At 37.6% G+C, this 72,089-nt stretch overlaps 4 protein-coding genes across 9 annotated transcripts in view; 3 read left to right on the top strand and 1 right to left on the bottom strand.

Moving 5' to 3' along the window:
• The first annotated feature begins 1,813 nt into the window (after positions 1-1,813).
• Positions 1,814-7,033, top strand: LOC121297819 (CCN family member 2-like). The gene is made up of 5 exons (XM_041224333.1): positions 1,814-2,042; positions 2,783-2,999; positions 3,462-3,710; positions 5,606-5,829; positions 6,552-7,033. The coding sequence occupies exons 1-5, from the start codon at positions 1,980-1,982 to the stop codon at positions 6,807-6,809; spliced, it is 1,011 nt and encodes a 336-aa protein (XP_041080267.1). The 5' UTR covers positions 1,814-1,979; the 3' UTR covers positions 6,810-7,033.
• Positions 7,034-16,298: 9,265 nt separating this feature from the next.
• Positions 16,299-34,665, top strand: ada (adenosine deaminase). Its single transcript, XM_041224623.1, has 12 exons — positions 16,299-16,428; positions 17,707-17,926; positions 21,816-21,877; positions 22,556-22,678; positions 26,783-26,926; positions 27,684-27,799; positions 28,347-28,471; positions 31,268-31,339; positions 32,250-32,351; positions 32,871-32,938; positions 33,195-33,324; positions 34,042-34,665. Exons 2-12 carry the CDS (start codon positions 17,876-17,878, stop codon positions 34,144-34,146), a joined length of 1,098 nt encoding a protein of 365 aa, XP_041080557.1. The 5' UTR covers positions 16,299-16,428; positions 17,707-17,875; the 3' UTR covers positions 34,147-34,665.
• Positions 34,666-37,092: 2,427 nt separating this feature from the next.
• Positions 37,093-64,870, bottom strand: pkig (protein kinase (cAMP-dependent, catalytic) inhibitor gamma). Of its 4 annotated transcripts, XM_041225652.1 has the most exons (4): positions 46,493-46,762; positions 44,463-44,510; positions 38,723-38,901; positions 37,093-38,094 (listed from the first exon to the last, which is right to left on the bottom strand). In XM_041225652.1, exons 3-4 carry the CDS (start codon positions 38,871-38,873, stop codon positions 38,009-38,011), a joined length of 237 nt encoding a protein of 78 aa, XP_041081586.1. In that variant the 5' UTR covers positions 38,874-38,901; positions 44,463-44,510; positions 46,493-46,762; the 3' UTR covers positions 37,093-38,008. The 4 variants fall into 4 exon arrangements, with proteins under 4 accessions (XP_041081586.1, XP_041081585.1, XP_041081583.1 ...); XM_041225651.1 differs by lacking the exon at positions 44,463-44,510; XM_041225649.1 differs by lacking the exons at positions 44,463-44,510; positions 46,493-46,762 and adding an exon at positions 40,967-41,050.
• Positions 64,871-66,805: 1,935 nt separating this feature from the next.
• The window catches only part of LOC121297890 (serine incorporator 1-like), a 15,941-nt gene continuing 10,657 nt past the window's right edge, over positions 66,806-72,089 (top strand). The window contains exon 1 of one of the 3 annotated variants that reach the window (XM_041224489.1): positions 66,806-67,036. In XM_041224489.1, the coding sequence (XP_041080423.1) occupies positions 66,977-67,036 (60 nt within the window). In that variant the 5' untranslated portion in view covers positions 66,806-66,976. The other 2 variants (XM_041224493.1, XM_041224492.1) reach the window with 2 other exon arrangements.

Below are 72,089 nucleotides of genomic sequence, written 5' to 3'. Positions count from 1 at the left end.
CTGCCAAGTTGTTTTTCTACCTCTGCCTGGTTGTTTTTCTGCCTCTGCCTGGTTGTTTTTCTACCTCTGCCTGGTTGTTTTTTGTTGGGTGAGTAGACCATGAATCAGATGGACATTTTACCTCACTCATTACGGAGTGTGTTTTCCATGTGTTTTGCTATTCATGTACGGTAAGTTGGAAAATGGTAAAAGACTGCTGTTTCAGGAAATAATAACAAGCTTCAAACCAGCCTGTAGCAACCGAGAACTTGCTAACTAGTTACAAATTGTATTTAGCTGTAAAACCACTGATATAACAGTTTCCCATTATATTTAAGACTTCCAGCACTAAGTAACTTTGCAACAAAACAACCCTACTGTAACAAATGAAATTTGGTTTGTTTGGGTTTATCATTGTTGCTAAAATGATTTGTCCAGCGACCCACACAGTAACATGCATACACTTGATTGGGTTCCACATCTCACACACATACCAGTTTAAATGGTATAATGTCAGTGGTGAACTAAAGTACATTCTGCCTCAGGGTAGAAATGCCATATCCATAGAAACTAACGTCAGCCTTCATCTTCCCTCTCCAGGCTCTGTTGGCTTGTTCCTCTCCGTTTCTATCCTTAATTAAGAGCTTTTGTGCCAACCTTCGTTCAGAAGTCCCGGTTACAGCATGTTGAGATTTGAGAAGGTATAAGAATAGGAGAGACGTCCAGTACAGTAGATATCCTGTTCTTCAGAGATACCTAGTACTAGACCTGTCTTCAATACACATTTAGCTAATATCTATACCACTGTAGATACTTATGCCAGTTTCAGCAGGAACCCAGCTAAATGAAAGAATGGGTTTGATTTCTCAAGGGGTTTTGCCAGCTGTTCTAAGTGTCGTGCTAATATGCTAACAGGTAATAATGTTTTATTTGAATTTTTATTAATAACAATGCAGCTACATTTCAACTGACACATTGTTTCACACTACCCTACTGAACTTGTATACATCATATCGATGAATACATTAAACACTTGTTTATATTGCATACGTGGTGGCAGTTCATGCTAATGCTAGATCAGTGGTTCAATATGAATGTGAAGTGTCTTGTTAAATAATGTTTACTTCATCCAAATCTAAATGTAACTACCAAGTACCGTGTAGTAACATTGTTATCAACGTGATTTCAAAATGTTACACAGTAGTATAAACTCACCACCCCAGCCCAATTGTTTGATGCAATTTGAACCCGTGCAGCTGCTGAGAGAGCTGCTTCAGTTTGAATTCTTCTCCACACACTGGAGGTGCATTCCAGGAGCCAAAATAGACAGTAAACTAGCAGCACAGTCTTCTTTCAAAGCCTCAGTGTTTACCGGAATTCCTCGTCCACAAGGCCAAGTCTATCTCATACGACCCTGTTCCAAGGGTCAACCACCAACAACATCCTTAATATCTTCTTTGTTAACCCTACAGAATAAACATATATAAAAGTATATTTTACAATACTGGGCAAAGCAATATATTGTGATCGATTTAATGTGACTGGTGTTATGTGTCAGTGAAAGACTGCAGCAAACTAATTTGAACCTATTCCCTCAGCCTCGCAGTTAAAAGAATTCGGTCTTGCACAATGAAATATGTTTAAACTTAGCACTGAATGATGTTTATTGATCTAGAATATAATTTCAACAGAACAGTCTCAGTACATGCAACCAGATAGCTTTACTGTGAATGTGCCATCGACTCCTCCCTCCATACAAAAGGATCGTTTCAGACAAAGTATTTCTCTCACCTGCAAGTCAGTAAAATTGGGCAGCTTGACTGAAATTAGAAGCATTTCTGACCCAAGTCCAATTCTACTCATGTTTGCTCGGCAGTCTGCCTCTGACATCAGGACTTGGACATATAAATATTAGAATTAACTCACACAGTTTGCAAACACCACTGCTTGGAGCAGACTGAGAAATTCATACCACACAGGCAGACAGCAAGTTCAACCAGATGAAGAGACAGCTTCAAAATACCATGCTTGCCTGGGCTCTTCTGCTTTGCATGGTAACAGAGGTAAATGGAGATGTGAACTCGCCACATTATAGTATATTACTGTGGAAAGATTGGTGTGTGTTACTGTAATATTAAACAATACAGAATATGCTTTTAGCATTAAAAAAAAGTTTGATTTAAATTAGATTTTTTTTTTATTTTCAAAAACTCATTTTTGATTTTTGTTTCCAAAAATTCTTTTTTGATTCTTTTTGTACTGTAAATGCATTTGTTTGGCATCCATTTGAGCTCATTTCATGTTTTGCTTCCCTGGCAAGTATTTGGAATGTAAAAAAAATAGACTTTGACACCAGTCATAAATATTGGATATGTGTGTAGAGATTGTTAGGTTATCAAATTAATTATTGAGAAGAACTACTGTATTACCCAACTATAGAATTGTAATGGTTGTCATACTATTATGATACCTAAACACTGAAGGAATTTTTACTACTGTGATACAATGATGGTTCAAGCCATTGTATCATTATAAAATTGGTACTTATTATACAGCCACTGGTAAGGCATGAGGACTTCACTCTGCTGTTAAATTCTAAACGTTATTAATGCCATTAAAGTCCCATTGCTACAGTATGTGTCAGTTTCATATAGAATAAATAACATCGACTGTGAAAGACTTCACAGGACAGGAGAGTGAATTCAGCACAAGGAGGAGCTGTTTTGTATGATTGCTGTTGTAATTCCCAGTTTCTTGTTAGCTTGTGCAGTGAGGAACCTGTCTTGCTCTGCTCGTCTCCCAGGTATGCTCTCAGCTGTGCCGGGGACCCTGCTATTGCCCTTGGACTCTACCCCGCTGCCCCCCTGGGTTGCCCTTGGTCATGGATGGATGCAAATGCTGCCAGATCTGTGCCCGGCAGCGAGGAGACTCCTGCAACGAGAGATACTTGTGTGATCAAAGGAAGGGGCTTCACTGCGACTACAGTGCCAGCTTCCCTGGGGCACCAGGAGTCTGTGTGTGTGAGTACCGCTCTGTATCCACGTGTGTGCCACAGTGCCAGATCCCAGGGGCACCAAGAGTCTGTGTGCGTGGGTACAGCTGTGTATCCACATGTGTGCTTTTGTTTTTTAGTAATTCCTTCCAAAGTTTGCAAGCTGTTTATAATGTCTTGTCTTTAAGCACTCCTACCTACCCTCTTTTACAATGTAAAAAGGCAGTGCTACACTAGATTTCATAAATAGTGAAGCTAGAAATTTCCTCCATGTGGGGAATCAGAAAACATTCCAGAACGATTTAAATGTATAAAGCCTCTTTCGTTTCTTTAGGTAGCTATTCTACTTCAGAATATCAAATCAGCTTTAAATATATAAACAGTCTAATCATTTCATACTATATTCCTTTACTACTTCTATCAATTCTGAACATGTCTTGCTCTGTACAAAGTGCATGGCGTTACAGAGGTATTTTCTCGGTCTCTACAGCACAAGAGGACTCGAACTGTGAGCTGAACGGGGTGCGCTACAAGGAGGGCCAGGTGTTCCAGCCCTCTTGTAAATTCCAGTGCCGCTGTTCGGACGGAGGGATCACCTGTGTGCCCCTGTGCAGCGAGGACGTTCGGCTGCCCACCCCCGACTGCCCAAACCCCCAGCGCAAGGTGCAGCCAGGGAAATGCTGCCAGGAGTGGATATGTGAAAAAATGGACAACAGCCTCTTTCAGGATGCCATGGCAGGTACTGCATTGTTAAAGTGTGGCACTGCATATGATTACCAGTGTGTATTGATTGGTTCATTGTGATATTATTGGAATGGCAAAATACTTGAAAACTAGGACACTGTGGTAAAATTCAACCTATGGCTCAGTCCTTTTGCCCCTTAGTACCAAACCACAGCACTGTATCTCTGTAGTGCCAGTTCTCATCGTGTATACTGTACAACACGGCTTAAACTTGCATAGCATTACGAAACCACTTACATTAACATCATCTACTTTTTAATTATTGTTAAGACACTTCTGCTGCAGTATTACCAATTTCACGGCAGAATCATTCCTCCCATCAAATCTATCGTTCTTCATTGTTGTTTCTGCTAAGATCATTGTGTACTCTGCTTACTTTTTTTGGTTCTGAAAATATTACCAGAAGCTGTATTTGTGAATTTTGTGTCTTCCACTTACTGACTCACAATTAGCACAGTCACATTACCACTGGAAGTAATTTCTCCAAAACTACTGGCCTACAGAAATTCAATTTGAAAGGAGTTTTCAGTTTCCTGTACACCTGTGGTTGAAAAGGACTGATAAACAATAATTTAAGCAGAAACAGCAATAGAAAACAAAACACATAATAGGATATTAGATATTGTGATTGTTCCTTTTATGACACCACTTATTTATACTAAAGGTCCTGGACTGATTTGCAAGCCAATAAAAGAGAATGTGTAATCAGTCTCAATATGAGGTTAGAAAAACAATAGAGCACCGTGACACAGCACTGGGGGGTTGAACAGATGTGAAGCTGTTGTAAACACAAGTTCAATGAACACTGATAGAACTCAAAGCACACGGCTTTAAAGATCAAAGCATTTAACAAAGCTGCTGAAGAATGCTAACGTTTGGGTTGCACTTTTCAAGAGAACCTCCTGTTGATTATGTACATTTGGAAAAGTCTTCAGGTGCATGGTAATACATTTTTGACTTGTAGGTCCCTTGACATTCATCAAACCTCTCATACAAAGCTAAACAGCTTGTTGTTCATGTGGAAGTTCTTATCTGTTTTAAATGTTTCAGTCACATGGTTTCCTGGGTTACAAAAATCGTTCGCACCAGCATATAGGGCCCATGGGAAACGGTTCAAACAATAACACTCATTTACTCATACAATATGTACACATGCACAAATGCTGCAATCAGCACTGGGACACAGAGGAAAAGCAAATGTTGTTTGAGGTATGTTTTTCCCCCACTTTGCATTCTGTTCTCTTTTTGTAGTTTTTGCTTGCCTTTCAAAACTTTGTACAGAGTGTGTGGGTTAATAAGGAGCTACAGTATTTTCCCTGTTGTAGAAGAAAGCAAGGTTTTTTTTTTGCTCCATGACATAGTCAATGCCAGCGGACCGTGTTGCTAGGGCATGACATCAACAGCTGACCGTTTTTTGCTTGTTTGGTTTATTTAATTGGGTACAGTATTTGCACTGACAAAGTCGAGGGCACATTTATTATCCAAACGGGAGAGAATACCATTTGCTTTTGTGTATGTGTGTGTGTGTGTGTGTGTGTGTGTGTGTGTGTGTGTGTGTGTGTGTGTGTATATGAAGTCATCTTTATAATGTGCTTAATTTAGCTAGCAGTAATGAGTATTTGTGCCTGGGAAACTTAATAATCAACCTTAGAATGGTACAGCATGCTGAGATTAATTAATTTTTAGTAAAATAACATACCTATATAAAGCTATAACAAGAGATGCGTCAAACATACATGGAGATAACAGTCCCCCTCTCAAGAATAACATTTCATGCACTGAGTTATTGCTTAACTATACTTTGAAACATATTGCCTGAGACAATCCACCCCATTAGAGTGAAGAACAGTTTTCTCAAGGCCTGAAACTTTTATTTGTTCTCTGTTTCAGCTTACAGGCCTGATGCAGCCAGTGGCGTGGATACCCAGAGCCAGGGTCTCTACCCTCCTTATAACTGCATAGAGCAGAGCAGTGAATGGAGCGCCTGCTCCAAGACCTGCGGGATGGGCGTGTCGACCCGGGTCTCCAACAAGAACCGGGCATGCCGGCTTGAGACACAGAGCCGTCTGTGTATCGTCAGACCCTGCCAGGACCTCTCCAGAAACACGCCAGCCGTAAGTGAGGTTGTCTGGGGCTTGCTAGGGTTGTGTGTGTGTGTGTGTGTGTTTTACTCACATACCTGGTGAGAGTACATTCCATGGGTATTGCAAAGTAAATCCTAAGAGATGAGGCTAGCCAGAAGGGAATTTAGAAAGATGCATAGATTACTTTAGATAGGTGTATTTTTATGGTATGTGCATGGATGTCTGTAAATAAACATGTTTTATTCTTATACTGTTCATTATGACGTAAAACTGTATAATAATAATTTGTATTTTTATAGGGGTCCATCATACCAGCTGCATTTTGGAATATTACCTTACCTGTGTAACATCCAATTGTGTGTGTTTGTATAATTCTCCATTGCTGCTTCTGCTTAGTTTATTATTTACCTGGCTTTCTAGCTAATGTCCTTTTTCAACTACGGGGTCGTCTTTTGAAACGCTTCTGAAAGCGGAACGATTAAAGTGAAGTGGTTTTAAAAATGACCACTAGGGGGGCGGGCGACTGCAGTGCCAACTCCCCCTGCAACTTGCGCGGCTGTTTATACTAAATGGGAAAGACACAATCCCAGTTATACAGAAGACTGGCATTGCTGCTAAACATCCCAGTGGTGATGTTTCAAATCACCTTACTGTACAAATACACATATTAGAAGTATTTTCAGACGCAGACCAATACATCACATAATAGGAATATGTAGATGCTATCCTTTTAGATTTTGCTTGTGTTTCAGGGAGCGAAGAGATGCGAACGCAGCCTGAGAGCAGCAAGACCAGTCAGGTTTGAGCACCAGGGATGCCTCAGTGCAAAGGCTTTTCAACCACAGTACTGTGGGACCTGCGCAGACTCGAGATGCTGCACTCCTTACCAGACCACAACCGGCACCGTGGAGTTCCAGTGTCCCCGCGGAAGGACCGTGCAGCACCTCATGATGTTCATCGACTCCTGCGTCTGTCACAATAACTGTCCGCAGGCTCACGCTACGGTTTAGAGCACAGCGCAGAGCATTGCAAACTGTGCAACGAAGACGATCTGTTTCTGAAAGGAACACTGAGCGAAACTGAACCAAGTGTTTATACACAGCTTCTAAAAAATGTATTACATGTAAATATATTGTATATATTTGTAAACAACATTATACTTTTTTTTATCTATAAAGGTTTGTTTTTATTTCAATAACAATTGCACTTGTTTGATATCTGATTTGTAAATAAAGACGAAGTAATTCTACAGATAACACTCTGTGTTTGTGTCTGAGTACAGTACAGTAATTCAGCCTTTTAGCTTATTATATATAGATGTAAGAGACTTATGGGCCGATGTAGTGTTATTTTGCTGTACCCTTTAAAACCTGGTACGCCGTTTACTGTAGTTACCCGGGCATGCACAAATGATTTTAGCTCAGTTAACAAGGACACGCCAAATGTACTCTTAATTAGAGCCTTGTATGGCTGGAGATTTCATTTTAAAAGGTGTCAATGTAACTTTTTAAATTATTATCATAAGAGATGTGTATTTTAAGTGCATAGACTTTAAAGACAAGGGGCTGGATTTTTGTTTGTTTGTTAACAAATTCGTTGAATACCCTACCATTGTTCCTGAATGTTGTACCCATCGCCCCTGCATGACTTTGATGGTATCAACAAAAGTTTCATTTTTTATTGTTTATTTATTTCACTTATTGTACAGAAAAATAACTGACCGTTGTTTAAACAAACAAAAAAACGTGAAAAAAAAACAAACACACAAAAAAGATTTGCCTCAAATATTACTTTTTTTTTTTTTTTTAATAATGTTAATTACTTTGCAGACTCCCTAAACCTATAGTCCTGCAAGCAGACATAGTTGCGTAATTCCCTGCAAAAGTATTCAGACCCCTGACCAATTCTCTCATATTACTGAATTAAAAATGGTACATGGACTTTGATTGGGCCACTGTAGGACATTCACCTTTTTGTTCTTGAGCCACTCCAATGTTGCTTTGGCCTTGTGCTTGGGATCATTGTCCTGGTGAAAGGTAAATTTCCTCCCAAGCTTCAATTTTTTAGCGGATTGAAGCAGATTCTCTTGGAGTATTTTCCTGTATTTTGCTCCATCCATTCTTCCTTCAATTGTAACAAGATGCCCAGTCCCTGCTGATGAGAAGCATCCCCACAGCATGATGCTGCCACCACCATATTTCACTGTAGGGATGGTGTGTCTTGAGGCATGGGCAGTGTTAGGTTTGCGCCACACATAGCGCTTTGAGTTTTGGCCAGAAAGGTCCATCTTGGTCTCATCTGACCACATAACCTTTTCCCACATCGCAGCTGGGTCGCTCTCATGCTTTCTGGCAAACTCCAGACATACTTTCAGAAGGTACTTTTTGAGTAACGGCTTCTTTCTTGCCACCCTCCCATGCAGGCCAGTGTTATGCAGAGCTCTTGATATGGTTGACTGGTGCACCATTACTCCACTCCAAGCCATTGAACTCTGTAGCTCCTTCAAAGTGATTGTTGGCCTCTCTGTGGCTTCTCTCACAAGTCTCCTTCTTGTTTGAGCGCTGAGTTTTGAGGGACGGCCTATTCTTTGCAGTGCCTGGGTGGTGTGATGCAGCTTCCATTTCCTGATTATTGATCCAACTGTGCTCACTGGGATATCCAAACACTTGATTATTATTTTGTACCCTTTCCCTAATCTATACATTTGTATTACTTTATCTCTAACTTCTGTAGAATGCTCTTTGGTCTTCATTTTCCTTCAGATTCACAGCCTTACCAATGATCCTTCAACAGTGGGATTTTTATCCAGAAAATGTGACAGCAACTTTAATGGTTCACAGGTGGAGGCCAATGGTAAGGTAATTGTGTCCTCGCTAGGACAATTTCTTTCATCGGTGCAAACTGGGAGCTTCCACAGCACAGGAGTTGAATACTTATGCAAGCAAGATATTTCAGTTTTTTTTTTTTTTTTTTTTTTTTTTTTTTTTTAATATATTTCCCAACATAAAACCAATGTCACCTTACAATAATTGATTCTGAGTTTCAGTGTTTAAAAATAAAATATCAAAACAGAACGACATTTCAATGTACCATTTGTAATTTGGTAATATGAGAGAATTGGTCAGGGGTCTGAATACTTTTGCAAGGCACTGTATATATATGTATATATATATATATATATATATATATATATATATATATATATATATATATATATATATGATATATTATATATATATATAATATATAGATATATATATATAGATATATGACATTCACATACATTGTAGTTTTGAAGTTCAGTACATTGTAGTTGTGCAAACTGCAGTATACTGTACTGCTGTATATTTTTTCTTTTTTGTTACGCATTTCATTGCTCAATATTGGCACTATACTCTTCAACAATTAAAATAATCAGCAACTGGTTGGTAGTGTCTTTGGCCTGTATGGTGTATATTATGAATGTGTGTAATGCAATATATTGTAGAGGTATTTTCTAGTGTTTTGGGATTTTGGACTGCAGTGAAGTTCAACTGCCTTTTCATAAAGTGAAGGATCCTGAAAACGTCAAGAAGGAGGGTAATTTGATTTAATGTCAAATTTCGATTACTTGCGTCAGTCAGGTTTATGATATAATCCCACTAGGGGAGTCATGAAATATGCCCGGTAGACTTCCCTGATGAAAAATGAATCAATTTATCACACTAAATGACACTTATACCATTTGTGCCAGGGTCAACTGTACATATTAACTTTGCTTCCATTTTCATGATAACATTCCTATATAGAGTTGTGACAGGGAGAGAAGGAATCTGAGCTGCAAATCTACCTCCTGACCAGGAAGGACTCAAAGTAAGGTTGGTGGTAGGCTTTCCTCCATCTCTGTTTATTTTGGGACTGTTAAACACCGTTTAAACCCCTGCTACCATTGTTGTTGGAGGGGTCTGTTTTGATAAATAACCACACCACTCACATTCTGACAAGAGTGAATGGATGTACTACAAACACTATTTTATCTACAAATTATCTAGCTATAGCCAACATAATATATCCAATGTTGAGCCCTTGGTATACCGTACACACAGGCAGCATGCATATACACCTCCTTTAATACAATTATTATATATTCTATCCATCTGTTTAAATGAAGGAACACAATCACATGTACACATTTGGAAATAATGTAGATTCCATAGGCTTAAATCTGCATATTTTTTAACGCAATGTTAAGATCTGTAGCAACTTATGAACACAACTAAAAGTTGTGAAATGTATATATTTAAAGCCATCATACATCAGTAGCCTATTCAATACTTTATTGCTTCACATTGTACTGTAGGCTATGCCGCTGTCAGTGTATATATTGAAAAAAAAAAAAAAAAAAAAAAAAAAAAAAACTGGTGCATGAACCGGCACATGCATTAAAAGACTTGAAATACAAATGTACCACTTTTTGACAGCGTACAATTTTTTGACTTTATATGGGTCACATTTTGGTACCTTCAGGCACGTAAACAGGAATTTCAACTTTGCATACAAAGTTGCTAAGATGTCCCCCCTCCACTCACACACACACACACACACACACACAAAGTAAAAGCTGTTTGCCTGTGATCTATACTCTATCAGCATATATGAAATACAGTAGAAACCATAAAAAATACAAGTACACTATCCTGTACACAACAATTACACAACTAGTTAGACTTACTTTATTGAAAACATCTAAGCAAAGTGTTTTACAAGTGTTAACATCATTGGTACATAAGTAATGATGTAATCCAACTATCACCACCTGGATCAAAATCCTTTAGCACTTGCTTCACATCAGCTGGAATATCTTCATACAAGTGCATAAGTGCCCTGCGATTCCTCAGCCAAGTCTTCAATCTTCGTAGTGCACTAAATTACCTTTCAGCCGTAGCAACGCTTCGAAGCATTGTGGCCAAAACACAAATAGATGTGTGGATATGAGTAGAAAGCGACTTTCAAACTACAGTGTTGAGAGAATGCTGTTCAGCTTGTTTTTCTCTGGGACAGCTATCCACTTTGCCTTCAATCTCAGCAGCTCTGCTTTAACATTTTCCAGGTTGGACTGGGTGGAGAAGCCAGTCTTGTATGCATCATACACATCCAGCACTAAGCTCTCAGTTTAAACACCATGCAATTTAGTTGGTATGAAGTTCTGAGCAAGCCAGTGTGGACAGCATTCAATGAGTTGCCCTGTCAGTTCTGAAATGACATGATCCAAGAAAGGAATAGTTATTTTTCTTGTAGTAATCTAGTGGATTTAAAGCACAAACATTGCTCCCATGGGTTTGTCTTCCACAAATCCATGGCATTAATTCTTTAATGAATGCACAATTTGCTAGACATTTCACCTCAACATAAGAGTTAAGGAAAAGTGGTGTTGGCATCCTGTCTCATGCTTTTTAGCACGTCAACCGTAACATTTGCCTAAATCAGGCTGATATCCTCGCTTTGTAGGAACACATGCAGGATTGACTGCTTCAAAGTAGGAAGTAGGCAATCTATCTTCCTGTACCGTCAGATCAAGAAACAGAAATGCATAAAATAATCAAATGTGTTACTTCAAATATAATATCACAGCTAACCTTAAAACCGTCGATGTAGTATTACACTATAGGCGTTAGAGTTTTGAGTGCTGAGTGCTGGCACGTAATGCAGATTCTATGCTTTCACTTATTTATTTATTTATTTATTTTGTCGCCCCATCTAAATTTGACTCCCAAGGCGGCTGTCTAATTTGCCTAGCCCATCCTCCTGGCCTGACACTTAAGCATGCATTTCCTTATCTGAGATACACCCAACTGTAATCACGATGTAGTAATACGGTAATTGCACAGTTGTGTTGTTACAATGAAAAATCATTAGAAAACGAACAACATTGTCAGTTGCTTGTGTCTTCACTTAAGTGCGTGTGTTCACAATTACTTAAACCCACACAAGAGGTCACAGTTGTATTACACTTTAGTTAGAAATATTAGAAATAACCTACTTTTCATATTAATTTACTCATTCTAATGTAAACAAATGTGTATTAAAAGATTATTTAAAAAAAAAAAAAGTGACTACATTATTCACAGCTCAGCACGGCACTGTAAACAAACGAACTACTGCCACCTATTGGCCTTATCTGACTTGTCCACTGAGCCATTAATCGTAAATTTCTCTTGAAAAACAGCTTGTGTACTTTTTTAAATACTGTGCTGTTCTATTATGCAGTGTAATTCTATACTGTAGTAGTATTCTTGTGTAGTAGTTACTAAAGTAGGTACTCCACTGAACCAATATTGCATTAGGTGGTACTTTTCTACATATGTACAGTACTGCAGTAGCAGGGTGATTCCCCAGTTAGTTTAACAGATGCTGTTCATTTTATGTTAGTGAATATATAGAACTGTGTTTATTTTTGGTCGATCAAGTCGGAAAAATCGTGTTTAAAGACACTTTTAATTACTGCACTTTATATCTTTATATACAGGTCACTATAGATTACAAACCATGTGTTAACATGTTAGCGAGCGACTTGACAACAGTAAATGAGAAAGTGCCCCATGAAAAAGTGTTCCCATATGCTTTAGTGATACACAGAAAGAAGCTGATTACTGAGGCAGTCGTAAAGAAAGAACAGTCTTAATTGTGTCTCTTACGCACACAATGATTAATCATTTTTTAGGACTCATTGTGACAAAGCCTTTTATCAACTGTGATTGAACTATCTTATATAACTCTTTGTTATGTATTACTGAATCTTATCATTGGAAGTCTTTGGAAACTTGCGTTTTCTTGGCAGCAAACACTACTGATTGCATTTTTAAACAGTGGCCATGGTACATACACTATGATGGTCACCTTGGTCAGTGATTGCTGCAATTAACACATGAGATTTGTTATTCAAAATTTGTTCAGAATTAGTTACATTTCTCGTCCTTTGAATTGTGAAATAGCCATTGGGTGTGTCCCAGCTACAACTGAACATCACGTTTGCTTGATGTCTCCAGTGTGCTTATCTTATCTACTGCATTGCTGCACTGTATATTTTCAGAACAGTGCAGAACCTAGACCATGACCCTGAATTAGCATTGATGGCTCTAGAAACTTATTAAACACAACAGTAAAGCATATACCTTTTTTTGATGGTTTTCAAGAATAAACAACATGTATTCGTAATAATAAATATCTTGAGGTATTTTTAAATTGATGAAATATGGTATTTATGATGAGCACACATACTGTTTCAAACTATTCAGAACAGCTTCTGCGCATCTGGACCATTATAAAACAATACATATTGTATCACTAACAGATACTTGCATGCATAGGTGCCAGAGATGGGTGGCCAACGGACCACTGCCCAGGCATATATATATACACACAATACCAGTCAAAAGTTTCAGTACACTTGCTGGAAACTAGTTTTTTTTTTTCATAATTGACAATGTTTTACCTTGTATATGTTTCTGTAACTAATTTAAAATGAAAACACATGTTACAATATACAAAACAAAACATAAGGAGTATCAAAGCAATAATCAAGAAAATTGAAAATTGTCTCTAAATCTTGGATTCCTCAAAATAGCCACCCTTTGCCTTAATAACAGCCTTACAAACACAAGGCATTCTGTTAAAAAGTTTCAGCAGAAAATCACCCGACATGTCTTCCCAGCTCTTCTGCAGCAATTTCCAGAGATGTAGGACACTTGTGGGTAGCTTTGCTTTGACTCTTCTGTCCAGTTCGTCCCATACAAGTTCTATGGGATTGAGGTCTGGAGACTGGGCAGGCCAGGTCATTAGATTGAGTTGCCCTTCACTTTCCTTCTTCGCCAGATAATTCTTGTACAACTTTGAGGCATGTTTCGAGTCATTATCTTACTGAAGAATGAAGAAAACTGTCCAACTAGCTGTAATCCTGGCATGCCTCTGAAGTATGCTATGATAGCCATGCTGGTTGAGCTTGCCATGGACTTGGTAAAGATCACCAACTCAGTCACCAGCAAAGCAACCCCAGACCATGACACTACCTCCTCCATGCTTGACAGTGGTAACCACACATGCAGAACTCATGCACTCACCCTCTCTGCGTCTTACAAATACTCGGCGGGTGGACCCAAATATTTCAAATTTTGACTCATCAGTCCATAAGACTGAATTCCACTCCTCAAAAGTCCAGTTTCTGTGTTTTTTGGCCCAGGCAAGTCTCTTCCTCTTATTCTGGACTCTTAACAATGGTTTCTTTGCAGCAATTCTTCCAGTTAGGCCAGCTTCACACAATCTCCTCTGAACAGTTGATGTTGAAACATCTGCACTTCTAGTAGCATTTAGCTGAGCTTGTATTTCAGGGGCAGTTAATCGCCGGTTTCGCAGACTTGTGACTCAAATTAACTTGTTCTCTGATTCTGAGGTCACCCTTGGCCTGCCTGACCTTGTTTGGTCCTCATGAGTGCCAGTTTCTTCAGATCATTTGATGGTCTTGACCACAGCAGTTACAGACACTTACAAAGTTCTTGCGATTTGGCTTAAAGATTGACCTTCATTTCTTAAAGTAATTACAGTCTTTTTTCTTTGCTTAACTGAGCGTATTTTGACATTTTCTGCACCCTGACCTTCAGGAATGACAAACTTGATAAGATAAGACAAATAAATGCACAAATTAAGACGACACCAGAACTGTGTTGATAGACAATACTGTTAAAGTTTCACTAGCTGTGCCGCCGGCATCTACAGAGGAACATTGAAGCTTTTAAGAAACCACACGGGAAATAATGAGCGCAAATAAACATTTGTTGTCGTTTCATGCCATTTGTGTCCGAAGCAGTAAATAACTGTAGAACTTTAAAAAATGAAAAACATAAAAAATAAAAATAACTAGCTCCATAGGCTATAAAGCTAAACCAAAAATACTTTACAATTTGTAGACAGCTGTTTAATATTTTTTATCAATGTAGATGCTGTACACGGTAATTTAGTTTTGTTTTTGTTTGTTTTACAAAACAAACACTGAATTCATTTTGAAGTAAATTAAACGATGTTTGTGGGATACCACTGACTACCCAACATTCAGATAACAATCTCATTATTGGTCGTAGTCATCGTAGTAGTGTAGTAGTATTGTTGTTGCAAACTGTAAATAATCAGCAGACTATAAATATATAACCTGCTTCAATATTTGACGTAGTTGTTAAGTTTAATTGATTTAACCATATAAATACTTCACTAACCCCCCACCCCAACCCCCACTTTGGCCCAACCACTTTTAGAAAGGTTCGGGCGACATTCATTTGAATAAGGGATCAAGAATACAAACAGTGTTCAGCCACTGAGGCAAGGCTAGTGCTTACACTGTAGTGTATCAGTTGTACTTAGAGAGAAAGCATGCTTTGAGAGCTCTCTGCAGGGCTCAGAGGGTTGTTTGACTGGTGTGTTTCACCAGGATGTGATGCCTGAAACAGACAATTATATCCCAGGTGATTCCAAGCATCAAGAGGAATGTAGATAACTGGTCTTTCATATACGGAGCTCTTTAGGCAGAATGCACTATGAAAACAATAGTAATTTAATACTAAAAGGAAATCTAAAACCAATGTAATTACAGGAATTATAATTAGAATGTAATTTATTTGATCTTATTAACACACAATTAATCTTGGGGTGGGGGTGTTGGGGTGGGGGTGGGGGTGGGGGCGGCGGGAATAATTTTTCTAAATAAGCAAAACATAGGCTAGCTAGCATACATCAAACACATCACATGGAAATGTACTACCACAGTACAGTGAAATACACCAAATAGTGTATACACACTATTTTAAAGCGTGGCTTTAATGTAGGTGTCAATTTATTATACATAGTTTGACATATTTGTGAGAGAAGTTACCTTGAGGCATTTTAAAAAGGATTATGTGTGGTAAATATGGTAATATGGCAAGTAATGCTCATATTCCCCATATTAGGAATTATCATTTTTATTTAGTCAATTCTCGATGCGATAATCAATTTCTTTTATGAACTGTTTCATATTGTCTTTTTAATCGTATTTATTTTAAGGGGTATTTAAAGATAACGTAGCTCCAAACTAACTACATTTGCTTATTAACCACCTGTTTCATTTATTCATTCATTCACTTATTATTATTATTATTATTATTATTATTATTATTATTATTTATTATTATTATTATTATTATTTTGTTATTATTTTATAAGTTGTGTTGCGGTACTTTTGCCGAGTTGACTGCAACAGATATATGCGCGCCTCCACCAGTGGGGGGCATGGCCCGTGCACTTTTCCGACAGGGAGGGGCGAGTATATAGTTTGGCCCCCTTTTGCTCTGAAAAAATAAATCTGACAATTTTTTTAATGTCCACAGTGTAGTGACGTGGCGCTGTTGTGTATTAACGGTTTTATGTTGTTTTTTTTTTTTTTTTTTTTTTTGGGGGGGGGGGGGGTTCTTAAACGGTGGTAATTGAAATGATAACTCACTTGCTATGTCTATAGGAATGGAAAACAGATGGGAATATAACAGTTCTTAGGTGGATGTGGCCAGGTTGAATCGGCAGTACAGATCTGCATGACAAAAAGTGGATACACACTAGAGTTTATTTAATCAGGTATTATTATTATTATTATTTATTTTTCTTTTTTCTGTATATCTTACAGTTCTGTAATTAAAATAATTGATATCATTTTGAGAAGAAAATACTGATCGATTCAGATTTAAACAGTGAGAAAAAGTAGCATAAGGGTTTGCATGTTATGATTGCATGTTTCATTGTTGTTAATGAAAGTGAAAGTAAAATACACGCGCACATTTTAGCATTAATTGGAAGACTCGGGAACAAGAATGCAGTATTTACTTGTGTGTTTTTCTCCTAACTGTTTTAGTGTTAGAAATATGACTCTTACAACACAAACTCTGAGTTCAAATATTTTAAGTGTGCAGTAAAAAGAAAGGCTTATTAAGTCAATCTGGCTGTTAATCGATTTTTTTTTTTAAGTCAGCACAAACGCCATTTTTAAGACACGTCGTTTGAGTAGGAATATACGTCAGTACATATATATATTCCTGCAGATATTATTACAGTTTAAATGAAGAGTTTTCCCAGTATGGACACTTTTAAATACAACTTCTTACAGATCCTGTCGTACTTGACCAGCTGCAGAACAGCAGTAGAAAACAACCACTGTTCTTGCTGAGTTCTTTCAAACCTTTGTCTGCTTGCTCAAACAGGTGGTTGAGAAAATGATGCCAGGGTTTAATTGTTTTATTTGGCAAAAAATGCATTTTTTTCTGTGAATTATCAACACGTTAATATATAATATTTTGTTTCACAGACGCCTACTTTGATAAGTGATAGTTAATGTTAATGTTTATGGCCATGTTACTACAGTGGGAGGATATGCAGATTTGTGATTTTTTTTTCCTGTATGTCAGGTGCTTTACATTGACCTCTTTATAGACTGTTGCTAGCAGTAAGAGTTGCCCATGTGTTTGCAACATACAAAATTAAGGGGTTTTATGCACAGATGTAGTGGTCCAACATTAGTCTAGTGCCCCCACAGCATTCTTGCTATGATGTAGTTGTGATAAAACAGTATTCTATTCAGATTAAGGCGCGATGACATCATGTATTAGCGAACGCCATTGTCAATTGTACAGTTTTTTTCAAGTATTAATAGTTTACAGTATGCTAAAAAAAATAAATAAATAAATAAAATTAAAAAAAAAAAAACTTGACATGTAGACGGGTATATGGCTTAAATGATTTAGATGTGCTCTTAATCAGCTTTTGTTTCCATCACCTCTCGTTGTTGCTAACTCGGCGAAATTACTCGTGGTAGCGTGTGTTACCGCTCATATTGTGTCTTGTGTCTTTCTGGTATTATAGTATTTTCAGTGGGAGGATCCAGGCGTGTCATTCTTGCAGTGCATAAGAGCAATGTTCGAACTGAGCTTAGTCTTGTACTAGGCACGGGCTGTGACAGGAAGAAGAAGAAACGTTTGTCCTGCAAACTGCGAAGTCAGCAAATTAAAGCGACACTTTCAGAGCATCCATTATGGCTAAGCAATGCTCCAACAAATGTCTACATGTGTTTGACAAGCCGAAGGTAAGAAACGTGTAAACAGAACAATAGCAAAACAAAGAATGTTGCTACTGCAAAGAATGAATGTGAAACTGCTGTGAATAATGTATTTGGTATAACAAAGAAAGTGTTGGATACCTTTGTTAGGTAAAGTTTGATATCCATAATAAATATGACCACCGCTGTAGCAAAATCATAAGCGTACTCTATTTTGAAACACCTTTAATTTACAACTGATTTCGTTTAATTGGGATAGCAATAAGAAAAAAAAAAGTTAGTCGTTTTATTTATTCGCTATTCAAATTAGAATGTCAGCAGTTATATGTATTATTGTTCAATTAAGCAGAGTCTGTTTTCATTTGGTTAATATTGCCTCAGGAACTACAATACCCTGTTTCTCAGGATAGGCCTATTCAAAATACGACTGTACAACTTAAAAACAAATTTAACACGAGTCATTTTTTTTTCATTTTAATTTTTTTATTGGAAAAAGGCAACTATAATTAGGCCGTTTACAACGGAATCAGATGTACATCTTTATACAGCTGTGCTCTGACACACTGCCCTGTTCACTCTACATAACCAATCTCGACAACAGTAGTCGAAACTGTTCTAATTAGTCCAGCTCAAAAAATCCGCACTGAAGTACCGTTTCATAGTGAGTGTACACACTGTTAGAATAGATATGTTGCAGCTCCTAGCAGCGCAATGAACAGTGGAGAACAATACGATGGTATCACCCCATGCACTGTATTTTATTTTACAATAATATGTTATGCTTTATATTAATAGAGGGGCATATTGCTAAAAAGAAAAAAAAAAATGTAGTAGTCGCAAATAGTTTTTTTGTTATTTTCTCCCCAATTTAGTAGTGATTTTAATTTAATTTAGTAATTTAGTGATTATTTTGTTTAGCTCAGCTGACCGCTACCAGACCTGCGCTGTCTCGGGAGGGGCGAAGACCAGCACAGGCTGTCCTCGAAGCCTGTGCTGTCAGCTGGCGCTTTTTTTACACACTGCAGACTCACCATTCAGCCACACAAACTTTCAAAACTGTTATTGTTGACACATCTGTTATATATGGTTTAATATTAATTTCTTCAAATATACTTTTAATATTGTAAACGTGTACACATTCGTCCATTTTTAAGAAGATTGAACAGACACGTTACATCTGTGGGGAGAAAACAAAATATGTACAGTCGTCATCCACAATTTCCTTGGCACTACACAGCAACCCCATACAGTAGGCTCATTTCAGCTCAAGTGCACCAGTGACTCATTTGAAAGATGCTTCAGAAAGATTTGTCTAAGTCATTCCTCAGTGGAAAACAGATCAAAAGGCATTTTCAGGCTCTTCCCCATCAGGCACAAAGGTTTGCTTTTCCATGAACTCAACTCCTGTCCGCACACTTTTTTCTCAATCTCAATTTCAGAACATCTATTAGGGCTAAAAAATGCACCAACAACAATCTACCTGTTTTGACATGTTCTGTAAAAATGACTTTGTGTATTTTCAACCACAAATTGAGGAAACACCTGAATTAGATCTACTTGTACTTGAATAACCCCCAATACTGTTTAGTGATGTTTACGTAGTTCCAAGTAAGAAACACGTTAAATATAGACCAGACAGAATATTAATAATTTATGTTCCCCGGCTCAAGTAACACCTGCGTGTTGTGAAATATAGTATGAGGCCATAAAATTTTCAAATTGTAGGTTTAGCAGTAGTCTATAGGCACATTGTCACTCTAAATGTGTGTGTACAAATAAATACACTAAAACAAGAGTTCAGCTGTCTTCTAAATGTACGTGCAAATTAAGTTTTCCGCAGAGAATTTACCTGCTTAACAAATATGTAAGAAGTGGAGGGTCACTGGGATGGTAAACTCATTTTGCTTTCTGTGTGCCAAACACAGATCTCTAGGGATTCATTGTTGTGTTGCAATGGAACACAGGATGAAACAAAATCAAATTCCATTAATAAAGCAGTATTTTGTGGATGATCCTTGTAGGTCTGACAGTAAATAATACTGAGTATTAAATTCACCGTCTGGAGTGCTAGCTTCAGAACATTCTGTACATTCTTGAGCACTCAGTCAAGTAAATGTTATCAGATGTTGTGAAATCGTTGAACATGTGGAAGCAGATAAAGATGGTTTGAGTTTTAAACAAGAGCAAAGTTTTCTCAAAACAATATCAGTATTATACAAGCACCAAGAAACAGATAATCTACATATAGGGGCAAGTACATTTTGTTTTATTACTTTCAGAATAAGGTCAAACATTTGCTTCAAAATGTAGATACTGTACTGTATGTCCAAGCAATTTCTTATGAGTGCCTTTCGCTTAGGTTATGATTAAATCACAAGCAGGAACAATTAAAATATTGTCTTAACTTACTGACCTTTCTGCCTTCACACAATGTTTGTTTTGAATAGGACCCTGCCATGTTACTGTGGATACAGCGTACCACAGACTTGGACAAAAAATACAAATTACAAGCACTTGTGATAAGTATGGTATAACACATGTTTTGATGAAATTTTCCCTGACATGCTCTTCAAATAAAGCTAAAGACTGTGCAGACATACTAGCTCATGTAATCCAGCAAGAATGCCATCAGGAATGTTGTGTCTCCCAGTGTATACCAGGTGAACCTGGTAAATTAGCCTAATACTAATTGGGAGAGACTTGAAGCTCCTTGTATTGTGATCAGTGAATGTTAGCCAATATAAAGTTTGGATGAACCCACATCATAAAAGGTCAATTACATACACACTTTAATTTTTTTTTATTTTTTAATAGAGTCAAGGACCTTGCAAAAAGTAATACCAAAGCACAAGTAGCACAGTCTTGTAACTACGACTCCTGACGATATTGTCAGTCTACCTTAAAGCCTAATGCTCTAGTTTCTGATAGGTTTGTTCTTGGTGTGAAACTTCTCAAAGCGTAGATTCAAGACAAACACGCCCTTCATAATTGCTGACTTTATGTTTTTGTTTCATGGAATTGAATACCCTCAGAATTAACTCTGTTCAAGTGAAAACATTCTCAGAAAACTCTCATGAGGATTATATTTTGGAGGGAGGCACCAACTGTTACCAAAATTGTGTGTTAACCCTCAATTTGCCCTAATAAAATGTTTTTATATATATATATAGAATATATACGATATATATATATATATACTATATATAATAATATATATCCGGTGCCACCGTGATGTAAGTACTTTTAAAGACAGAAATAGCATAATATTAATTAGAAATACATTAATTAAAGCAAATGAGCAAAAACATTAATGTTTGTTGAACAGATGTAAACGTGTGGTTGATATTAATGACATGAATTGAGTAGTTCCAAAAGAATAATTAAGATACACTTCTGATATGTTCCATCGTGTTAGCTGGTTTGTCAAAGTGCTTAATTATTAAGGCTACTTAGTGAATTGTTATTTTTAATTATAATTTTTTTAAATTATTTATTCATTTATTTTTACAGTGCTTAGTCTATTTAAGGTATTAAATGTAGTCCACTGGTCTCCACATTACAGGAGGCTGAATGCACTTGCAGTTCCACTCTGCAGACTTCTGTGTGACAGCAGTTAAAGACGGATCCAAAGTGGACCTAAAGAAAGGAATCAGTTTGAAAAGCGGTGTGGAAAATTGAAACCGCCATTGCTGTGTGTTTTTGAACTCCTGACTCTTATCTCTTGCTCTTTAACAAACAGACAGTTTTTTTTGTCAGCTAGGATCGAATCTTCAGTTTGGGGAGATACCTAGTTGTGAATGCCGTATTCATTCTCAATCAGAAAAGTATTTCGCATTAAATGTCTGATACGTATACAAAAACAGTTTAGCATGTTTATCGTAGGAGAATTAATTGTGTTCATTTCTTTTTCCTGTAGGTAGAACTGCACATACATCTCGATGGGGCTGTTAGACCAGAGACCATCATGCACTTTGCTAAGTAAGTTCATTCTAATGTGCTTTAGTATTGGGTGAAAATGGTAAAAAGTTCAAGTGTCTATTGCTGGATCTGTACATTTATTATATGTCAGAGGGGGTTCATAATTATGCACCCCACACCAACATACTGTAATAAACTGTTTTAACACTAGTATTGTAGGAAAGGTAACTCCACTCAGAACTACAGTCTGCTCTAGCAGTATATCAAATGTAACTTAATTCACATCTACAGACCACTCTGGTAGTATAGGAAAGAGAACTCCACTCTCAACACTGCAGAGTGCTCTAGTAGTATAGGAAAGAGAACTCCACTCTCAACACTGCAGAGCGCTCTAGTAGTATAGGAAAGAGAACTCCACTCTCAACACTGCAGAGCGCTCTAGCAGTATAGGAAAGAGAACTCCACTCTCAACACTGCAGAGCGCTCTAGCAGTATAGGAAAGAGAACTCCACTCTCAACACTGCAGAGCGCTCTAGCAGTATAGGAAAGAGAACTCCACTCTCAACACTGCAGAGTGCTCTAGTAGTATAGGAAATGGAACTCCACTCACAACAGTAGACTATGACTATTTTACAAATTTTAACAAAGTGACTCTGAAACTGGGTTCAGAGTGAGAGAATTTGGTACGGCTTATGCGATGTGCGAGTTGGAAGTGATTTGGGGACATTTTATTTGCAGGAAGCGAGAGATGAAGCTGCCAGTGGACATGGTGGAAGATCTGCTGCAGTTAGTCGTGTGTGAGAAGGCTGCCAGCCTGACAGAGTTCCTTGGCAAGTTTGCCCACTACATGCCTGTAATCGCGTGAGTGTGGGCTTTCCAGTAAAACAATGCTGTAACTACAGAGCATTACTGCTTTGTTTACGAAGACACTTGTAATATACCTCAGCACATTTTTTTCATAATGTTAAACGTGTTGAAATGCAATTATGTATAGTTAATTAATAATGACGCTTTTTACATTTTTATATTGGAAGTAGGGCAAAGTGCAATGTCAGTCATCTCATTTATCAAGATCTCAAAGTGCAAATGGAAAAAAAATTTGAAAGGGAAAAAAACAAAAACAAATGTAACTTCTTACTTGCTTTCTATAAGCATTTAACCTCTAGTACAGTACTGCACCAAAGTCATGTGATTGTTTCGGTTAATCTGAAAAATCTCAAACTTTGACAATTCATAAACAGCCGCAGTATTTATATTGAGGTTGACATTTAAATGTTGCTTTTTCTGCACAGCCGCCTTTAAATATTGTGATGTTCCCATGGGAAGTGAGTGGGAAGTGTTATTTTACTCAACAAAAAGGAGCCCAAACTACAGATTAGCATTTCAAATATAATGGACAGCATACGTGTGTGTGGATGGTGGCATGAAACTAGATTTTGTGGTTTGGTAAAAAAAAAAAAAAAAACACTTAGTCCAATTGTTCTTATTTTATTTTTTTTTAAGTAAATGCACAGTAACATTATTGAGCTTCTTTACTCATTAGAGATTTCATTCCAGTAAGCAGAAGTGACATGGCATTGGTTTGATGTTGTTTTTGAACAGCACATCAGCATCACAGTTAGCAGGTTCCCCAATATATTTGGGTGTAACAGTGAGAGACAAACCACAGACAAAGGCCCTAACACTAGCAGTTGTTTTGCAATAATGAACCATTATTTCCTTCCCTACATTGTGCTTTGTTACTGGTGGATCCAAGTACTGTATTTCTTTTACTCAATATTAATATCACTGGTGTTTTCCATTAGAGGCTGTCTAATGAGTACCTTATCAACGTCATTAGGTACCTTACAGAAGACAATAGCATCTATTAATCTCAGCAGTGGTGAATCTAAATACTGACACTGTTTAAATATACAGAATAAAAAGGAACAAATCTGGTATTAAAGTCAAAACAGCTGAGTTTCCATGCCACAGGGAAGTTTCCATGTTTGGTTATTAACACGTGAAGTGGTGAGGCGCACAAGTTTGGGGGAATGGCTTGAGAAGATGTGGTTTGTGGCCGAGAGCACACACGGAAACTCACTCCAGTGTTGTTCAATAGAACTAGTTTTAGTCCAAAATACAAACAACCATCCTTCCCCAGTGGGGTAAAGCTCAGCTTATTATTAAAATTGCAGTATCTGTAATGAACTTTTGGTCAATAAAAACAAATATTGTACTGACTGTACACTGACTTTCCCATATTTAAGTGAGACATACTGATGACAAGTAAAACTCACTAGTAACAAAAAGATAGATAAGATGTAAGCAGCCTTCAAAGGACAGAGCTTTAGAATGTTTGTGCTTACATTTAAACACAACATCGATGTATTTGCAGTGTGGTAGCACTTGCTATGGATTGCCCTTGTAGTCTTTTCAAACCCATTAAGACCCTGGAATGGGATACTAAATCAAAAGGGTCAAGAGACATCCATTAGACATAAAGAGAAATAAAGAGTTTTTTTGCAAAAAAACCAAAAGGCTTACAGTGGGTATATCCTACACAGGTGTTTCCTGAAATGTTATGTGTATATAAATGCACTTTTTAAACGTGTGTTTTATTTCCAGAATTAATACAAGGCGTGAGTACAGTGTGTATCATATAACCTGCCGCAGCTGAAACTTGGAGGCTGCAAGCAAACTGGGGTGTGCACAGAATACATTTTCATAAACAAGGAATAATATTCTAGAGCGGAATTTACCATATTGTAAAGTTGGCTTGACCTGGTGTAGTTTGAAATGGAGATGTATAAACATTTACGCAAACTTGTTCAAACATTTTTGCATAAAACTGAACAATTGCCTTGAACAGTACAGTCTCTGAAATTAAAACAAGTTAATTAACACAAGTGTAAGCCACACAGCTGCCAGTTCCATTAGTGAGAGGTTACTGGCTAGTCTTCGACTAATGTAATGTGCGTGCCATTAGTACAGACCACAATATGAAAGCATTCAACCTACTTCCTGCAAGGGTCAGCTGATATTCACAATATGTTTACACTGTAAAGCAATATAAGGTAGAGGCAAGGACTTTTTTGGAATATTACATTTCTGTTTGTTTTTATTTGACTAGTACATGTAGCGACCATTATTCTTCAGATGCAATCCTGGTATAGCATCAGATTGTATAACTCTCCAACACAATCCAGCTTTGGATCCTTGTGGTGTGGGATAGTTTGATTTAAAATCAGCCCTGGTGGTTTTACAAGACTAGTCAAAGAGAAAACAAAGTCTTTAAAATGAAAGGATTAACAGCAAAACAGTAATGGATCATGACATGTTTTCACATCGAACGGTGCTCTAAAAAGAAATGTGTTCGAGGATGACTTCCCAGTGCATAACGTGAAAGATGGGATCTGTCCAGAAAGAACTTTGAGATTGAAACCAATGACGGGGCAATCATTGAACTTCCTGGCAAGACGTTATCCATCTGTGAAGCAAGTCTGAAATTCCAACATGGTTGTGCTAACACTCAACCTATTTTCAATCTGCGGATGAAATCAATGGCACTTTAGCGTGACGTTAAATGGAATCACAAGGGGTAATGACCTCTAATGACCTGCAGTCACATTCTGCTGTTCTGAATTTTAAAGAAAAAACTGTCAGTATTCAACCATCTCCCACGTTGTACAGTTTGTGTTCTTAAAGGTTAAATTAAAGTAGAAGTAATAAGGTTACTGTAGCTGCCTAAAGCTAAGTCACATAGAAACGAGACAGGAAAACAACAAACTGCCAAGTGATAAAAGTTGCTGAGGCGGATATCTTTGTATTACAAATAAGAAAAAAGAAGAACTGCTACAAGCTTCACTGTACTGGACTCACTGAGCAAATGACAGCTGTTTGCAATCTGTTTGATCATGGATAATGCCTTTAATAAACTGAAATCTCTCACAGTCCAATTCCTAGAAGGCATGGACCTGTCTAAATAGGGGTTCTGATAAGCCTACAAGACAACAGAGTTTGGTTACAAGCAGTAGACACTCACATGAAGCAAACTCTCTGTGTTGAATATTGTGCTATTGCTTATCTGAACCTGTTTAGTCAGTTAGAAACAGCGATTTGTTTGGAATCCTGACTATTAAAAATGGCTTGCCTTTGTTTTATGTTTCTGATGCTTATATTTTATCCAAAAATAAATAACCCTTTAGGAAAAAGACAATAATAAATGTTTACTTTCTCAGTCTGCTTTTTTTGCATGTTGATGGCTTGTACTTGGAATGGAATCTTCTTGTGGACAATTTGTGATACATAATTATAAATCACAGGGAAGTACTTCCCAAAATTCCAGTGCATATTATCCTGCTGTACTTTTGTATTTATAAATAGTTTCACCACGACACAGCACCTGTAGGCTGACACACATTACTTAAGCACTGTGGCAGTTAATTCTGGACTAAACCATTTCATGACCTTCATGTGTGTGTATTGTATAAGAAACATCACTGTGCACAGTTTGAACAGTCCAGACTGCATCTGTTGACATATCTTATACAGTTAGAGACCCTCCACACAACGTATTAAGTGATAGCATAGATCATTTTCAGAATCAGATACACATAACGCATGCTGAAAACAGGAAGCTGATAGAAGGGGTAGACTTGTTGACAAAAACAGGTTTGCAAGTTTCTCTGCTGATGCGTGTGTTTTGTTCATTGATGCTGTCCAATTCAATAACATCTGCTTTATGTATGTGTATGTAAAACATGTTTTAGCATGTTTGTAATATGAATGGACTGTGCTCCACCTGGCTCTGTCATACTTTCTCTGTGATTAACCGTACAGACATCGTGCTCTTACAATGACATTCCACAGTGTGTAGGTTGTTTGTGTCCATCTATGCACTGCATACGTTTCCAGTTTTTGATACAGCTAAGTCCTAAATTCCATGCCATGTTCCAGTGAATGAAGTACTCTATTTTGTTGCAGGGGTGACAGAGAAGCTATAAAAAGAATAGCCTATGAACTTGTGGAAACAAAAGCCAAAGAAGGCGTGATATATGTTGAAGTTAGATACAGTCCCCACTTGCTAGCAAACTGCAACGTGGATCCTCTACCCTGGAACCAAAAAGAGTAAGTGAAGTGTACCATATGGAACTTGCCATTATCTAAACACAAGAAGCCCAGGTAGACAACGCTACAATAGCCAAGCTGCCTTCTATACAGTACATATTTATCTGCACCAATCTCAGTTGTTTACTGTATATTAGCATCCCTCATGAGACAATCACATATTCACATAATAAAATATTAAGTGCATTGCAAATGCAATAAGATCTATTTACTAGCCATGGAGAGTGACAGGGATGGGCAATATCACAATGTGTATGTGTTGTTCAATGTTGTATTTTTATTTTTATGCTCCTACAGGATAGGGGAAAAGATGCAAAATTGTAGTCTTCTATTTGCTTCTATTTATTTTTTAAAGAGAAATTTCCCACATTAAGGACACACACAGCTTGTGTGCTTTTGAGAACTTAATTAAAGATTTCATTAAATACTGTGGTAAACACCTTGAAAATATGCTCCATGGCTTAATTTGTGCATTTGGTGTCTGAACTTGCCTATCTTCTCTATGGTGAATACTTTTTCTTTGTGCAGTATTGCGAAATGGCCAACTGACGTTCTAACCGCCCTCTACATTGTAATCCACACAGAGACTGTATTAGGGACTTTACACTGATTGAAAAACAGCTCCAACAATCCTTTGACTCCTAAATCATTGTTCTGCTACAGTACTTCCTTAGCTAAGTATAAATAGCAAGTGTCAGGGTAGATTTGCTTCGTCTGGAAGATTGAATTTGTCAATGTGCTTTGTGTTTGTCCTCAGAGGTGACCTGACACCGGATGAGGTGGTTAATCTCGTTAATCAAGGGCTGCGGGAAGGAGAGCAGGCGTTCAACATCAAAGCCAGGTCCATTCTCTGCTGCATGCGTCACATGCCAAGTAATGTATTATCCACCTGTGTGCTGATCTGCAGATTGTGGGCGTGCACGCAAGTTTATTGTCGTAGGCTCCTGTTAATTACAGCATATCGACCGCTGGTCTAATAGTTTGTTGGAAATAGCCAAAGACAAAGGTGGTGCCATGTAACAGATTGATATCCATTGCCTGTATTGTGTAATACAAAAACTCTGCATTTTTCTTCTAAGATGTTGTGACGACATGCAGGTTCTTATAAAAACTATTTGTAGTGTGCAGTATACTTTATGAGGGGTGTTGCAGGATAATATGCAATTGTCTATTATGAAATGAAATTGAATCTACCAGAGTTTTCAAGATTTACAGTTCTGGGTACAATGTTGTTTCCCATTGAAGGGGTTGGGGGGTAGGGGTTAGCTAGTGATAATGTCAAACAACATGAAGGAAAAGTATTTTATCTGATCTTTTTAACAATGTGTTTTTAGGGAGACTTTTTGTCTTATTAAGTTTTTTATCTTGTTAACCATAATGTAACCTTAACCTCCACATTTCTTGTGAATGTCTTGCGCAGAGTGGTCACTGGAGGTGGTAGAACTGTGTAAGAAGTATCGCAATGAGGGAGTGGTGGCAATTGATCTCGCAGGTGACGAGTCTTTGAACTGCAAAGCCTTGCCAGGGCACAGGCAGGCATATGAGGTACAGTATGAGGCTGGTGATTCTAGCTGGGTCACTGCTGTCAATATTGCCCAGGCATAGCGAAACTCCTTGGGCAAAATCTAACAGTACCTTTCACTTTAACTTGGGACTTAGACCCAAAAGGGTGCTACAGTATGTGTCTTTTTGGTTTCCTGATGATAAAGACCTAGCTAAAGTCATATCTTAACCACAGTGACTATTAAGTAGATTTTAAATACATATTGAATACAGAAAGGTAAGAGTTAATGTATGCATTACCAAAGGAAGAAAAAGTGCTTACCGGGGAAAGAGAAAACAGTGGAACATACAGTACCTTGATTGTTTTACAATTTTGTTTTCATGCAGTATATTGTTTTTTGAAAGGCAGGTTTTCGTATTTGGCTCAGTGCTTGTTATTTAATCTAAGTAGACCAGTAAATAAGTTTGACTTGTCCTTTTTATTTAAGATTACATTTTTCAGTAACCATTGTTTTTGACACCTTAGATAAACATTTTCTGTTGCTATATAGACCGAATAAGACCTATTAAAGATTACAGTAAGCTAGTGTAAACTCAGTTTGACAGCTGGAGAATGGAAGGCACTGTAGAACACAGGAAGAATGGCAAGTAAATCAGTGAACGTGCTAAGATAGAACAGTCTTTGGATCCCTCTTCTTTAAAGTATCGTCATCATTCAGTAATCAAGTTTAGGCATGGATTGAGATAAAAGTAGGGTTGAGTGGTGTAGATATGCCCCCTTTCACTTCTCAGGAAGCAAATGAATACCGCTTCTAGAAGGACTTGCTTACAGACGTTAAGGGTTATAGCTCACGTTGAAGTGCTGCTATATCATTTAGCTTGAAGAGAATGACAAGCCCTAATGCATTTATGCTTTTCAGGACTCAGCAGCTTTTGCTGCTATTGACAGTGAATCCACCTGTAGACATTCCTGGGGTTACTGATTAGATATACCGGCAGGAATCATTCAGTGTGGGTGTGCTTTTACTGTTACACAATATCACACATTTTATTGGAGGCAATTACAGTACATGGCAGAAAAACAATGGACACAGTGAATGTTCCAAATTCTACAGCAATTATTAGGAGCCTAAATAATACCAGTTTAGCAACACTTGTCTCCTTAATAAATGAACAAAATTACTAATCCTGCTGACAAGATATGAGGCCAGAATTAAATCAAAGTTCATGGCAGCACCATCATTTTAATTTAATCCAGGACCATAATAACAGAACAGATTCATCACACTGTGCTGTTTATATTTCCCATCTTGCTTGGGCTAATCTGTCCATTAAGGACTAGATCGGCATTGATGACTTTTTATTGCATGATTTAACAGATTTTTTTGAGGAAATCAGTTAATTTCATCATTCAAATAAAATGTTCCTTATACAGCTGAACCCTTGTCTACAATTGCACTGTACTTCATGCAAAGCAGACTTTATTGACACTCCAGTTTGTTGACATTCCTGTGTGCATTGCTCAAAGTATGATTAGACTTGTTTTGCACACAGACTAAAGAAAAACAAAGTTCTTAACTTTCAACAATCAGTGTAGTGTTTTCTGTTTAGGTCTATGAATAGATGACTTCCAACCATGTGACTAGAGGGAAATTAAATTGTGAGAGTGTGCATTCAGAGGCTAATTGTGTTTGTGAACAATATTTCCTTATCAGAGCCACAGTCCACAGAAAGGGTGGACATCTGTGCTGACGTGGAATTCTTCATGAAACTGCCAGATCATTAGAAGGCAGAGTGTGTGCACACTTTGTACTATACCACCCTTGATGGGAACTGGATATCTGATGTGCTGAGGAGTTGTAAAATAACTGTAAACTAAAGTTCTCTGCATAAGGGAAGTGGCAGCAGTTGGTTTCATATCTGTTGTTTGTACATATGGTATGACTACAAACAGTTTATATATAATTGAATGGGCTCACTCTGATGTAAAGGGTTATTTCTGTTATGGGCTAGCATAATGCAAACGACTAAAGGAAGCCAATTCAATTGTTTAGCTGGAGCTGTGACATTAGAAGCATGATGGGGAAATCAATGACCTACATACATTTGAACGCTGTGCCCTGTTTAAAGTGATATATTGGTGCATCAGCAGTATCTTGCACAATATGGAACTGCTAGTAAAGCTGTACAACATAAGAGCCTGTAACTTTAAACTCTTCATTTGGGGTTAATAGTATACTATTATTACTACTAGATTGAGCAGCAGAGTAACAGTTAAACACAGTAAAGGCCTTGACTCAGAAAGTCAGTTGACACACATGCATGACGTACAATTGTCATAAATAACCAAGCATGATGTACTCAGTTTTCTTTATGAGAAACTGAAATGGGAGTAATGGGGATTTAATTAACACACCCAAGATGTCATAAGTGTCATTTCTGAATTAGCAGTTTTATCAGAAAGGATACTGGCAACCACGGACACTGCAAGCATATCAAAGAGACTGCTTGCAGAGCTTTCAACCTCATCTAACCACAGAGAGGTCACAATCCGTAACAGCAGTGCCCGTTACACAATGCAGGTTGCTCAAACAGAGGGCTGTCTGTGTTGGGCTTGTATATATTATTTTATATCACTTGTGATTTTAGATAACTGCAAACTGTATCAACTAAAAGCGAAGGAACTACATCATATAAATACTGTACTCACTCACCCCCCCTGGCAGTTCTAATGTAGACACAAGAACCATGTAGCAACAAGCACTAAGGTGGGTGACTGTGGCTTCACCGCTGTGGCACCTCGCTGATCTAATGGACGCTTTCACCTCATGTCGACAGGAAGCTGCCAAGAGTGGAATCCACAGGACTGTCCACGCCGGAGAGGTTGGACCACCATGTGTTGTTCGAGAGGTAAGCCTCTGGCCCAGATACACAGTATAACCAAAAGACCTGAACCACCTAAGCTAGGATCAAGAATGCGTTTTCAATATTAAAATATGATTCAGTAAAAAAAAAAAAAAAAAAAATAACTGTTTGTCACTGGCGTTCTATAGGAAGCTGTTGTTTTCAGATGAAACAACGTTTTGTGCAATAATCACGACTTTCTTTTTAAAATAGATTTAATAGTAAGTACAAGTGAAAGTTTAATTAAAAAAAAAAGCTAGGGATCAGGATTTTTTTGACAAGACGGTGGGCTGTCAATGATTGGTCGCCAGTCCTCTCCAATGACGAAGCCTGAATCTGCCTTGATTATATGGACAAATGTGCTAAGCAGGACAGTGAGGTAATTATCTCTTCTTGGAAACTTAGTCATTTGCTGTGCAGCCTCAGACTTGGCTTTAGAAAGAAATAGTTCTTCAGTAAACCGCATAATGCAGGAACGTTTTAGCAGTGTCACTGTGCCTGTATTAGTTCCTGCAACTGTAACAGCCTGTATATGTGCATGGTAAGGCATACTTATAAGCAGCTCAGCCCAAGTTGTTTCTATAAATATAAATATATATAAAATATATAATATATATATATATATATATATATATATATATATATATCATATATATATTTATATATATATATATTAATTATATATATATAAATTTATATTAAATATATATGTAAATATGTTAGGTTGACACCTTTAAATATAAAATGTAGTGTACTTTAAATACCAGAGTTGGAGGTTTTCTATGGTAGTGAAACCTGATGGCAATTCAGACAAGAAGACAGGTGCTTCCTGTTGCTTTCAGACGGACAACATCAGTAAGTGTGTGACCGAGTTTTTGGAAGCAGTTAATATCTGGATATGTGTCTTTTTTTCCAGGCTGTAGAGCTTTTGAAAGCTGAAAGAATTGGACATGGCTACCACACAATCGAAGACCGGGAGTTGTACAGCCAACTGTTACAGCAAAACATGCATTTTGAGGTGAGCAGCAGATTGACACAACGCTAGCCTATGGCGACCTCTTGTGGAATAAAATGTAAAGCATACTAGATCTGCAGTTTAAGGTTTCTGCTTTAATGCAAATTGTCAGCAAGCATATTTCCCATTTAGCTGGTAATTAGGCAAAACTGAACTGAACATATATATCTCTTGAGATCAGTTTTATATATTATTTCTAAAGAAAATGGCTGTTTCTCAGCATGTTGACCTGCAATGTGGAATATGCATTCTGCATACTGTGTTTCACTGTTTACATACAGCTAGTATGCTGAATAGGAAGCACTGGTAATTAGCATGCATGGGGGAGATCCAATGCAAACAAATGAGGTTCAGTGTCTATGTCTGACACAAGATACCAACTTACAAATGTGACATACTCAGATTTGGAATGTGGCCGGTCATATGCAGAATATTCCATTTATAGAGATTTTGCTACATGCAGAATTTTAGATGCATGTAAAATGTGTTTACTGGCTACTGAAATACCTTTTCTACCTCCAGACCTGTCCAATTTCTAGCCACTTCACTGGAGCATGTGATCCAGATTATACAAAGCACCCCATAATCAAGTAAGTTTTGGCTTTGTCCCATCACTGTATCACTGTAACAACAGCCCGAGTATTTCCATGTTGCTGAGTATTACTCTGGTACTTTTATTTGAAAACAAATAAATGTATCTTAATATATAACCATGGAGGGCAAGTGTGAGGTCATTGGCCAAAATGGGATAAGTCCTCCTATCCACCCAACTAATTCAAACCCAGCAAACTGCTTCAAAACGTACTGCTTCAGGCTTCGTGTTTAATCAGATTTTTCATTGTGCAGGTTTAGAGAAGACAAGGCCAATTACTCTATAAATACAGATGACCCATTGATATTTAATTCAACGCTTGAAGATGATTATGAAAAAGCGAAGAAATACATGGGTTTCACAGAGGAGGAATTTATGAGAATGGTAAGAAATCTTTCTAATGTGGAACAGTAATAACGTCAGTTCATTTTCTGAAGTGTAGCGAAGCTTGATTAACATGCTACTAGATTGGGGGCAAGGTTCCAGTAACCCTGAGGGTGAAAGATGAGAATGGATTTTTACTAGCTGACTGTCTTAGAAATAACAGTATACAGCTGAGGTTGAAGGTGGCGTCGAAAAAGATATATTTTTATTGAACAGTTAAATATAAGTTTTAGTTCTGCAAGTCAAGGTTACTGTATATAATATGCTGCAATAAACCCAACATTGTAAATGGTTTGCTTTTTAAACCTCTCCGCATACCTGCCTTCCTCTGAATGACACTAATACAGACCTTTCAAAATAGCTGGTTATTTAATTTCTAAATAATAATAATAGAAATCAAAATAAAACTTTGTCATTCTTTGAAATAAAACTTAAAAATAAATGGCAGTATTGTGTTGAAATACAGTTTAAAAACTCAAAGGAACGTTTATTTCCAGATACAGGAAGCCACAGATTTTATTGTTGGCTGACATTAACAAAATATTCCTTTTAAATTCCTTTTAAACCCTGTGAAATTTGGATAACTTTAGGGCCTCAGTTGTTTGTCCACACAAGAGTCATTTTTATTTTCCTTGTACACTTAGCCAGCCCTAATGTTATCGCTTAAATAAACAGAATACAATCAGCTATCATTTCTTTCATTTTTTGCTGTCACAGAATCTGAATTCTGCTAAATCCAGCTTCCTACCAGAGAACGAAAAGAAAGACCTCCTGAACAGGTTGTATGAAGCCTACGAAATGGTTCAAACCACAGAGTTTTAAAGAACAGGATCCACTCTTACACTCTGGAAATCTAGTCTGGCTGATGAGGAAACAAAAGGCCTTGATGCAAATCTCCTGTTAAAGTGTTAGCTGAAAATTAAAAGAGCATTTTAAGTTGCATTTTAAATTATACTACAATAACAACTCAGGAAACATTGCAGTCAAATGGGAAAATGATTCAATATGTGAACATATTTAATATTCCATTTTTTTTTTTTTTTTTTTGCTGTTGGCTATTTTAACTTTGATATTAATTTCGCTACTTAAAAATAATAGCAGCTGCCTTAACGCCCTGTGGCACTTAGCTGCTTTTTTAGTTTAGTTTTATACAAAATGTACATTTGTTTTCGTAACCTAATTTCTACTACTATCATTTTTAAACAACAAAAAAGGGGGCTTGGGTTTTAAATAAATGTACTGTATGTAGTTGGATGTTGTGACTTGACAGCACAACAGGGTGCTATGGAGCGGCTATAATAACAAAGGGTTGAATTTAATAAAATACAAGAGTGTTTTATAGCTATCGTTGTGTGTCAGTTTCTCTCTCTTACAGACATGTATTCTCTGTGGGGGGAAAACAAACCAGTAATTGAGATAGTCATAAACAGGGTTTGTTTGTGATATGTGAAGTGGAACATCTTGACCATTATATTCAGTATGCACCTCGAATTCTAGATACAACACATATGTCATACAGGATTGATGCTGCATAACGCTTCAAGAAAATGACTTACCCTTTAAATACATCAGAAAATAATAAGCAAATAAGCAAGACTCTTCTTTACCTTTTGGTTGTCTGCATAGTACAGTAGTCCATCGCATATCCGACTCAGAGTAAGGGCAAATGTGTAAAAAGTTAGATAAATGAATCCTATTTTAAATACCATTATACACAGCTGAAACAATTGCAGTATTCACACAATTATTTTGAGATTCAGCTTTTATTCGGGAGCACCTCTAAAACCCTTGTTTATAAAGATACAGAGTATTAATCCATGTGACAGAGTAGCCGTGTGGGTGTGTGCATTCGCTGCTGAGTGACAGGCAGGAGACCGAGACGGAGGTTGAAGTTGATACGCCCCCCGCAGGCGAACAGGATTTATTTACATGTCAAGTCAACACTGAACAGCTCACGCGACACTACCAGCAATGGCAGCACATGGAGCACATACAACACACTGTATGAAAACTTTGGTAGGATCTACAATATCTGAACTAATCTGTTTAATAATAAAATAACGTTGCTGAAAAGGTTGATCATGGCAGATAAATGGCTAGAGTGTATATGTGACGGGCAGATACGCGACAGATTACTGTATATTAGATTAGTTTACTACTCTGCAGTTTTGAGGAGCGTTCTCTTTCCAGGTCTAGTGTGAAAAGCGTTAAAACAATTGTTATACTTTATGTACTGTGCCTATTCATCAACCCACTGTTAGAAAAGATTAAAGAAGTTGTACAAAGGAACAAAGAAGATAACTTTTTCAGGCCAGCAGAAAGCCCACGACCAAACTGTAAATGAATCTCTGTTCCCTCAGTTCATTATGATTTGCTTCCTTGGTCAGCAAATAGAGGATACAAACTTTACTGTTCAAACTCGACACAAATCATTTAGTTTAAAAGCAAGTCTTTTAGTTATCAGGCACAGAGAGAATTCACAGGTGCTGCACATTTTGGGGTGTTTCAACCTACAGGTGCCTACAATGGACTCGGGAGAAGGTGTCCAACAGATTTAATACCAACTCCCACTTACCAACTTCCATTTCTTTTTTCCATTGCTCTCACTTTACAAGCTTTGACTGGCTATGAAATCTAAATTCTTCCCAAAAAAAAAAACAACCCAAAGTTGTTATTCAGACTTTCCACATTTCTGCTCTAGCAGTTTTCCCAAAGCGTACAGTTCTGCCAAATACCACTGTGTTGACTTAAGAAGGGGCTCTCTTCACAGCACAGATTAAGGGTTCAACACAGTTTTAGTAATATCATTAACCCCTTCCTTCCATATGTTTGACTGGTCAGATCTATAACATTGCAACAATAATAAAATGACTGTGCAATGCCTTCTGGCTCTCGTTACAAACCTTTTCCCAGATCGGGATCCATGGCGATGTCCTCACGCACCAAATAGCACCATACGTTTTAGCAGTGATTTATTAATTCAAGCATGACAAATGTTTCATAGAAGTCCCAGTAGACAGCAACAATAGTAAGAAAATATACAAACGAGAGGAGCCCAGTAGCTGAGTGACTGCAGAGCTTTGTCAAGTTCTACATGAACATGACTAGTTAATCTATTCAATAACCTCGCCACTCTCTGAAGATATGTCTCCTTCTCTCTGTCCTGTATCGATCAGCACTTGATTAGTGAGAAGACTCATATTTGTTGAGATGATGGGATCTAATCACAAAGCTTTACTTCATGAGTTATTTAAAATATTCATGAAACTGTTAAAGAACCCTACTGCACATTCCTTCCAATGTAATGACAATGACTGGGTGAGTCACAGTGTTCAAAATAAAGCTGTGTTGCAAAGTAGATGCAGATCTTCATTTAATGAAAGTATTTCTCAGAATTCAGCTGCCAAGTTAAGTTTTTCCATAAATTGTACAGCTATAGCCAAGTTTTGAATCACCTAAAATTTTAGGATTGAGGCATAAAAAAAAAAAAAAAAAAAAAAAACCCAAAATAATGAACATAATATAGATATTTTATTTATGTAATCAAAGAATCTACAAAACAATATTGCATTAGTACAATAGTAGTACAGTACTGTATTTCATGTCAATTTCAAAATGTCATATTTTTCAATTCGTCCGTTTTTCGTTAAGTATATGGAAAACTACAAAGTGGTATGTAATTCAATATGTTAGCGAAACATTATTCAGCAGGTTTCATTTGACTTTTTGAAGCTGAATTAGTTAATTCTATATGGTGATACAAAACTTTTGGCCACAACTGTGCTTGTTTTATAAACAGAATACTCCATGAATGTTAATCCAGTGTTTTATTTCACTCATGAGGTTTGCTGTCCACACCCCCACTGTTGGTTATTAAGTCTTCTTCATTTGTGGAATAGCTACAGTGCTCCACGTTCGTTCATGGAGTACCTTCTATGTAGTGTATTCATAAAACAGTTTGTGAACAGGACCTGTTGTGTTTAATGCTTTGAGTGTGTGTGTGTGTGTGAGAATGCATGAATTCCAGGTGGAGGAAGGTACCACAGGATAATATTGAACTTTCAAGTGAAAAGAAACACAAAAACGTTTTTTTGTTTTTTTTTCAAATACATTGTTTGGTATGTTTAATTTCAGAAATAAAACATTGTATTTCAAAACATTTCAGTGTATGCTTTTCCAAAACAAACATTTCTTCCCCTAAACTGTAGTAACACACACAGAATATTCATGATATTAAAAGGCAGTTACCAAGGTGAAACAAGAGAGAAAAAAAATACAATTATTTTGAATGCTTTTTCATACGTTTCAGGATTATTTTGGGGGATGCATCCTGGAAAAGCAGTTGGTTGTGTACAGCATATCATCTTTTTTTAAGTGGAGAAAAATCTGCCCAAAATGTTGAGAACAGTTGGTCCACTCTGTGCGTTAATGCAGGTGTAGTGTCAAGGCACGATCCCGGAAGTGGAGCTTCTTTCTGCGAGATGCAAAGTAAACATCAGAAAACTTCAATATGTTTTTTCGTTATCTTCCGATGTGGGAAACTTCATCTTTACCCAAGAGACCCCGCTGGGTAAAGTCCCTCTGTGAAAGTCTTTTATTGTGCTGTTTGAGTCTTTGTCTGGAGAGAACCCTGGACAGCAAGTTGGCTGCTAAAGAATAATTTACTTTCTTTGAGGAATACTAATTAGGAGGGCTTGTCTCCATCTTGTCCCTCCTGCTGCTCTGTCAAATTACTGCCAGGAACTTGTGAGGCTGCTGTTCCTTCCCCTTCTGAAAAACACAAACGTTCTGCTCCATTAATACTCGCACACTAACAAAGATCAACATAACTCAGGCTTCATCATTAAAAAATATGCAACTTTTGAATAATTAAAAATTCATAAAGTATAAACATCTCGTTGTCAGAATACTGCCAGTATAATATTCCCCAGGTTTATTTTCACCTCCTGTTGGATGTATTTTCATCTCCTAATATCTGCCACACAGTTAGCTGGTCTGTGCTTTTTAGGGGACTGGCAATCAATGGCATTTTTGCGTTTGACAACAGCATTCAAGTAAGTCATAGTTTCTTGTGACTCACAGCCCACCATGTATTTTTACCACATTGCCCACTTATTGTTTAGCCCTTGCTATTACTTCATTCATTTCTCAGTGATTTTGTACAGATATTCAGTACGACTAAAAATAAACTAGTTCCTAAACATGAATATTATAGCCTGTGCCACTGAAATAAGTTTTGGAATATAATTGCCTTAAAAACAATTAAAAATACATGAGACCAAAGAGCAGTATGAAACAAGGTATTAAATGGCTGTCTTTATTCTGAAGCACTAGAAGTTTGTAGAAAGTGGCGGAGAAAAGAACAGCTGTATTGTACTCAGGAGCTTTCTGCACTCACCTTGAGTCTTCAGCTCCATCTGTGCCAGGTCTTTGGTGACCTCGCTAGTCCCAATCGCCGAGCCATCCACCTCGATATCAGGCACTGCGTTCCTGCGACCAGTCCGATCGCTGGAAATGAAATCCGAATAAGCAGACTCCACCTCCATCATCTCCCAACCACTGCAGTCTTCATAACACCTGTTTAACAGAAGGGCAGAAAAACAGGGAATCAGGAGTGGACTTTGGAACAAACTAGAAAACAGTCAAATAAGCTGAATGCAGTTGCCGATTACTCTACATGGTACAGTACAGGTGTGTTTTAATGGGGGTCATTTATTTATTTTTATCCCAAGCCAAGAAAATAATACAGTAAAACTAGGGGGGGGGGGGGGGGAATTGATTTCTCAATCAAGAAGCATCATAAAAATATACATTTATAATCCCTTTACCTTTGAATACATAACAACTTACAGCACTGCACTGTACTGTAAATATCAGAGACTGAGGGCCACTTAGCACTTTGTCTATGACAAAAGGGGCAGAAGAGCACAGCAAACATCAAGACACGTTAACAAGGGACTTTTCGGATAACTGAAGTTCAGTTAATCATGGTTTAACTCTGATGTTAATGAAATTAAATTACTGTAGCAAGAAACAATAACAGATTCTTCCTGTAACTTTCCATAGCGTTCTATTTTCTTTTCCACTATTCTAATAGCAGCTATAAGGATAGCAGCAGCATGATTCAAATTCCAGGGTAAGTTGTATCTTGCTAATGTTACACTAGTATAACCATTGTCCTTCTTCATAATACAGCAACATTATTATATCAGAAAACTGTGATATTCTGATGTCTCCGATATCCAAAACAGACCACCCCCAATCCCCCCCTCGTCCCTCTGACCACAGTTGTTGCTTCAGGAAGACAAAATGAGTTAAAGCATTCGTTACACAAGACAGAATCTATCGAGCCCACACTGCACATGTGCTCTGTGCTTCAGCTGACTGGGCTTAAACTGCTTCATGTATCGTTTCCAGCAGCAGTATGGCTCTAAGGACTATAAAGCGCTTAAAGATTGAGCTGCCTGCCTGCTGAGGGCAACTCTGCACAAGAAGAAAAAAGCTCACCGCAGGAAGCAGATCAAATCACGTACAACCTAAAGATATGTATATGATTAACCCAGCTTGGAACAACTGTTAAAAGGTTTTTAGAGATAGGTAGTTTATATCTAGGTAAAAAAAAAAAGACGCAAGGAAGTTTCAGTTGAATCATGGTTTGGTGAATGAACACCAGGCAATCATATAATGCTTCAATACAGCCGTTCTATTCTTCACACTACATGTTTAAAATTGTACTGTACAGTAGGTGGCGCCCTCAGCCATGGTTTAGCTATTTACTAATTCTCCAGTGACCCTTAAGTGTAATGTGACCAAAAGAATTTGAAAAAATTGAAAATATATGATTGCTTTCTTAGAAGCCCAGGAAAACATCAACTTACCATCATCATAATATATAAAAAAAAAATAAAAAAAAACTTCCTTAAAATAACTTGAAAACATCCCGTCTAACCAACCCAACACTGCCGATTAGTCACAGGAATATGCACAGCAGGTTCACACAGCATGTGCCCCATCCTTTGATTGAAATGCAGACAACCTGGACTGATGAAGCAGAGCATGCACAAGGCTGTGGTAGAATATAGTAAATCCCATTGAGTGCAATCGCACAAGGTGACACTAAACAAAGTACGCCCTTCCCTTTGAGTAATCAAGTACATTTGCAATTCAGAAATAGGGAGGCGAAGTCTGAAACTGCAATGATATCCTGAGTATCAAACACAAACACTGAGATTATGATATATATATATATATATATATATATATATATATATATATATATATATATATATATATATATATATATATATATATATATATATATATATATATATATATATATATAATATATAATAAAAAAAACAAAAGCATATCAGTATAATAACACTAAATGCAAAGTCTGGTAAAGTATAGACAAGCATTGCACATTATAACGAGGTATGGTAAAGCATATTAAAAACCATGGCAAACCATGGTAAACTACAGTAAATGCATAGTATAACCATAGGAAAAGCATACTAAAAGTGCAAAAATACCATGGAAAAACTACTATGGTAAACTTGTATAAAAGGCTGTATTAATTAAATACTGTACTACACAAAGCAAAAACCCTAGCAAGACCACTTTAACAAGAAAACAATCTTACCAGTCAAGCACCATCTTTAAAAAGTCAGCTTGCAAAGAATCTGGAATTAAACTGAAGTGACACTGCGAATGTTGTTATGTACCCTTTCAGTTCAAAAAGGTACTTATGTTGTGTGTTACTATGTTCACCTGCCCATCTCAGTGACACACACAACAGGTTGTTTGCCCTGCAACCATTTCCTTCTACACCTGAGCTATTGAAATTTCCCTCAACAGACAACTCTGTGTCATGACATGCATGCCAGTTACAATGACACCCGAAACTCAACCTGAAAAACATTTACAGGAACTATCAAAGTTACTACCAGAGACCCAATCGAAAACCAGTACAACACTTCTCAGCCATGGTTTAAGCTAGCACACACTAGGACTACTGTGCATTTCTGAAGATGAACGTGTGCAATTTATGGTCTGTCCAATAACATGGATGATATATACAAAATGTTGTCTTCTCTTTCTAGAAGAATAGCCACTTCTTAGTAGAAAATGTACTCCAAATCTACCATGCCAACACTGTAAAGACTGCTGCCAGAATTTGAAGTTATAAAAACAAGCCCACTGTTGATCCAGGACTAGAAAGGTCACTGTTCAGTATGTGCACTGTGAAGTATAACATGAGCTTTTCATGGTTGCCCTTTAGTTCATAAAGGTTTTCAGTTCTGTTAATCCCTGCTGGTCGATAGGACATGGTGTACTACCATGGACTTACTGCCAAGATGACCTCATGCATATTGAGCGGCAGTGGGGTTCATGTCTGAAGAAGCCATGCACCTTTGCCAGCATCCCTACATCCAAATGCCTGTCTTAAGTAGCAACGTTTCTTTTAGCTGAGCATAACATCACACTGTAGGTCAATTTATTTTTGGAACCAAGCTATGCACTTTACAACACTACTCTCCATGCTCCAACACAACTGTGTCCCTAACAATCTTCTGTCATTGCTTGCTGGGAAACATGACTTGAAAGGCCGAAGAACGCTCAAAGAGTTGGTCTCGTCCAGGTATCACTGTACTGCGATTTTCATTAGACAGGCTGCACTTCTTTTGTCACTTGACACTAAGGATTTACGGTAGTCTGTTTTCTGGTCGTTCTATGTTCTTGTTCAACATCCTATAATAAACCGACTCGGAATCAAACCGTCTCGGGTGTATCCACTCAGTCTCTGGTACTCTTAAGCAGCCCTAAAGTCATTTAAATAAAACCAGTTGAATCAAGCAGCATAAGGAAAAACAACTAAATGCTCTGCACACAGTAATATCAAGCAACGGATGCTAAAGCTCCTGTTGACAGTACTTGGGGTGGGGAGGCAGGAGTTACTGTAGCTGACTTCTGTCAACAGATGAATTGCCACTTCCAGAGATTAATAGCACTATTACGATCTATTTTCAGAATGCACAACAGCTATGCTGTCTTATTGATGCCCTGCAGTCTGCAAGCCCATGCCCCCTCCCCCAGCTTAATAAGTAGCTGTGTTAGTTCTTCTAAAACCCTAATTATAAAGACAGTAAGCTCTATGTCAAGGAGTTCCTATTTCTTCTCAGAAATACCAATTAAATTAAAGTGGCACCACATAATTAGGAGAGAAACATGTTATGCTGGGTGTTTGACAAAAACTGTACCACTTTAAATCATTTTGAACATGTTTTGAGAAATTGAAGCTTGCTACTATGAGAAAATAAGGAAAAAATGAGTTTTTGTTGTGCCATGCTGTCACAACAGAAACATCACATATAAAAAGAATGGTGATTGTTTAAATGCTTTTATTTCTTGGTCAATAACAAAACTTTCAGAAATAATTGATCATTTCCTTCTGCTGCAATTAGTACCACGCCTCACAGGATGACGTAGTGGGAATCTTGTGTACCAACTACCTACAGGAGTCAGCATGAAGTCATCAGAAGAATGTAAACACACAACAGAAATATGTCAGGGTGAACAGAAGAAAATTGGGGGACACAATCGAATACTGATCAGTTTCCTTTGACTGCAGGCTCAATTATACCTTTTTTTAACAAATTGTATTTAACTCCCTGCTTTATATTTGGAATATTTTCTCTATTCTGTTGAGATTCAAAAGCCCAGCTGTACTACCCTTTCTGGCTTGGCTCCTCCAGTCCATTCCACTGCAAGACTTTCACTATTTATTGTATCTTCATAGAGGTCAACTGAATAAAGAAGGGACAGGGTGGATGAAACTCTTGCAATGGAAGACAATGGGCTGGGAAACTCAAGGTTAGCCCTGCCATGGGCGCATTGTGCTGTGCAAGTGGTATTTTCATTCCACGCACATTAAAGATTCAACAGTGCAATTTTAATAAACAGCAGGGGTGTCAAAGGAATACTAACCAGTTTATTTATTGTCCCCAGAGAATCTGATTATTTTTCACTTCATTCAGAATCTGAAAATATTTAACTACAAGGCTGCTGATAAATGAGCATCTTGCTGCTTTGTTTTATGCAACATGGTCTGGGTGCAGCTAGACCATTGCTGTGAGTCTGAACTGCAAATCAAAGCAATTTCTGATCTACAGCATTGTTTCTGAAATATCTGCAACGTAGTGTACAGAATACAAAGAACCCAGAATGTCTTCAACAGATATGCAAGAAATGTTGGTTAGCACTTTAAATACAAAATTGCGAAGACTCAGATTGAGAAGAGATTACATTTCAGTGGCTCTATTCATTATAACCAGATATTAGTGTTAAGAGAACAAAACAAATGTAACAAAACCCACATGACTGCAGTACACTCCTCTAAACAGAGAAGCTTAAATATATTCTACCACTAAATTAAATGAAAAAGTATATTTAGCGCAATCATACAAGATGAGACCTATCATTAGAAAACACCTTTTTTTCATCTAAAACAAGTCCAGCCATCTTAATGTCACATTTGGTTCTTCAATAAATGTCTTACTTATTATACTTGGCAGGCTGTTCTCCTTTGCAAAATATTAATGTGGGCTATAAACAACCTCTCATGGTCAGCGTGATTTACAGCTTGGGAGTTTCTTTCTGAGATCTGCATGTGTATTTCCAGTGGGTGCTTGTAGTCTGTCACTGCAAATACTTATCTTACAAAAACAAGAAGAAAATCCATACAAGGGTGAAGTTTCTGTATGGTACTAAGTCAGCAGATGCTAGCTAGGCACACCCCCCCATAATGATCTCATGTTATGAAATATGTATGACTGTGCCTCTGACAGTCAGTTTCATTTGCAGTGTCTGAGTTCATTCAGTGGTTCCTACGATCGATGCAATCCAGGGGGATTGCTTGGTGCTGTAAAATGCTCTACAAAGTCCAGCTGTGACTGATCCTGGTGGGTCGATCAAAATGACTCCTAAGACTCTTGAAAACCTTTTCAATGCAATAGGTCAATGTGATGACGCAGGAGCATGAAGCAAGTCGGTACAATCACAAGCACCAGGGATCAGTGCATAAAAACACTTTATGGAGAATTTGCAGCTCAATACATTAAAAACAATAAAAAGCTTACCTTTCCCTGTGCTGTTTTGAATTTACAATCCTTTTGCCACCAGGTGTGCTTTGAAAATAAAACCATATATTACTGAGAGAGTACACAGTACAAGCTGGAACATCTTTAAGAATGCTTTACTGGCTCTGAGGCAAAACTGATACGCTTGGTAACTATACACTGGTAAATCTATTAAACTTCAAGAACTGCTGGGCATTGAGTAAGATTTGCAACGTAAGAACCTTGGCCCATGTTTATTTTTTCATATCTGTATGCATCCTGTGATTGTATTAGCTCATTCCATTCATTGAAACCTACTTTAAAATGATAACACTGTCAAGGTCTCCAGATACAGAACAATTAGGTCATCAAAAGGGCTTGCTCTAGCTCTGCAAGCTTCAGGCATGTTTTCACCATGTGAGGCAGGAGTTTCAATGCTCTTCCTCTGCAGTCTACCCTGGAACCCTGTGCATCATGTAACAGGAACGGACAATCTGTCAAGTGACTCCCAGGATATTTCATTGAACAGCTCAGGATCCCCTGTCGGGAGATCAGTATGATAAGCTGTCTGTGAAAAGCCCCCAGCACAGATATGCGACAGCGTAACTGGCATCAGGAGCTGCTCTTGCTTAGCTTGGAGGTTTAAATCTTATGAGGGGAAAAAAAACACATTCAATGGACTGTAACTAATGTTCCATCTCCCTGCTTTAGTAAACTGTGATTCACCCATTTGACTATTTAAAACAAAAACAAAAAATATATATTTTACAAGTAGACTTTTACAACAATAACCCTACAACTGGTATTTATAAAATGTACATAACAAAGTGGATTACAAGAGTATCATATACTCATTAAAAACATTCCTGTGGCCTCAGATTTTATTAAGCAATTAAAAACCAGCTCACTTGAACAGCCAAACAAATGGCAGGCAATTAAATTAAAGCTTTTCCTCTTACAAGCTAAAAAGCTCAATTACAGCAGTCCGTCAAGAAAGAAAGACATCTTGTTGTATTTTTCATCTTTTGTTTCAACAGCAATGACTGTGGTTTAAAAAAAATAAGACCCCAAAGCATCAGTTGTAACTGTAATTACATGGCAGGATTTCATATTATTTTGTATGAACTTAAGACAATGTACGAATGAATACAGACACTGGTGCAATTTACACTGGGGTCTAGGGAGATTTGAACTACTCACTTCTTCACAGAACACAATATATTTGTTTGAAAAAGTCACCTATAAAGCAGTTTTACTTCAAAATGCCACAACTAATTATCATTATTTTCTGTTTTATTATTGTCATATTTGTATTGATATTGTCGTCTTAACGACAAGTAACGAACCCTTATTTCAGGGAGTTTACGTTCCATGTATTCATGTGGGAATTCAATATCTGTGAGCTCCAATGAATCCACTTTCCTGCCACAGATCTACCCACCATTACCATTCTTGGGTAGCCACTACAGCATTAAGACACACTCAAGTTACAAATCCCTTCTCAACTTGCCTTTGTACGCGGAGAGACCTTTCACTGATACAGAAAATAAATGCTTCTTTATAGAGTTACAGAAGAGGTGATAATGAGCCAACACAATATGATCTCTTTCATTGTAACTGGAGCATGGACTGAATTTATAAATAACTTAAGTGGCGCTTCAATGGGAACATTTGCTAGAAGCTGCATCAGACACAAAAAAATGTTATAAAAAATATTATCTACTGACCCATCATTTTCACAATTTAAAGTTAATGCACAATAACTCATACAAAACAGAATAATGTAGTTTCTCTCACATTATCATAAACATAACCCTATCACGACATTGGGCAAAGTGGACATGTGTGAAAATAAAATGATGCACCAATCGTTTTTAAAGCTAACGTCTTTTTTTTTTTTTTTTTTTTTTTTATAAAGTTACAAAACCTAAATTTGCCCAGACTATTACATGAAGCCAATTCAGCCAAAGTAATAAAGTATGAAAAAAAGAAAAATCCTGGTCAGCTTACTGTAGATTTAAAGAAACCACATCAGCAACAGCATTACTCACCAAAAATTCAGCCCCCAGCTCCTCAACGCACAGTGAATAAACAAATAACAAATCTTCTCTTCAGCCCCTGTAAACTGTCTTATACGGTTTCATTAGAATTCCTTGCATGTGAGAAGTCCCGCTGGCCAGCTCTCTGGTTGGGCTGGGTTCGCTCTAGCTAGCCTTCACTAAATGTCCAGTTTCACATGATGTCAGCAGCTGTTTGTTTCACTACCAACCTACTTCAAGCACAAGGGGGTTTTATTTCCTCTCCTCAGTTAGCATTGTTGTTGAGTACAGACCCAGCATTGGAATGTTTTTTTTTTCCCCCTCTATTGAAACCTGGTCACATGTTGCCCCTGATATCCTTCCTACAGACCCCCCCCCCCCCCCCCCCCCCTCACCTGTTGCAATATCTCAAACATCTGATAAACAGGGCAACACACCATGCATGCATATTCATAGCTTAATTATACATAAGGGGAGCCCCTTGTAATTTGAAGTACTGTGTTTTTTTTTAGCAGATTGTGTTTGCAGTTGGAGAAGGGTGGGGAAATATGGAATTCATGATGCTCGCAGCAGATACTGAAGACTTGGCATGGTCAAACCGAGAGGAGTCAGGTGTTAAACCTGTACTGTATTCAAATTTGAAATTGCTCAAACAAAAAAGCTGAAAATAAGAAACCACATAATTCTCTACCCTTTCCAAACTTGAATTCAAGTACTATGTTAAAATGGATACTAAATGCAGGAAAAATGATTAATGGTAATCATTTTTTTCTGTGAAAGTCTTATGAACAACAGTCATGTTACCACTACAGCCATTTACAAGTACTGAATTGTTTCTCATAAAAAAAAAAAAAAATAATGCCCTCGATATGTCAGTAAACAGTATTCTTCACACACAATTAAGCCACCAGTAACATGAAGCAACATGACAAACAACAATGCTGTGACCCAGTTTTCATTACAATTGGAGGGGCAGTTCCAAAATATGTGGAACTCTAACTAAAATGAATCATATGGATACAGAGACCTCCGCTACATCCCTGTTACAGGGTGTGTGCATCCTCAGCAGGTTTAATAATAATGCAATAACAATGAAGGTCTGCTTTTACTCTTCCAGACAGATGAAGCAGCAGCAGAAGTCAGATAAAAAGCAGAGCTGCAGAGACCGCTGAGCTGTACAAACACTTACACGCACAGTATTAGAAGGGTAGTTTCCTAAATCTAAATACTGCTGGCTGAATTAAACCAGCCTGCAAGTGACGGTATGTCACGGTTAAACACAACAGTTTTCCAGCATTGTGACAAAAGTTCCTTCTTCCAGACACTATAGATTGCCTTTTGCAGCCTTTCCAACCCCATTAAGAAGCTTGAATGTGATATTCGAAAAGAATCTAAAGAGTTATACTGGGCAGCTCAGTGAGTCATACAGTATGGGGCTTCAGACTAGAGCCATGCATTGAACAGCCCTGCTCTAATAAATGTTTTCAGATTGAGAAGCCGCAGAGTTACTTTTATTAGACCAATAGAACAGACACAAACAAACTTATCAGTTATTGTGTGTGCATGTGTGTGTGTGTGTGTGTGTGTGTGCGTGCGCGCACGAGCATGACCTTACAAGGTTTAAAACAAAGTGCATTCCTTATTGCTGTTATTCTTTTGGGTCTGAGATTCAGAAAAATGTTTGGCTAATAAAAGCACTACTCAGAAATAAATGAACTATTCCTTTCTACAGTTAAATTGTAACAGAAAATTTTCCTTTGTTTTAAAAATAAGGTTCAATCTGTCCCTAAATATATAGCGGATTATACAAAAAAACGTGTTCATGTTTGCGGTGGCTCTAATTTTTTTATAGCTGTGGTGGGGGGGGGGGGGTGTTATTGGCTGCATTCATTCTTTTTTCTTATAAAGCAAAACTTCCTTCTTGTTCACATCCCTGAAAGGTAGGTTTAACTGCACCGCCAATCAAGAAGCTAAGCTGTCCCACTGCAACTGCTGCACTTACCCTTATAAACTTTAGTTATAGCACAGGAAGCGCATCCATCAATCCGTATTATTAAAAAAAGGGTATGTCTATTTTCTCCCATGTAATGTTATGCTTTTCACTACTGGCTAAAATGGATCTACTTTAATACAGAAATTGTAATTAAAAAAGGTTAATTAAAGGCAATGCATTATCGTCTCCTTGCTGCCCATCAGACCAGGTCATCTGCAAGGGTGTAAAATAGCAGGGTCTCTGTAAATGAATAGGAAGGACGCTGTCGGACAGCTTGCAGCTGAAGCATGAGATCACCGCTGCTGTTTGATACATGACTCAAAGGGATTTTCTCTGAGGAAGTTCTTAAGGATCCAGTAAACTGCTGTTCTTACTCATCTGGTTGGCTTTCCAATGCCTCTATAACAACTGAGATTTTAGAACAAAAATGGATAGAATTGGCATCTCAGCCCATTGAATTAAATGGAAAGGGCAGCTCTGCAGTCAAGAGGAAAGTATGTGTCCCATACTGATGTGAGTATTACTAACTCATCAGCTGCTAGGAGGAGATCCATTACATTCTCCATTTCAACCTGATTGGGGTCAGGATTATTGCCCACAGCTCCCCACTGTATATGGCACCTCAGCCCACTGAATTGCATGGAAACACAGGGGCTGTATGCAAACTGCTAACCCCACAGTTCAAAGATAAATGTCTTAGAGTTGAAATAATAATTAAAAAAAAAAAAAAAAAAGCTTTGTAGTTGAGAGGTATATGGATGTCAGTATTATTAACTGTGTTACAAAAAAAATCTGAATTTTTCTTCCAAAAATGTTTTTCACAATGGGTAAGCCATCCATGTTGTCCAAACACCTGATTGACAGTGCTTTTTGGCGGGTGCTTCTGTTTTGTTTAGTAGATTTCTATTTTTGAAATATTTTTATGATGTTTACAGACCGAGTCATGTGATCAATAGGGTTCGCCAAATATCTGTGCCATTGCTCTGAGAAAAGTCAACAAAATACCCTGGGAAAGTCAAATATGATTTACCACTTTCCCCACTGAAAATATAATTAGCCGTCAAGTATTTTACACATTGTACCGTTATTACTGATAAATGATGGGAAACTCTGTTTAGCACTAGCCTGCTGCAGAACGTAAACATCATAAAAAAACAGACTTTGAAAACATGGGCCAACAAAGAAGCTCATGTAATGTGTTGCTTTTGTCTGACAGTGTCTAAAGATTTTACTGACAACAATGCTTAATTGAAAGCACTTATCCCATGCATTGTTTACTTGAGTTACATTTCTATATGCACCTATTAATACAAATACTGAGCAGATAAGATGTTCCACAGAACACTCCACAGACTTAATTTCTGCCTTTTTTTGCATATTTTTCCACAGATTTGGACTGCATCTGGTGATTATCTTTTTACTCATTAATGTTTCAAGCAATTGATGCAGAGAAATAGACAGTGGATCGTAATTCAGGAGAGCCAATGTGTTGTTGAACTTTATCATGCTCAACTGGATCGAGATCCAAGAATTGGGGTGGCTGTAAAATCTCTATCAAGTTCCTCAAGCCATTTGTACAAAATTCTGACACTGTGTATAGGTGCAGTGTCATCATGAAAGCAGCTGTCACTATTAGGGTACAAGTGCAGCGTCACAACGATGCTTAAGTAAACTAAAGCATTTGTTCAGCCTTCAGTCTAATCAATATATATATATATATATATATATATATATATATATATATATATATATATATATATATATATATATATATATATATATATATATATATATATATATATATATATAATACACATATACACACACACACATATACACACACATATTACACACACACAGACACACACATACAGCTCTGGAAAAAATTGAGACCACTGCAAATTTTTCTTAAATCAGCATCTCTACATGTATGGCAGCCATTCCATTCCAGCATCTGTTGAATTCCAACTCAGGCAAACCTCATTCTACTGAATGAGGTACTGATCAGGGGATCACCTGAACCAAATCTTATTTAACGAGGAAAAGTATGAAAACCACTCCTGTGATCATCACTATCCTCTTGCAATAGGACCAGCTGGATGGCAAAACAGTGCTAGTTGTACCTCAAAAGTAACTGGAATCAAAAAATAACTATTGACCATGCCCAAAGAGTTGAAAAGGAAAGTTTTGAGTGAGGAAAAGAAGGGTTTAATTCTGGCTTTACTGGCAGAGGGATACAGTGAGTGTCAGGTTGCTTCCATCCTTAAAATTTCAAAGACGGCGGTTCATAAGAACAAGGTCAAGCAGCACACATTGGGGACAACAAAGCTACAGACCGGCAGAGGGCGAAAACGACTCTCCACTGACCGGGATGACCGCCAACTCATTCGAATGTCACTCAGCAACCGTAGCATGACATCAAGTGACCTATAAAAAGAATGGCAACGGCAGCTGGGGTGAAGTGCATGGCGAGGACGGTTCGAAACAGGCTCCTAGGGGCAGGGCTGAAGTTGTTCAAAGCTGGAAAAAAGCCCTTCATCAATGAGAAGCAAAGAAGAGCCAGGCTGAGGTTTGCAAAAGACCATAAGGAGTGGACCGTAGAGGACTGAGTAAGGTCATCTTCTCTGATGAATCCAATTTTCAGCTTTGCCCAACACCTGGTCGTCTAATGGTTAGACGGAGACCTGGAGAGGCCTACAAGCCACAGTGTCTCGCACCCACTGTGAAATGTGGTGGGGGATCGGTGATGATCTGGGGGTGCTTCAGCAAGGCTGGAATCGGGCAGATTTGTCTTTGTGAAGGACGCATGAATCAAGCCAAGTACAAGATTGTCCTGGAAGAAAACTTGCTTCCTTCTGCTCTGACAATGTTCCCCATCTCTGAGGATTGGTTTTTCCAGCAGGACAATGCTCCATGCCACACAGCCAGGTCAATCAAGGTGTGGATGGAGGACCACCAGATCAAGACCCTGTCATGCCAGCCCAATCTCCAAACCTGAACCCATTGAAAACCTCTGGAATGTGACCATCCATCTTCCTTTTGATCACAAGCCATCAAACAAAGCCGAGCTGCTTGAATTTTTTTGCGCCAGGAGTGGCATAAAGTCACCCAACATCAATGTGAAAGACTGGTGCAGAGCATGTCAAGACGCATGAAAGCTCTGCTTGAAAATCAGGGTTATTCCACCAAATATTGATTTCTGAACTCTTCCTAAGTTAAAACATTAGTATTGTGTTTTTTAAAAATGAATATGAACTTATTTTCTTTGCATTATTCGAGGTCTGACAACACTGCATCTTTTTTGATATTTTGACCAGTTGTCATTTTCTGCAAATAAATGCTCTAAATGACAATATTTTTATTTGGAATTTGGGAGAAATGTTGTCAGTAGTTTATAGAATAAAACAAAAATGATCATTTTACCCAAACGCATACCTATAAATAGTAAAATCAGAGAAACTGAATTTTGCAGTGGTGTCTTAATTTTTTCCAGAGCTGTGTGTGTGTGTGTGTGTGTGTGTATATATATATATATATATATATATATATATATATATATATATATATATATATATATATTTTTTTTTTTAACTGTATAAACTTGTCTATAAACACTTAATATTTCATTATATGATATGTGTACTTATATAAGCTGATAATCATAAGTGAATTGCATTCAAAAATTTAATTTTTAAATAAAAATGTAAATTTGTCAATTTTAATGAAATGGTCACCCAAAACAAGGATATTTCAGTCTGCAGCCTGTCAGTTAAAAGTCTGAAATGTGTACAACACGGTGTTAGAACACTGGCCTAAGTATAAAAGTGTCTTTGTCAGATGTTCTCTGAGTTAACTAGCATGTTACCTAATTATTGTTAACAGGTGAGGGTCCATGATTACTATAAATATAGATAGCATAGGAACAAGTTTGTCATTCCTGAATGTAAGGGAGCGAAAATGGAAAAATACACAGTTAAGCAAAGAAAAAAGAGTCTGCAATTACTTAAAGAAATGAAGGTCAATCTAAGACAAATCGCAAGAACTTTGCAAGTGTCTGTAACTGCTGTGGTCAAGATCATCAAATGATCTGAAGAAACTGGCACTCATGAGGACCAAACAATGTCAGGCAGGCCAAGGGTGACCTCAGAGAACAAGTTCATTTGAGTCACAAGTCTTCGAAACCAGTGATTAACTGCCCCTAAAATACAAGCTCAGCTAAATGCTACTAGAAGTACAGATGTTTCAACATCAACTGTTCAGAGCAGATTGCGTGAAGTTGGTCTAACTGGAAGAATTGCTGCAAAGAAAACATTGATGCCAATCCATCAGGATTACAGCTAGTTGGGCAGTCCTTCATTCCTCAGCAAGATAATGACCCGAAACACACATCAAAGTTGTACAAGAATTATCTGGTGAAGAAGGAAAGTGAAGGACAACTCAATCTAATGACCTGGCCTGCACAGTCTTCAGACCTCAATCCCATAGAACTTGTATGGGACGAACTGGACAAAAGAGTCAAAGCAAAGCCACCCACAAGTGCCCTACATCTCTGGGAATTGCTGCAGAAGAGCTGGGAAGACATGTCGGGTGATTTCCTGCTGAAACTAACTGAATTAACCGAATGCCTTGTGTTTGTAAGGCTGTTATTAAGGCAAAGGGTGGCTATTTTGAGGAAGCCAAGATTGAGACAATTTTCAATTTTCAATTTTCTTGAACATTGCTTTGATACTCCTTATGTTTTGTTTTGTATATTGTAACATGTGTTTTCATTTTCAAGTATTTACAGAAACGTAGATGATGTAAAACAAAAAATGTCAATTATGAAAATAAAACTAGTTTCCAGCAAGTGTACTGAAACTTTTGACTGGTACTGTGTGTGTGTGTGTAATTATATATATATACACACACACACACATATATTATACATTGTAAACATTGTTTACTCCTTCATAACCTTGAAACATGTTTTAACACATGGACTCCTCCCTTCTCTCCATCTGTTTTATATTTAGCTCCACTCAGCGGCTGATGGGTAGCCAAGTCAGCTGATCACCCATTTGCTGGCTTTACCAACAACAACAATAAAAGTCTCTTATTAAATCCAGAGCAATTTGTCCTTTCCTAATGCTTTTCACCAAATGAGCAGGAACCCAAACCATAAGACTAGACCATAGGCTTCCTGCCAGTGATCCATCGGGAACTCATACTGGCAGTTAAAATCAGAAACTAAAGTCAGGTGGGCAAACGTTTCGGGTAGTTTCTTCATCAGAGTAATGACTTAGACTACCTGCTATTACGTTATGAACAAATATAGCAGCAACATACAACCCCGCCACAGCTGGAAATTCAGAGTTATCAGTATTTTTTGTTTTTGTTAACAATTTTGATTCATTTTCCAATGGTTCTCCAAATTTTGGAATATCCAATTATTAGTCAACCTGGCTCACCACTGCAACCCCCGAACTGACTCGGGAGAGACGAACTCGAGCACTTGTGTCCTCTGAAACAAGTGCCGTCAGCCGTGCAGCTATATCCAGAACTTAGTGTCGGAGGACCACGCAGTTATGAATTGTGTACATGCTGGCCTGCAGATGCCTGGACAGCCACAGGAGTCGCTGGTGTGCGTTGAGCCAAGGACTCTCCAGCACACTTAATCCCTACCCCGTCCAGGCAGCGCGTGGTCAATTGTGCTCCGCCCCCCTGCGAACTCCCGTCTACTGTCGGCAGTGGCACAGCTTGGATTCAAATCAGCAACCTCTAAGCTATAGGGCGCATCCTGCACTCCGGGCACAGTGCCTTTACCAAATGCGTCATTCGGGAGCCTGGTAATTAATAGTTTATAGAAATTGGGTAAGTAATATTCAAGACAGACGGATTAATGTACAGACAGAACCCTCCTCCACCTATCTCCAGAATCTAATAATCTTAATACCAGCTGTAATCACAAATAAGTGTTTTTTCATACGTCTGACCGACATACAGACAGACGTACAACTGCCTACACTACAGCATACCTCCAGCGACATGGATTTCATTCCCTGCGTGGGATAAAATAGGAGGAAGGAGAGACAACTAGGTAGGATAGATATTCTAGTATTGTGATTTTATCTTCTTTATTCCAAAAGGATGATTAGTCATAGGCTGAGCTATTAATTATTGTTATTACTCAGACAGGGAAGAAAAATAATTGCATGCTGTTGAAATTATAGACTGTGCCATGAAAAAGACTGCAGGCATTTTTGTTCTGACACGCAGCCATAACTGAACCAATTAAAAAAAAAAAAAAACGTTGGCAAACTTTGTTCTACATTCAGTAACTACTACAAATGGCTCAGCTATTTAAAAAAATAAAATAAAAAAAATGGTCGGGATTAACACACTGTTATGCTTTCCATGTGTTTTTCAGTCAAGTATCATTTTCTGAGTGGGCATAACTGTTAGGAAAAGGTTGCTTCTATAGGTTATAGATTAAAGATTTTAAAGGCTTTAAAATACTTTTTTTTTCTCTCACCACATACTAGCACGAGCAGCATTATTAAAGACCACGAGGGTTTTGCTTTTAATAATTTAATTTATTATTTCAAATCCAACAATGTCATTTTTTAATGTATATTCATCACTTTGAAGGGGAACCCACGATCAGGTTGCTCACACTAATTGGAAGTAAGAAAAGTGATGTTAAAGTCTTGATTACCTCTCAAAAAAAAAGAGGGTTTCCTTATTCTCTATTCAATAAGGAAATAGGAAATATATAATAAATATAATATTTCCTTATTCCTTACCCAGCCAGATTTGGGGAAAAAGGGAAATAAACAACTCTTATTTCCTTATTCAATTTGAATTGGGAAACCGTTTTCTTGCATACTAGACACATCCGGTCAGTGCTGCAGATAAAACCTTACATCTGAGGCTCAAAATAACTGGCTGGCACCAGCACTGAAGGCTTTGCCTATTGTCTTCAAAGCATGGCCCCTCAAAAAAACATTATTTATTTAAAAAAGAATGCCCCTATTCATTTCAATGTAAAATAAGAACAAATACATTACGTGTGTGTGGTGCTATAAAGGATTTGAAAACATCTGCATTTATTAAACTGAATACAGGTTAATCTTAGGTGTGAACATCTGCAGTAAGCGCAGTGCATTCCAGTGGTGAAGAAATGAAAGACTGCAAGTACCCGTATGCTAGTGAGTCTGTATGATGAATCTGCTCAGTCCCAGTCTGTTTAATGAGCTGTAACAGTCCCTGCTAAAAATAGGATAAGATTAGAGAGATATAGTGGCAAGGAGGCATTTTAATGAAGTGGTGCTGGTTGATTTGTCAGGTTCCTTGATTAATGCTCTCTTTGTATCGGATCACATGAAGTTTATTGTGATAATCAATCCTGTCGGGTTTTACAATCTGTTTTACCTCTTATTACTTCATATATCTGTTGGTTTCTCGCTGCTTTTACCTCAATTCAGGATATATGAACATATTTCAAATACAACACATTAGATACAGTGTGATCCTGGTAATGTAAATGGTCTGATTGATGCTAGACAGTCTTAGGGAGCTGAACCAAGGCTATGAAGACTTTGCATTCTCAGAATTGTGTGTGGGTCTTATTTAACATTTTGGACAAGCTTAGAAAACAAGGAAACTGTGGTTGTCTAACTGGCTTCAAATCTGTCTGAAAATTTCAATACTCTTTTCCAAACCAGCCGGTAAATAGCTGTATCCTCTATCCCACATGGTAATTTTGCTAGAGCCACAATTTATAGAACTTGTGGCCTGGGTTCCTATGTTGTCTCTAATCTAAACAGTATCAACAGTCAACAGGAAGCAGATGGCCGCAGAATGGAATGTTAACGACCTTTCATAGCAACAACAGCTGGAGCATATTAACAACCCCATGGTTCTTCTCTTGAAAAAATATATATCAAGAAGCCACAAACAGCTGAAAACAACCCTACACTGCTATTGATAACAGAGGCAGCAAAACAAAAAAACCTTTGCCACAGCTAAAGCTCAGAAAAGGATATCATTTGTCTCAAAATCATAATTCTGTATTGTGCAGTGCTTGACATCTGAACTAACTTCTGGACAGAATCAATTTGTTTTAGTGCCTCGTGATGGGTTGAGCTCAATGATATGATCTGAACGGGTTTAACTGCAGCAGAGTGTTTTTGTTTTAAGTTAGATCAAGTTACTGTGCTTCTTTCGGTATAGTTTGTAGATTAGAGGCAATGGCTTTCTTGGTATCCCTCCCGGAGGATAAGAAATTCTCTGTGACGGGGATACAGTGGAGGCAATCATACACACCCACGGCACTTCATATTTTTCTATACTGCATATCTTGATAACCCCTTATCCAAATGTGATGAAACTTGGTAATGACATTATTCAGCATAATTTGCTGAGGGTATTAGATTGTGGGGATACATGGAGGTGTCTGCCTGTCAGTACTTTTGTCCATCTGTATGTCACTCTTAAAATTTGCATATCATACTGTATATATATGGAAGATGGTCTATTGATGAATTTGGTATTTGAAGTTGTTGGGAGTATCAGATTGTGGGAGCATGTGGAGGTGTCTCTCGTCTGTATGTCACACTTTTACATGTATCACGAGGACACGAAGTTATCCCACACAAGGGTGCTGGAACTAGGGGTGCTGGGGGTGCGGCAGCACCCCTTGGCTTTGCATGGCTTCCATCATATACAGGGCTTTCAGCACCCCCACTTTAAAAATGGTTCCAGTGCCACTGATCCCACATACTTTAAATCGGTCCTTTTATTATACTTGATTATTGATTCTTACATCTCATTTGATTAAGTCTTAAATACCAGTTACCTAACTGTCATTAAACTATGCCTTGCCATTTCTCACTGTTAGTTTACTGGTCAATACTCTTTGGACAGAAAGAGCTATAAATCCTAGCATTGTTTATAAACAGCAGACACACACTTAATAACTGCATACCCAGAGGTTGACAACAACCATTCACAATTCCTTCCAGATGAAAACATGAGACGTAAAAGTGTACAACATGCTGTATTTCTATAACACAAAGGTTGTATGTCTTCACTACTGGATGCAACAACAAAACACATATTACTCCAAAATTAATCGAATATTGTACAACAATTATGGGCTCCAAATGTGTAAATTGTGCAATAAGATATGGCAGTTTTTGTTAAATTCAAATAAAAAATTAATTGGATGTGTACTGTAGTGCCTTAAGATTGTAAAAGTTTAAGGGCCTCATGCACTAAACAGCGGTAACCAGTTTACCACGCAGTAAGCCTGTTACTGCATGCTTTGTAGACCTACTATATTCACTAAAACGAGCGGCAAATTACTTTGCACGCAAAATGAATCGCGTGGAAAAAGATGCCGCGTGAGTCATTTACATACAATTAATAATGGTAATCTATGGAAATGTATTCAAATTATCTCCCTTAATACTGCGAGGGTGGGACTTGATATTAAAAAAACATATTTACTTAAAGGTGCTAACTTTGCTAAGTGTCTCAGCGCGTGCTAAGTTTACCGCTTACTGAAACCAGGCGGTGTCTATGTAAATCGCAATATAAATAGATTAGACCACAAGTAGTGCTGTGTGGGAAACATCATACAAGCGTATAGCTGCTTTCTGGTACTGTATGTAATTTTTTCCAGGATAAACGAGTGCCCGTGTTCCACAGAACACTACAAATAAAATGTCAAATTCAGACTACATAGGATGTATTGGTTTTGTGGATTAAGAGGGCAATATTTTAACATACGGTGTAATACTGTACATAATGATATGATTCTGAAAATGCAACTTACCAAAAGATGACAGCACGTGAACTGTATTACTTAAACATTTCCTTCATTCTGTAGGAATAGACAGTGCTGTATAACATTTTTCCGTTATGACGTTGTATTGCCGAAACAACTAAGAGACAGTTGTGCTCTTTTAACGCATAAATTACACTGAATTACTTCGGCCCTGAAAACATTATCATGGAAAAGACAACAGTGAGAAAGCAAAAGAAAGAAACTGCGCACTTGCAATCCCTTTAAAATAAACATTTATATTTAGCCAATATTTCGGGACCAGGGTACCTTCAAAATAAACCAGAGGGGGATAAAGGTGAACAAACACATATTTGTTTTCATTTAATTTGTTTTCTGCTAACCGTCTCAAAGCAAGACATTCCCGGTGTTAGGCAGAATTCTGTATGTCTGCAGTTTTTCAAAGCTGGACGTAGATGCGCAATATTCCTGTGCCCAAGTCCCACTGTGTTCTCAAGCACTGCCATTGAGTTCTGTCGCAGTTAATATTGAAAACAAGACCAAACCAATTCTGTAGCAAAATAAAACAGCACATTTAACAGCACTGATTTTCTACAGTAAGCTCAGCCTACTGCATTGTTCAATACACGAACCCTTTGATTAAAAGTAACCTTATAAAACTATTTTTCTATTAAAACACATTAATTGTATTACATGTAAATAGTGTTCAGAAACATCAAGTGTTCACGTATAGCGATCTTGATCTATGCAGGCGTCAAACCCAAGGGGATACAGAATTCTATGAGGATACAAAAATCTGTGTAGCACCGGGCCGCCTCCCCGGAGACCCATTGAAGATGCAGCTGGTGCCTGCTGCTTCCATCCTTGGTCGCTGTCATTCTGACAAAGTGAGAGCCGGACTACCTGTCCTTTGGAGTGCCCACATACTAAAATAAATAGCGTGTAATGCGTGCAGCATTTCACGTGCTATGATGACTGGCAAATTAATCATTCTGTGCGCCTTATTCTTGCATGTTATTATATTAGTGAATTGAGCGGTCACGCCTTCCTTTTTGTGTGCAGTACGGGTTTCTCTTACCATGCAGTATTTAACACCGTTTAGTGCATCAGGCCCTAAATGTGAAATTGGTGAACTAAAACAGAGATTCTAAGCAGCATTGGATTTGGCAAAACATTTTTACAAAATGTTTTACGAGGATATACAGTCCGTTGTCACTTATATTAATATTTGTACAACCAAATGTCTAACAATTTAAAATAAATCTTATGCAACACATTTTAATGTTGAGACTATACTTTAGATACACAGTGTAAAGAATATAAAATACTACGAGTTTAAAACCTATTGCATAAAATGTATGCTCAATTCTTAAACAACCGTTTAACAGTGAAAATACTGTATTTAAATATGATCTGTCAATGTATAAATATATATATATATATATATATATATATATATATATATATTTATATATATATATATATATATATATATATATATATACAACTCCATTTGCACAAAGGGTTAGTCTACTACATTTTCAGGGTTTGCATGCAAGTTTCTATAACACCTTGTTTTATCCACTGCAAGCACTGTGAAACTCTCTTCCTTCTTCCAAAGCACAGCTGTATCTAATATGACTAAGCAAGAGATAGTTCCTAGTTGAATCATGTATGAAATACAATAACTTAAGGCTGATTGCACTGATGAAAATGTTTACCTGGTTTACTAGAATATAAAGATGTCATTCATCTAAAAACTCGTCAGACAGTGCCTCTCCTGATGTCAAACAAAACAATGTCTTTGAAGGAAACATGTCAGGCCTGAATTTCTCAATTTCAGAAGAAAAACAAAAGTTACCAGTTTAACACCCCTTAAAGAATTGCTGAAACAGCTGGCCTAAATCAAGAGAGTATGAAATCTAACCATTTTAAATGGGATACTCTGCTAATTTAACTCCTTTCATTCAGTATCCTCTAGTAACTGTACATTGTTTTAGTTCAAAGGTTGCTTAAAACAAAGCAGCTATTAGCTCTGCTGGTTAAGCAGATATTGGAACGGGTGCATTGATTGAGATGAAATGGAGTTGACTGCGATTCAAATAAATATCGATTGAATGCATCTACGTTTATGCCTTCATGCAGGGTTAGTCAGGAATACAGCACACCATTTGCAATGCAAATAAGTATGATTAGCTAAAATGGATTATTCCACTTTGAGTAATCAATCCATGTAATTCAGCCAAGTCATTATGAAACACTGCAATTACTCTGTGGTGACGACAAGGCAAAAAATTATCAAACAAACACTAGCCTTCCCTTACAGTTCTCATCTGCAACTATATCAAATATCTGAAAGAAATCAAGTTTACAAACATTCTTAAATTTTCTAATTATTTAATTTAACAATTGGTTAACAGTGCAAAATACCGGATTTTAATATGGTCTGTCAAATCCGAGTACAGCTTTATATAAATACAATTCCATTTGCACAAAGGTTTAATCTATTAGATTTTCAGACTGACCCTTTCTAGAACAACTTGTTTTATCTGCTGCAAGCACCATGAAAATCTCTTCCTTCTTTCAAAGCACTGCTGTATCTAATAAGACTAAGTAAGAGATAGTCCCTAGTTCCTAGTTGAATCATGTAAGAAGTATAACACATTCTTGACCTCATCTAAGGACTGTAGTGAGGTAAGTGTCAGATATGCTACAGATATGATTGACTGAAGATGTGTGCCTAACTTATGCACCTGGAAGCCTGCTACAGTTTTGTCAGAATGCTGAACTCTCTAATTACAATGCACGAATCAGCAGAGGTTCATATGAACTCTCAGATTCATAGAATAGCTGCTGCCTGCCCTACCCGATCTTATTATTATGAGCTGCACAACTGAAAGAAGAGTACAGTTCAAAGTGTTCATTACACAAATTATGGGTTGGACCACTCCAACAATGACATCCAATTTCCTCCACTAAGCCTACCGTATGGCATAAACACCAGTGCTCACTTCCTAAACCAGACTTTTTTTGTGCTTGACTTTAGGCCCAAATTTCAAAGCGATTCTCCAGTCTTTAACTCACTTTAAAATGCTAAGTGGACGATTTAATCAACCTATACCTTGTCAGGATGAATCACAGTTGGACTGTATGAGTACACTTTACAGCACTGGGGAGTCCCCCTCCTATTTGTGCTCATCCCAGGATTACACTGAAAACAGGTGCGAAATACAATCCAGGGGGATTCTCCGGCACAGTGACATGCTCTCGTAAAACCTAGCCGTGATTTATCACGGTAGATAAAAACAGATCCCAAAGTAGCTTTACAGACTATCCTACAACAACAAGTGAAATAGTTCCACTGGATAATAATAACTGGGCAGTATTCTAGTTTAGTGGTACCACTGTTTTAAGTGGAATTTCAAACAACTTTTTTTTTTTTTTTTAAAGTGCCACTCCACTGTATAAAATGAACTGTACGTGTTCTGTGTTTTAGACAAGCTTTTCTTTTAGATCAGTCTTGTTCATTTTTCTTCACTTCGGGCTCCCTCCGTATGTCTCTCCCACAGATCATTATGTGACACCCGGCTACACCATGAAACTGTCTGGCCCACAGCCAGCACAATACATCAGTGGTACTGCAGCGGGAAAGGGGAGCGTTTCCTACCCAGCTACATCCACACTCCACTCAAAAGATCCTGTAATGTATGCCTTCCCATATGGCATGCTATTATCCTGATTGCAATGCATTTTTCAGTGCATCGGCAGCCCACTTCCAGTAATGTTTCGTATTTCTGTTTATAAGCACTTTCTTTATTTCCCAACTGAGCTTTTCAGGCACTATGCTTAACTCTTTCCATTCTGTGAATACCTGCAAGTGCATTTGGAATTACACATCTTTCACAGAATAGGCTCGTCTTTAATTGGTCTAAACATTTAAAATATTAAAAAATAAATAAATAAATAAAAATCTGCCGTTTCCTATTTTTGGGCATCAAAACAAAAATGTTTACACTTACAAGTCTGCCCTGAGCTGTCTTAGGGTGAATGTGCATTGCTTGTTCACTGACAAATAAATGAAAATGGGATTTTCAGTCTACAGTTAACACAAGTTCTAATTTGGACATTAATAAAACATATATGCACCCTTGTTTTCTTTCCGATTAGCTACAGCCTGGTGGCCTATACAGAGAAATACCGGCGGAGGTCTGTGCACAAATTGACGTAATTTTCAAATAAAATTGCAGGACTTAGGCAGACTTACATTTGGACTACATGGTAGCACACTTCATGAAGAGTCAGAAATGGTAGTTTGTTTAACTCTTATCATGCTTGCTACTCTCATGTCAAGAAAACCACGTCCAAAAGCCTGAAAGTGGAAGAAGTAAAACTATTATTACATCAGAAACTAGAGAGCTGTGGTTTTTTAAAAATGCACATTCGTGGTAATGTAAATCCAAACAGCTGGTCAAGATGTCAGCTGAGCTAAACCACTGGTACTTGCATGTGGCTCTTTTATTCCAGTACAGTATCTGTTCCAACCAGATCCTTAAACTTCAACGAACACCAAGATTCAATATGATTAAAAGATCTAGTTGGAACAAGGACCTGTACTGCTCAGGTCAATAATTACAGATATTATTGGAAAATTACAGTCCTAGACCAGAATGGATTTGAAAGAGACACCAGCATGTACCATCGAACCAAACAAACATATTCCAGCTATAACTGCACACAGGATGTTATCATATTATACTTTGCTCCAGTTTCTTTACCCCTCTACAAACAATAATTGGGAATCAGTTTCAGATTCATGATTCAGTATGAAAAGCGATCAAAACTATCTTAAAGGGGAAGTGATTTCTGCTAACACAAGTCAGCACTCTCTTTGTCTCTAGATGGTTCACAGCTGGGGAGTCTGAATTGCAGAAGCACAAACAGCAGTGCCAGCTCATTCTTAGGGGGCAGCTTGTTCTGTCAGAACTACTTCTTTATTTCCACTGCTGCTTTCATTAGATGTGCTCTTCCCACACATTTCTTCTTTGGAATTGGAACTAACAAGGTCATTACATGCCACATTAGCTACTGCAATGTGTGGCTCCAGTAACACCACTTCAGACTGCAACAATAAATCGCCTAGTAATGTAGCAACTGCAGAGCTTGTGCATTAAACCAACTTAAAGCCTACAAAAAGTGTGAAAATATAAACTACACTTGTACCAAAACATTAGCCGAGATATGTAATAACAGAAAATGTTTGTTGTTAGGTTATTTTTTTTAACTGCAAATCCACAGGCAACACAAATGAATAAACAGCGGAGGGTTTAATAAGCATCCCTCGATTTGGCTGTGCTCGAGTAGGTGTAAAGGGAAGAAATGGTCAAAAATCCCTCCAGATCAATTGAAACACTGTGCAGACGGGTCTCTTGAATCAGTGACATTCCGGCTGCCAGTGATGGCTCCACACCCTATTGATCACAATGGCTTGGGCTGCACTGACTATTTTACACATTACTTAGCTATACGATATAAAACCACTGTACCCTGTCATTCTGCCATCTCGAGGCCAACAATATATTGCAGATATGCCTTTATTTACTGTAGCCAATTCTATGATGCATATTTATTTTATTTATTTTTTAATAAAAAAAAAAAAAAAAAAAAAACCTTTGCCACTTCCGTTTTGAGCAAGATCCAATACGTTGTCAACTACACCTCGAATTGACAATATTTGTTTACCAAAAATGTCATCATAGCACGGTATTGATTACCATTAGCAACTTTTGTCAGTATCTTCCTTTTTAACAAAAGGTCGGAGTGGGAGTTGCAGAATACTGTTTTGTTGTTTTTTCTACAGTAAGTTCATATTGATTAGATTAAGATCTGGTATATACTTAAAGCACCCATTTTAAAAAAAAAAAAAAAGAAAAAGAAAAAAAAAGAAATAAATCAATCTTAAGATCGTGTGACTAAATATCACATTGTATTGCCGCTCTAATGATTTATGAAAGTAGTACAATATTGAATATAGGCCCTTGCGTGTATTTTTGTGAAGCGACATAACGTCAACATTCTATGGAATTTCATATATATTCCATTAGAATTTCAACAACATTACAATGGAAAAAACAACGACGCATTTGGACTAGCTCACAAACAAACAGGCTTACTGTGGTCTAAAATCAAACTTCTCGCTATTCCGTTTATATTGCAGTCTTAACGAAAAAGAAACCCACGACCTGCAAACGGTTTGATAAGTCCGAGCACCGCACTCACAGACAGAAGCTTATTTCAACGCAGCTCTGTACGGACTGTCAGTTGTTGTATTCGGAGTAGTTTATAAGGCAATGCAGAAACCCGATACACTGTTGCACTGCCCTGAACCAGAAATAATGGTGTCTGCCTGAAATACTCGTTTGATTCATAGACACTTGTAATGTATACATGTATTTTACACAATAAGCAAGACATGATTTGGATTTCCTCAACTAACCTTGACTGGTTTAATCTTGTGTTTTCTGTGTCCACAGGCTATAGTATTTTTGACGCTGGTAAAAATGTATATTCAACTTCCCTTCCTTCTTGGGCAACATCTGGGATCAGTTTCAGCAGCTCCCGGTGGATACTGAAAGCAAGCCGTCCTCTGTGGGCGGGGCTTGTTACTATGGAAACCTTTATAAACAATATGGGGCGTCAGGAGGGTTAATCTTCTAGAATGATGATTCAAGTACAGGAGCTTTACATTATTAACGGGGTACCTCGTAAAACTTCATATGAAACACGTTTTACAGTGTATATTTTTGCAGCAGTGAAACGCTTGCTCACTTGTACTATTATGCATTATATACCTGCCTGTTGGCATTTGATATTAGTGTGTAATCTTTTTATTCTGTACCAGTAGATAGGCGGCGCTGGAGATTTTTTTTTTTAAAGCCTGTCATAATACTGCTAATGTAAACGCGAAGAGTCTGCAATGCACAGTGTATGAAGAATTCTAAAATATCTATATTTGAAATGTGCTGGCACAGAGAGCCGTTTTCTCGTCTTTATTCACCCCAAATCCTCCCCATTGAATGTGGAATCATCGCATCCAATAAGGTAGCGTGCGGGGGAAAAAGCGTTTAAGGAGGTGTTTCCAAACACCCAATGGGCGTTACCCAGCAGAACAACACGCATTTTATCCAATTGTTCTTCATAGCATTTGACTAGAAAAACGGTGTAGGCATAAAGACGGGTCACCCTTTTGTTTTTTAATTAAATACATGTTAAACTAATTAAAAGGATATGTAAATAAATATACTGGGCTGTATATAGCGTTATTCATAGGCAAGTGGACCGATTTGTGACCTCACAGGAGGTCGATTGCAGCGTACCAAAATTAGTCCACTTGATGCGTCTAAACTAGTGGATTAAGCAAATTAAACCCACATGCTTGGACTAAAATTAGTACACTTGTTAATCCCGATTGCAGCGCACTAGCCGATAATCACCACAGGTGGATCATCCGCTAAACAGGACTAAACAAGATCGTGAGATGACCATGATCAGATGGATTAACTTAATTATAACGGACTAAGTTAGTACGCCATGGGTGCTGGAACTAAGGGTGCGGCAGCACCCCTTGGCTTTGCATGGCTTCCATCATATACAGGGGTTACAGTTTTGTTCAAGGGCGTTTAGCACCCCCACTTTAAAAAATGTTCCAGTCCCAGTGTAGTACGCTTGCTCGTCGTACGTTTGTGCAGCACATTTTAAAGTAAAGACAATTCCATTATTCTCTGAAATGACGTCTGAACATTCATGAAAAGTGAAGCATTTTATTCAGTAAGGTTCGCTCGCCAATGCCGAGTCGCATGAAGAGCTTCATGCTCAGTGCAAGGTACTGTAGACCCGCATAACCCAGTGCCTCAAGTGCAAGTAATCACTAAAATGAACAGAATACAGAACTATATATAATATTTTAAATTATTATATAAAATTGACAATTGCACTGTGCCCGTTATATAATTACCTGTCGTTGATACACAATATTAAGCAATTATACGTTTTCTAGATAGACTAGAATGTAACCTATAATTGAAATATGCTGCAACTTTCTATTTTTTCTTATTTATCTCCCTTATTAAAAAAGTAGTATACTGCAAGTATGCCCGGGTCAGAATAGTATGGTTTTACTATTACTGCTATTATGCTGTACTATTTTACTTTCAGTATATATTTTTATGAAGGTTGTCACATATTGCCCAGTTTTTTGTTTTTTTTCAAGTCGTCGCCAATTTTTCTTTTTTTTTTTCCCCAAATTCTGTTTGCCCAATTATCTGTATCCTCGGCTCACCACCAGATAGCCTGGATTCGAACCCTACTTGAGCCCAGTATTTTTTTAAAGCCATAGACAAGTTGAATAACGTGATATTATAGACCATTTTAATATTCATATTACCGGAAATGACGCACATGGTTGGTTGGGCTTTTTTTGGGCGTCTTTTTCAAATCCAGTCGGCTTTTTTTCTGTTCTGGCAACCCTGCCCATCACCTCAAGCACAGCACAGCACAGTCTTGCTCACGCTGAAAATGATCGCTTCGTTAGTTCATGAAAGGCACTGTGGCGACTAACCTTCTTTCGTATTTTGTCCGGGGAAATGGATGCAAGCCGGGTCACCTCCTTGTCGTTTTTGTATAAAATGATCCTATTTATTCACTTTGTGCTCCAGATCTGATGATAGCCTCTCAGGCTGTGAATAATAATTTCATCAAGGAGCAGAAAAAACTAATGCAGGTAAGAACTTTTCAAATTAAAGCGCATGTTTTTTTTGTTTTTTTTTAATATTTATCTTAAAGCAATCTTTAGATTTTTTTTTTCTGGAAAGTGTAGTTATCAGGAATATTTGATGAGAATATTATTCCTCAATCATAAATCCGAGTTTATAATTTTTTTTTTATAAATTCCTAATTTTCCGAGTTTACCATTTTTCCTAATTCCTTTTGTTGAATCAGCTTGTGTATCAATTAATGTAGGCCTGCTGTCTGGTTTTATTGAAAATCCAGGACAGTTTTGGTTTGTTATCCAATCAAATCGTTGGATCTGTATTATTAGAAATGTATTTACAGTAGTTCTGTGTAACACCATTACATTTTAATAGCAGAACTGCATTATTTTGTATTATTAAAAACGGAACTATTGTAAACGACTGATATCATTTCCTTGTTTTAGGTTTTGCAAAGCTGATAAACGCACTCTATTTACAGTTGTTTAATTTCAACAAAGGAGTGGCTGATTACATTATAGCCTACCTACTGTTTAAATGACGTTTAGCAGTCAGACACTTTTCTAACTTTACACACACTGTGGTAACTCGGACACTGCAGTGACTAATGTACAGTTGTTCCGGTGGTTTGGTGGTACGCTTTTTGTTTTTACAAGAAAGAGAACAACATGCCTTGTAGTGCATTCTTTTAAATCCTGTCAGATTTTACATTTGGAATATCTTTGTCATTTCTACAAAATGTTTTAGCATGACAAATCGTGTATGGTTCCTACAGTATAAATCAAGCGTTTGATAACACTATGTAACACAATTTTTGTTCCTGGGTAGTAAGTGTTATTTCCCAATTGCTTATGCCTCAAAAGTATAGAAAATGGCTATTATTCCCCACAGACTTTGCTTTTGTGACCAGGACAGTGATATTTTGAAATTTACCCATTTCCAATGAGAAAATGGGCGAATTTGTGTATTTTCGTTCACATCAAGTCAGAAAAAAACAACATATGAATCCAAATTAACATGTATTTATACTAAAGTAATACAAAAATGACTACAAAAGATTTAGAAGTGAGTAGTTTTTCGAGATTTTTCGAGATGGCATTCTTGCCAGTCCGACATTTGGAAGGGTCCACCATGCAGAAGTAGCAGTTGCTTGAGTGGTCAGTGGGTTCCCGCCAAATTCTTGGGATAGCGAACTTCGTGGCTGTCTTTTCCCCTCTACCATCCTACAAAAATACATTTATTTCACCCATGACTAATGTGTAAGAGATTCTCGCAACATTTTTCATATATGATATATTTTATCAATAACATTGAAAATTGTAAAACCATTTTAAAATTAAAAACTTTTACAATTTTAAAAATGTTAACAAATTTTGTAACATAAAATTCCGAGCAGCAATTGTCCATCTTACCTTCCAGAGTTTTTTTGCAGTGCTCGCAGGTGAAATGAGGTGCCCAGGGTTTGTCTTGATCCCCGACAGGCATGCCAAAATATGCCTTGTAGGCCTCATCTTAGCAGATGCTTCCACTGAGTACTTTTTCGCTCTTGTCTTGATAAATTGGCCGCAGACATAGCAAAATGCGTCTGCCGGATGCTTGCAGCCTCTCGATGCCATCTCAGAAAAATGCAGATATGTATCCACTTAGGCAGCTGGAACTAAACTGAACTGGTGGGTTTAAGGCCCCTGTATTTATACTACTATTTATATTACAGGAAAGTTCTAGAAGTTACTTCAAGTTTACTCAGCACTTTTGAGGCATAAGCAATTAGGAAATAACACTTACTACCCAGGAACCAAAAAAAATAAATAAATTGTTACACTGTAATTAAACACAAACCTTTTAAGACAGATTATAAACACAGTGTTGTATTTATATTCTTTACATTGTATTGTTTACTTTCTCTATTTTGGTAACGTGTGTGTGTGTAAAGAATAGTCTAAAAGGAATACAATAAACACTAACATGTTTATAATCTCATCCTAAACATTTGGTTTTACAGTGCATTCAATTAAAGGTCTATAGAAATTGGTTTTATAATATAGATAGATAGATAGAGATAGGTCGATAGATAAGGAGTGTTTGACCAGTGTCAAAGTCCAGTGAAGGCTCTGCCCAGCCTGGACAATCTGAAACCTTTATTTTGAACAGAAGGTAATTATATTTTGTTCAACCTTTTATTTTGGCCCTAGTGCCCTGTTTTGTTTGTTACTGTTTTTGTTCTATAATTGTAAATAAATACATGTGACCGTGCTAAAACTGCAGCTTCCGAGTCTCCTTTCCTGCCAGTAAGATCTGGAGCCGCAGCGCTACCCCGCCAAAAATGCTTTTAATATGTCTCACCATCCTTGTGTCATGCTTGGCTCAGTAAGATTTTATAAAGGGTTCACATGACAAAACAATAACCCTCTCTCGCCTCCCACTCCTTTGCTTGTTTCTTGTAGACGCTAAGATGGCTGGACCATCAGAAGCTTACCAAAATGTGACAGATGAAGTTACTGGAAGTGTGGTTCTACTGTGTTTGTGTAAACCCCATCAAACCTGCAAAGCTAGTTTTAGCTATGTAGGTAACTTCACCGTTTAGTCCCCTGTCTTGCCTTTGCCGTATATCTCCATCATAAGCTTATGTGCAGATGGAAAGATTTCTCAAAACTGAAGACAGAGTCGTTGTGTATACTTGAGAGATTCCTGATTCAGCTTATAAACAATACTGGTTACTTCTCCTGTTCAGTGAATTCTAAAGCAGTGATAGAGGGAATGGATTGCTGAGGAGCTATGGCAGTGCACCTCAGGCAGGCTGTTTGAGTGGGTAAATGGGGAGTGGCTGCTTCCAGGAAAGGCTTTCATAGGCTGGTTTAAACCAGTTTGAAATTCTTTTCAAGGTTCAGGAGTTCAAGCTTGTCTGGTCAATGGAAATGCCAAACAAAGCAGAACATTAGCCAAAGCTTTGACGTGGACAAAACAAAAGCAGGGAAAAGCACACGTCTGGTGTTTTGAAGAGAAATCGTATTCACGACCGGTCAAAACCATTCTCGCTATGACAGCATCATTCTTTCAAAATGCAAAATGTGTTTAGATATATGTCAAGCAGGAACAGAGTGAGCTCAAATGAGTTTGAAGCCGTTTAGAATTACTACATCATGAGATTCTCTTCAGTTTCTTCACAAATTTATATCTGTTGAATTTCAGTAACGTGTACTTATTTTAAAATACCGAAGTAAACAAAACCAGGTTGTTCATTTTGTGGTTTAGGAATCTAAAACTTGACCTGGCTGTTAGACTCACAATACATTAGTGTTTCTTTACTAAGTTGCTTACTTAACCACACTTTATAATAGGTATCTCCAGCCTTTACCTTGTGCAAAGCAGTCTCTTGTGTGGATTACAGGACACCTGCATTTCAATGTACCTTCTATGCTTCATTTCTGTTCTACACGTCAATCAAGTAAGATATGTCTGCTATTGAGAGATTGGCTCCCCACTGCGGGAATCTCATACATTGCCTTCTCTTTCACCTGGGAGTGTGTGGTCTGAGGTGGGAAAACACATGGAGAGGATCCTCTTTCAAAAGTACATCACACTGTATTGTGATGTCCTGTAGATATACACTGATTTAATTATGAACTGCCTGTGTACCTTTGAGTGTATCACATTAGCAGGCTGATGGGTTGCTCCACTGATAGACAGCAATGCCACCCTTGACTGGATTCAGGGAAATGGACATGGATTGATAGGCAAGAATGTTTTCCTTTAGGTATCAAGGGGAAAATTTGGGAAACAGACTTCATCTGCACATTGTTGTTGAGGGGATATGCCAGTTTATATCACCAAAACATGAGGTAGGGTGATAGGACAGAGCTTCAACCTAGCACTGGCAGCGGGGAATGTAATTAGGATATTGAATTCAATCATTTAGCACATGATCCTCACCTATCTTTGGATTACTTACCTGTCAGTTCATCCAGAACTGATACATCCATGTTAGTGCAGATGCACCTGTTGCATGTTTACAGAGGTAATTTGTTCATGGAGCTAAATTAGGTTATTAAGTAGGATTATATGGTTTGTAGTCTTTTGCTATAAATTGCACTAAACCACACTGATAAAGAAGCAGACAGATTTTACAACTAACTTTATTAGACTGGTTCTAGCAAAATTGATAAAGCCCAATACAATTGTATTATAAAACAAAAACTGAATAACTTTGTTTCCCCAACATTTTGGAATGGGTCCCTTTTTTCAAGAAGCATGTGCTGGAAAACAAACATAAGTTGCTAATATTTATATATGTACAGTATTAGATTTCCAATAGCATGGGATTTGTAACTTTAAATAACAACATATTAAAACTATAAAAATGAAATTAGAGAATTTGAACAACACTTAATGCGTTGACCAAACTATCTCTATAGTTACAGCTCAGACCGTCAAACCAAGATGGCTTAATTAAAGCGATCATGTTTAACGTAATGACATCATCGCTTGTAACGCAGCTCGGTTTTCTTGCGCAGTGGGTAGAGCAATCTTACGAGGAACAGCAAGGTGATACGAAGAAGTACAGTTACTTGCCTTTGTAATTTGTTGTTTAGCCAGTAGTCTCAGCAGAAGGTGAGCGAGGGATCCAGGCAGTAGCCGAAGCAAATCTAGAAAAAAAGGCAAAAGAAACAGAACGAGAGAACGTAGCTACCAGGATTTTTCGACCTGATCTGGGGAGACAATGGGAGCGGTCTTAGGGGCCTGTTCACTCGCCAGCTGCGTAAGCTTGTTTACATTTCAACTTGAAAGCTTTTAAACAGGAAACACAAACAAAAAATCCTTTCTTGACAAGCGATTTGCCCGTTTACAAACTGTACCACCAGTTTTAATGTACTACACGACTCCAAAGACCGTAAAACTAAGTTATAAAAATAATACCAAGTAATTATTATTTGCCTTGTCATGTAAAATGAGGAACTGTAATTGCAATACAATTTGCTTTCCATTGACCGTACGAATGTAGCCTCTCTCTCTATATAAAAAATAATAATAATAAAATAATGCAGAACAAAGGCGGCTAGGCTTCAG

This window comes from Polyodon spathula, chromosome 23, assembly GCF_017654505.1.
Source record: "Polyodon spathula isolate WHYD16114869_AA chromosome 23, ASM1765450v1, whole genome shotgun sequence".
NCBI classification, from domain to species: domain Eukaryota; kingdom Metazoa; phylum Chordata; class Actinopteri; order Acipenseriformes; family Polyodontidae; genus Polyodon; species Polyodon spathula.
This window is presented reverse-complemented; position numbering and strand designations above follow the sequence as displayed.

Coding starts and splice junctions, on each gene's coding strand:
- LOC121297819 (XM_041224333.1), top strand. CDS start 1,980: ATGAAGAGACAGCTTCAAAATACCATGCTTGCCTGGGCTCTTCTGCTT. Junction 3,711..5,605: donor CTTTCAGGATGCCATGGCAG/GTACTGCATTGT, acceptor TCTCTGTTTCAG/CTTACAGGCCTGATGCAGCC. Junction 5,830..6,551: donor TCTCCAGAAACACGCCAGCC/GTAAGTGAGGTT, acceptor CTTGTGTTTCAG/GGAGCGAAGAGATGCGAACG.
- ada (XM_041224623.1), top strand. CDS start 17,876: ATGGCTAAGCAATGCTCCAACAAATGTCTACATGTGTTTGACAAGCCG. Junction 22,679..26,782: donor CACTACATGCCTGTAATCGC/GTGAGTGTGGGC, acceptor ATTTTGTTGCAG/GGGTGACAGAGAAGCTATAA. Junction 32,939..33,194: donor ACAAAGCACCCCATAATCAA/GTAAGTTTTGGC, acceptor TTCATTGTGCAG/GTTTAGAGAAGACAAGGCCA.
- pkig (XM_041225649.1), bottom strand. Junction 38,095..38,722: donor GATGGAGCTGAAGACTCAAG/GTGAGTGCAGAA, acceptor TGTGTTTTTCAG/AAGGGGAAGGAACAGCAGCC.